At 38.0% G+C, this 72,089-nt stretch overlaps 2 long non-coding RNA genes across 2 annotated transcripts; one reads left to right on the forward strand and one right to left on the reverse strand.

The window, feature by feature from the left end:
- Positions 1-41,288: 41,288 nt before the first annotated feature.
- Positions 41,289-46,392, reverse strand: LOC122230459. The gene is made up of 3 exons (XR_006207417.1): positions 46,222-46,392; positions 42,077-42,332; positions 41,289-41,358 (listed from the first exon to the last, which is right to left on the reverse strand). It is a non-coding gene; the product is annotated as an uncharacterized LOC122230459 (long non-coding RNA).
- A 109-nt stretch (positions 46,393-46,501) lies between these two features.
- LOC122230460 lies at positions 46,502-57,803 on the forward strand. Its single transcript, XR_006207418.1, has 3 exons — positions 46,502-46,605; positions 55,516-55,657; positions 57,487-57,803. It is a non-coding gene; the product is annotated as an uncharacterized LOC122230460 (long non-coding RNA).
- Positions 57,804-72,089: the final 14,286 nt, after the last annotated feature.

The raw sequence follows: 72,089 nt of genomic DNA on the forward strand, positions 1-72,089 counted from the left end.
TAGAACTGATAAGTGAATTCAACAAAGTCGCAGGATGTAAAATCAATGTACAGAAATCAGTTGCATTTCTGTACACCAATAATGAAACAACAGAAAGAGAAATTAAGGAATCGAACCCATTTACCATTGCACCTAAAAACATAAAATACCTAGGAAGAAGCCTAACCAAAGAGGTAAAAAATCTTTATGCTGAAAACTACAGAAAGCTTATGAAAGAAATTGAAGAAGATGCAAAGAAATGAAAAAAACATTCCATGCTCATGGATTGGAAGAAAAAATATTGTTAAAATGCCTATGCTACCCAAATCAATCTACATATTTAATGCAATCCCTATCAAAATAACACCAACATTCTTCACAGAGCTAGAGCAAACAATTCTAAAATGTGTATGTAACCAGAAAAGACCCTGAATAGCCAAAGCAATCTTGAAAAAAGAAAACGAAAGCTAGAGGCATCACAATCCTGGACTTCAAGCTGTATTACAAAGCTGTAATTATCAAGACAGTATGATACTGGCACAAAAACAGACTCTCAGATCAATGGAACAGAATAGAGAACCCAGAAATGGACCCCCAAATGTATGCTCAACTCATCTTTGACAAAGTAGGAAGGAATATCCAATGGAAAAAAGGCAGCCTCTTCAGCAAATGGTGCTAGGAGAACTTGACAGCAGAAGAATGAACCTGGACCACTTTCTTATACCATACACAAAAATAAACTCAAAATGGATGAAAGACCTAAATATAAGACAGTAAACCATCAAAATCCTAGAGTAGAAAATGAGCAATAACCTTTTTGACAGCAACTTCTTACTACATATGTCTCTGGAGGCAAGGGAAACAAAAGCAAAAATGAACTATTGGGACCTCATCAAGATAAAAATCTTCTGCACAGTGAAGGAAACAATCAACAAAACTAAAAGGCAACCAACAGATTGGGAAAAGATATTTGCAAATGATATATCAGATAAAAAATTAGTATCAAAAATCTATAAAGAATTTATCAAACTCTAACCCAGAAAATAAATCATCCAGTGAAGAAATGGGCAAAAGACATGGACAGTTTTCCAAAGAACACATCCAAATGGCTAACAGACACATGAAAAGGTGCTCAACATCACTCATCACCAGGGAAATACAAATCAAAACCACAATAAGATGAGACACAACGTGTCAGAATGGCTAAAATTAACAACTCAGGAAACAAAAGATGTTGGTGAGGATGCAGAGAAGGGGGAACACATTTGCACTGCTGGTGGGAATGAATGTAAACAGTTGCTGCCACTCTGGAGAACAGTATTTTTTTGAGGTTCCTCAAAAAATTAAAAATAGAGCTACCCTACCACCCAGCAATTGCACTACTAAGTATTTATCCAAAGGATACCAGAATGCTGATTCGAAAGGGCACAAGAACCCCAATGTTTATAGCAGTGCTATCAACAATAGCCAAATTCATCTTTTGGGATGAGCACTGGGTGTTGTATGGAAACGAATTTGACAATAAATTTCATATATTAAAAAAAAAAAAAATAGCCAAATTATGAAAAGAACCCATATGTCCATCAACTGATGAATATATAAAGAAGATGTGGTGTATATACATAGACACAATGGAAATTACTCAGCTATCAAATAGAATGAAATCTTGCCATTTGCAACAACATGAAAGGAACTAGAATGCATTATTCTAAGCAAAATAAATGAGTCAGAGAAAGACATATGTAAGATTTCACTCACATGTGGAATATAAGAAACAAAACAGATGAACATAAGGGAAGGGAAGGAAAAATAAGATAAAAACAGAGAGGGAGGCAAACCATAAGAGACTCCTTTTTTTTTTAAGAAAATTTTTTTAATGTTTATTTATTATTTTGGAGAGACAGAGAGAGAGAGAGACAGAGAGTGAGTGGGGGAGGGGCAGAGACCCAGAGGGAGACACAGGATCCAAAGCAGGATCCAGGCTTTAAGCTGTCAGTCCAGAGCCCGACATGTGGCTTGAACTCACCAGCCAGAAGATCATGACCTGAACCGAAGTTGGATACTTAACCGACTAAGCCACCCAGGTGCCCCCATAAGAGATTCTTAAAAAGAGAACAAACCGAGGGTTGCTGGAAGGGTGTTGGGTGCAGGGGAAGGGCTAGATGGATGATGGGCATTAAGGAGGGCACTTGTTGGGATGAGCACTGGGTGTTGTATGTAAGTGATGAATCACCAAATTCTACTCCTGAAACCATTATTACACTATATGTTACCTAACTTGGATTTAAATCAAATTTTTAAAAAATAATATAAAACATTTAAATTAAAAAAAGAATCTATGACTGAAACATGAAATTCAGATATTTCTGCTAAAATCTGCAACATCAGAAATATCTGTCTTGATTTTAGAACAACAGCAAGATGTCTGAGTTGCTGCCTGATACTGAGTTACATACCTGGTAGCTCCTCTTCCTTTACTTCAGATGGAACAGAGGAACATGAAGAAATGGTTGGATCGGCCCTGAACTAACATAGAGACTTGTCACTCACCTTCGTCTCGCCAATTACTGGAGATGGGATTCTATCGTCACAGAAAAGTCAGTATGAGATGTCCTCTAGAAGGATGAGGGTAAAATAGAACGAGGACAAATGAGACACTGTGCTTTATGCAACCAGTTAATGAGAGGGAGACCCACATGTAAGTAGCTGAAGTCCCCAATATTGAGATAAGAATGTGATCAATCATTCATTCACTATTTATTTATTGTTTCCTTCAATTGATATTTGTTGAATAACATTGTTTTGCAAAATATCCCAATATTGAATCATTATGCTGTATACTGGATACTAATATATTGTCATATGTCAATTATACCTCAATAAATAAATATATATATACCAACTATTGCCAGACACTGTTCAAGGCAATAGAAACGGATGAGTAAATAAACTAAAATCACAGTCTCCCTGAAGACTACATTCTAATAAGGGGGATGGGTTATTTTACAAAGATGAGTAAGTAAAATATTTAAGACGCTAGTGATAAGTAAGTGCTAAGGAGAAAAAAATCAAACAAGGAAGAATAATATGAAAAATGGGAGTTGAAATTCTAGTTAGAGTTTCCAGAGAAAATGACTTTTGAATAAACAGCTGAAGGAAACACATAGCAATGTGAGTATCTCAGGAAAGAGAATTTCTGGAAGAGACCATAGAAAGAGCACAGTTCCTGGGGTAGAAGGTGCCTTGGGTGTTCAGGGAATTGCCAGGCCAGTGTGGCAAAGCAAGATAAGATCAGAAGGGTGGGGGCGATTTTCTAGGCTATCAGAAAGATGTTTGGTTTTTACACTGAACGCACAACAGGATTTTTAGTGGAGCAGCTTGAAGATTTTGAGTGGAGGAGGGATTTGACTTATACTGAATTACTCTCTGCTTTGAGAATAGACTTGATGGGTGTGGGATGGTGGGAGGAAAGGAGGTCAGGAGGTGAAGAGGGATGGCAGAAGCAGAGAAACCAGCTAGAAGGTTATTTGCAAGGCAACCAGATGAAAGGTGATGGAAATTTGCACAAGATGGTGGCAGTGGAGGTGGTGAGAAGTGCCTGAATGTTGGATCTGTTCTGAAAATGGGGCCAAGACAATTTGCTGACGGATCAGATATGGGGTGAGAGAAAGGGAGAGGAGTCAAGGACGACGCCGAGGTTTCTTTCTTGAATTGCTACGAATGGGATTGCCATCAGCTGAGATAAAGACCACAAGACGAGGCGATTTGGAAGTGACGAGCAGGAGCTGTGTTATGCACTAATTTGTTGTGAGATGCCTGCTGATCATCCAAGTGGAGACTCCAATCGGGCAGTTGAGCACACAGGTCTGGAATTCAGGGCAGCAGTCCAGACTGCAGGCGTGCGTTTGGGAACCATCAGCATATGGATAGTATGTAAAGCCATTAGACTTGATGAGACTATCACAAGAATGAGCTTAGATGGAAAAGATCACCAAGGAGGACACACCAATATTAGAGTGAAGTCAGAAGCTAAGTGGTAAAAAACAACAACAAAAGGTATTTTTCGTGTACGTATGGGTTTGTTGGCTGGCACATGTACCAAGTTTGAATGTTTCTCAGAAGAGTTAACCAGACTGTATGCTGTGCATAAGGCAGTCAATCTGCCTCAGGTGTGTCCTCCATGGGGTCCAGCATAGAGACGCGGTAAGCATTAAAGCGAGAATTGAATTGGCTGGAAGAAATGTCATATAGTTTTATGATCTAACTTTGCTTCTTTCTGCCTAAAATTCCTACATTTCAAGTCCTAGAATTCAAAGCCATTGTTGGTAAAATCACTCTAGTGCAATGACAATTACATACACCAAAACATTAAAGTGTCAAATAATTAGATATATTCATTAGGCTGTTACGCTTTAGATATTTTCCTTAGGGATTTAGCAGCCGCTACAATCTGACCACTGTCTATTTTTGTATCAGGGCTTTGCTTAGGTGGATCCTAAATGACTTACCATCAGATTTTTAGAAGCCCTATCAAATGAATTATTTTTCTAAAAAAGCACACATGACCTGATAGTATAGAAATAGTCATGCATTCGTATATATGTGAATATCAAGAAACTGTAGGTCTTAGTTGGCTCATGAAAAAAATTGCAAAAATATTATAAAAATAAGAGTCACTATAAACCTCATTTAGGGAGTACTTACTAGGGTCACAGAAAAGAAAATCTATTTGACTGGCTCAGGGCCAATAAGTGGAGCAGTTACATTGTCACGGACGAAGTGCAAAAGGGGATGTGTCTTCCTGTTTGATCTACAGCCTCAGCTGGTCCAGAAACACTAACTCTGACTCTGGGTTTGGCGTGTACATTGTACTCCTAGGAAGAAATAAGGAAAAAAAAAAAAAAAAACCAATGGTTAAAAAGAATAGAGAAAATGAAGAAAAAATAAATCCATGACGTTCGAATCCTTGTAGTCTGTCCCAGTATAAGTTGATGGATTGGTTCTTTATTCACCATTTCTCTACTTAAGATGTTATAAAACTAATACATTAGAGTTATAAAGAATTTATTGATCATGTCTGAAAACAACTTGTTTGTGGAATATGTTAAATACCGAGTTGGCCACTGACTTGTGTTTTAAGGAGTGAAGGTATACTTAGAAAACTAATAAATGGGATTAGACAAGATAAATGTAATAGTGAGCACTTCTCTCCATCTACACATCTCCCTTGGCCATTAGACTCCAGAGCACATATTTACATGGAGAGGATTACATGTGCATTTTTAGCACAAGTGTTCACTCATGATGTCAGAAGATTGGAGCAGAGATTCCAACTAAGCAATAAACGATTTTCTCCCTGGAGTCGTGCAGCAGGCTCCACAAGCCCCCAGGAGGAATCAGCACAAACACTGTGACCGTTATTTACTAACTGGGACTCCAGCAGCTGGGCTGTTTGCATGATATGCAAATGGGCACATCATTCAAGGAAGAAAGGATGAATGCTCTGGCACTTGCAGGGCAAACATTAACTGCTATGGGAAGAGGGCCAGCAGAAGAGAAACCAGACAGAAGTGAGTGGGTGGCGAGGGGCAGGACAAGAAACATCTTCCAAATAGGCAAAATGCAGGAGGCAGACACTGCTTGCTGGGAACCGTTCAGCACTCTCAGCCTCGGTAAACAACAGATGGGTGTGTGCTGTAGCCCATCTCCCGCGGAACAGTGAATTTCCTCTCTACCCAATTTCTTGCTCTGAATCACGTTCGTAAAACATTTTATATGTGGAAAGTTACTGAGAGGTACAGAGGGAGAATATTAACTGAAAGAGCAAAGGCTAAGGGCGCTAAGAGGACACAGTGATAGGGACAAAAGCATACCTGGAGTCAGACATACCTTGGCAGGAATTTCAGTTCTACAATTTAACAGCTATGGGTATTGGGCAAGAGTTTCAGTCCTTCTGTCTCAATTTCCTTGTCTGTTATGTGGGCATAATAGTACTATGTCATAGTAGGATCTCTAAGATTTAGTACATCTTCTCTATGTAAAGTGCCTCCTACCAACATAGCAGTAACTGTTTAGTATTAGAGCTGAAACTTGAATTATTCAGGTTTTGTGACGCCAAAGTGCATCAGTTCCTACGAAGTCCAGAGATTTAGAGATTTAGAGATTTAGAGATATAGTCCTATGGTCACTCTGTATCTTGAGGGCTTCCCAGTTCAGCATGGAACATTTGCTTTGGTTACAAAGCAACTCTACTTCCAGACAGGTTATAAGACCTGTGGGTGAAATCCAGGTTTTTTTTTTAAGCTCCAGTTTAACCGAGTCTGGAAGCTTATAGATGCCAAAACACTTTGTTGCCTTGATGACATATGTGTGTAGAGTGTAAGGTAAAAGAGCATCACTGGAATGAACATCTGTGTATCCACCAACACAAGTCTGGCACTTCTTCCTTTTAGTTAATATTTGCAGGGAGTTTCATTTTGAATCCTGTCACTTTCAACTTTTCTATATCCCTATAGCTTTGTAAGGGCCTTGTAAATACCATACAATTGTTTTTTTTTAATCCAGTCTAACAATCTTTAAATTAGCATTTTTGTTCATGCTGCTAATATATTTAGATTTATTTCTACCATATCATCTGTTCTTTTTATTTTCTTTCATGCTCCTTTCTCCTTTTTGTTTCTTCTTTCTTGACTTTTCTTAGGTTAAGTGTTTTTCCTTCCATTTTTCCCTCTTCTAACATATTTTATTTCTAGTCTATTATCGGTGATTACCCTAGTAAGTTAAACATGCATTTGTACTTTATCAAGCCGGTAGCTAATAACCTTATCCTTCTCTTAGACTATGTAACCAAATAATAACATACTTCTCCTAAACTGTAACTATGTAAATCATAGAACACTAAGTCTAATAACAGCTTTCCAGCTTCTATATTCTTACTGCCTCACATTTCATTTCTCATTTTTAACCTCACAAATTGATCGTTATTGTTTTATGCAGTCAATGTTTGCTTAAATTTGCTTATAATTTACTACTTAAAAAAAAAAATCCTGCCTGATGCATCTCAAACTTCCCATTTGGGATCACTTTCCTGCCTGAGGTATATTCTGTAGTTGACAAACTCACCCAATAAAAAATGACTTTTTCCATCCTTGCTTCCAGGAAATATTTTCAAGAGTATATAATTCTAGGTTTTCTCAACACCTTATCAGGATCATTCTAGTATTTTTTATGTTCCATTGTTGCTGCTGAGAAGTTGGCTGACAATATAATTGTCATGCCTTTATAGGTAGCCCTTCTTTTGTCTCTAGCTACCTTTAAGATCCTCTTTATGTCTTCATTGTTCTGCAGTTTCACTAAAACTGGGCTAGCTATTAATACTTTTTAATTATTGTTCTTCGGATTCTTTGGACTTCTATCTAAGAAGTGTATTTTTCATTTCAGTCACTGTTTCTTCATGTATTGCTTCTTCCACACATTCTCTCCATGCTTCTGAAATTCTATCTACATGTTCTTAACTACTCATTATTGTTATAACTCTCTGTGCTTCATTCCACATAATTTCATTGGAGCTTTCTACTAGTGCATTACTGAGTTTTCAGCTATTTCCAATCTGCACTTAATTTTATCCATTGAGTTTGTCATTTCAATTACTATATCTGGCTCTTTTTAATCTGTTTCAAAATGTTTTAGTTTTCTATATTCTCTCCCTTTATTCCTTTAAATATATAAACATATTCATTTTACATTTGTGTGAGACACTTTCAATTAAATCTGAAGGTTTTTCCAGTTCTGAGTCTGTTGGTTCTTGTTCATGGTATCTTGTTTGCATGGGTATTATTTGATTTTTGACTATGAACTCATGTTTATTAGAAGTTCAACCTGGAGGAATTTGGGGGAGCTGGGTGTTACATGGGTTTTTCTATACATTTGTGTTTCCCTGTCTTAGACACATGAGCATGGCTTACCTAATATTTCTTTACAACTAACTATTGGCTTTAGGATTTTTCAGCCCACCCAGATAGTATGTTTTTGGACTACAAACCTAGGCAAGGACTCACTAGTAGCTGAGAATACTCAGGAGATTTTTTTTTCTCATCTTCCTACCACCAAGACTGAAACCAGGCCATTTTTCTTACTTTCTCTGGGGAATTGAGGTTTTTATATTTTTATCTTTACTCTGAGGCTATAACCCTTTACACTTTTAACTCCATATCAAGGTCCCTTAATTAAATTCCTCTCCTTGAGTAGGTTCTATGTTTTACCTCCTGTCCACAGTGTGAAAATTGAAACTCAAAGTCACTGAAGTTCAACTAGCTTCCGTGTGTTCAGTTTGCCCCTCTGGGTTTCACTTTCACTTAGTATTTGACCTCTCAGGAATAGTTACCTTCTTGCCAGCTCACCAGCACCTTTAAAAATATCTTTTGTATATTTTATATAACATTTATCCAGTTCAATAGCAGAGTTAGCCAGGATCTCTAGCTGGCCATACTGCTGGATATGGAAATTACGATGAATTTCCACCAAGTAGGAGATTAAATCTGTCTTCCACTAATCTGTCCTGAAACTCTAAAACTAGTCATGAACTTCTCTTCCTTGATTCCTATTGTCTGAAAAAATATATATTATTTTTAATTTTTTTAAAGATTTTTTTTAAGTAATCTCTACCCAACATGGAGTTCAAACTTACAAACCCGTAGGGCACCTGGGTGGCTCAGTCGGTTGAGCGCCCAACTTCCGCTCAGGTCATGATCTTGCCATTTGTGAGCTGGAGCCCTGCATCAGGCTCTGTGCTGACAGCTCAGAGCCTGGAGCCTGCTTGTGATTCTGTGTCTCCCTCTCTTTCCGCCCACCCCTGTTTGTGCTCTGTCTCTCTCTGTCTTCCAAAAACAAACCTACAAACCTGAGATCAAGAGTCACATGCTCTACTGACTGCGCCAGCCAGGCACCCCTGAAAATTTTTTAAATCTAAATATATAAAAATACATTAAGGCAGATGTCATGTCTCTGTTTGTGTTATAGAAAATCTCACAGTATCTTTATTATTCATTATCCAAACACTTTGATGTTGAACAAATTCAAACAATCTTAGAACTTCTGGAATAAAGGTTTACCAAAGGTTTTATCACCATTTCAGCCTTTAATGTCTTACCTGAATTTATTCCTCCTCAGAATTAATAGCTAATAGATGTCTAAAATTGATGTTGCTGTTCTAGGTCAAAAATTTTTAAAATGTTATGTGCATACCTCTTGGCATGCAAAAAGGGCAGGAAGAAATTATTAGAACTTTTATTTAAAAATATTTTTATCTTAAAAATCAAAAGGAATTAATATTTACTAGAATTTAGTATAAAAATTGGCGCTTGCATCCAAACCTGGCCTGCATGTGCTGAGGGAAGACGGCCTATAGTTTGGAGAGATTAATAGCGGTACCCTCCCATTCTCTCCCTTTGGCACACTACAACTTTCTGCAATATGTATGCTCAGCTCCGTGCATTTTCAAATTATGTTTTCTGGGTTAAAGCAATCCTCTCTAAATGGACATGTGGCTTTTAAAGTTTTGTTGCAAAGACGCTATGGATCAGAAGGTATGTTAATTATGTAAGCACGTATGACCAACAAGAAAATGGCAGACATGACATTGACATTTGTCCTGCTCCTAGTATAAGCTCTTTATTGAGCACATTAAATAATGACGAAAAGAATAATGATGATCTTATTAGGTCTGTCAAGATATTGTCCTTCTCCAAAAAAATTCAAGATTATTTTGTAAACTGAATTTGCATCCGCAATTATGAATCATCTTGCCTTAAGCATATTTTTCCCTGAGATATTAACTAATGATAGTTGTACATGTATATTCTGTACAATAAACAAACACAAATGTATTGAAATACATAGCTAACATTGTATATAGTTTGAAATAGTTTGAAACCTACTGCTTAGGCACTTCAAGATTCTCCCCCCCCCCCCACGCACATAATTATTTTCTCTTATTGTAACTCAGATAGGTACCATATATTTTTTTAATTAATTTTTAATGTTTATTGATTTATTTCTGAGAGAGAGACAGAGCAGGAGCAGGGGAGGGGCAGAGAGAGAGGGAGACACAGATTTTGAAGCAGGCTCCAGGCTCTGAGCTGACAGCACAGAGCCTGACACGGGGCTCAAACCCAAGAGTGGTGAGATCATGACCTGAGCTGAAGTTGGACACTTAACCGACTGAGCCACCTAGGCGCCCCTGTATTGGTTCTACATTTTAAGTGATTTACCGTCTGTCCTTTCAGAATGATTCATTTGAACAAAGATTCATTCCATGTTCACATGCAACAATCACCACTTTCTCCCCACTTTCGATTGTTTAACTAGCTCTACTTTATTTTCAAAACTTTTCATATACCTCGTCCTATGAGTACTTTCCACAATCCCGTCGCTCTTAAACGTAGTTGAATGTGATGGGCTAAATAATTCTGGTAAAACATCTCAAAGCTATGCACAAACACTATGAATAATAGACTAAGATAAAGTGTCCTGCTTTGACAGGGCCATTAGGGCCATCAAAGTTGAAATCCTACATAGGAAGCATGGCTTGGCTCCTGTCTGTGAATGCTTTTAGATTGGAAATTCTTAGGTAAAGCACTTTCTACATATTCAAAGAGCTCCGAGGGTCTATGAAAAATTACATTTATAAATATAATGCGCCCAGCTTAGCCAAACCTAATTGCTAAAGATTGTTCTTCAGCCTGCAAAGAGGAAGTACTCCCTCACATTCCAATCTCTGTGAAGAAAGCAGAAAAAAAACAGGTACGAAACTAGCCAGAACCAGAGTGAGGAAGATTGCTCCTGTTAGCTGCCTTCTTTCCCTCTTTTGATGAGTATAAATACAATGCAAATCACCCCTGAGTTTTAAGAGAACAAGGATCGTCTATTGTGGACCCAACAAACCCATCCCATCATCTTCTGAGCCTCATTACCATTATTACCTATTCACTTCCCATCTCACTGTGTTGTTTTGCCCTTGAAGTCTCAAAACCTTTGGGTCTGTTGATTGATCGCTTGATGATAAATCAAATACATATACCCCATTATTAATATATTATATGCAACAGGAAAGGTACACAAAAGATAAAAATAAAAAATAAAGAGAGTTAACACAAACCAAGTGTACAAAGGTCACTACTTTACCATTTTACATATCCATGTAGTGCATAGCCTACATTAGCAGTCACTGGTGGGTAAAGCTCTATAGACTCAACGAGAATGTTCTGGCTTCTTTTGCCTTTTTCACTACCTGAGGGTAAATAACCATAATCAATAGGCACAAATAGAATGAATTAAGAGGAGCCTGCAAAGAGCATTGAGGAATGGTGAATGGTGGCAGAATACTTAGTATAAAAACCAAAGAATAATCCCAAATTCTCCTATAAAAAGTAAACTTTACTAATACTAATACTAATACTAATCACCCAACTGTCTCTTAACTCCTCTCACTTTCCTTTACAAAATGCTTTTTAAGTGTTTCCTACTACTATATGGGAATTCTCCTAAGTTTAGGATAATAAAACCAAAAGCAATTTTTTAAAGTGTCGCTGTCATTACTAATGTTATACCTTGTACAAGGTCTCTCTGACTCCTGATCAGGTTAATGAGTTGTGATCCAAGAAAAGCACAATGGTCCATAATACACAGTACATCACAATCATTAATTAATATTAATTGAATGCCAATTTAGTTCATAAAACTACTCCAAACATAATGATTACTAACATTCTGACCGTGAGAGAAAGCAATGGCAATAGGGTATGTGGAAAGAGGAAATACAAAAGAGGCACTCAAAGAATATAAAGAAGAAATTATTCCTTTTTTTTTGTTTTGTTTTGTTTTTTTTTTTGTTAAGTAAGCTCTATATCTAACGTGAGGCTTGAAGTCAATGACCCTGATATCAGGAGTCACATGCTCTACTGACTGAGCCAGCCAGGCGCCCCAGAAATCATTTCTTTTATAACTATTATATCTGCTACTCTCTGGTGCCCGCTCCCCATTGCCACCACACATGGGCAAATGACAGCATGTGATTTATAATCAACTGATGAATACAAGTAGATGTTTTCACATTGGTATTTTCTCCTCCACTTCTTCTGTCTCTTCTTTCACTTCTTTTCCTCTTATTCTTCTTTTACTAATTTATTTTTTTTTAAGGCTATTTCTCACATTCTGTCACACATACATTAAACCTCTTGGGCTTTCTTATCAAAGAGACACTTTCATAATCGATGTAAAGCTGAGTTTAGAAATACATGCATAGATACTTATTAAAATGAAATTAAAGATCACTCTAAAAATGTGCTCAACAATTCACTCTTCAAGTATTTTAAAGTATTTTAAGCTTCTTGTGTTGGGGTGATCTGTAATATCCTGGTATGTGATAATTGCCATAGCTGTCCTCCAAGCTACTTTCACCATCTTATGTGGACATTGTTGACCATAAGGCTTCTCTAGGTACAAATTGCTGAACAATTACTTATGAAAGAAAGGTCATAATAATGGGCTACAGAAGTCTGGGCTGGTTTTGGGGCAATTTAGATGGAACCATTTTGTCTTATTGTTATAAAGGTGAGAAGGAAGTAGTTTAAGACAGTGAGAGACAAGCAAACAAAAGACAGGCAAGCAAAGCTATATAACTTCTACTTTCCCTTCCTGCGTACTCCATTACTTCTAGCGTTATGGGAGAAATAACGTGATCAGAATGACCTGAAGGTTAGGGGGTAGGTGAGGTTTACCTGGTAGAAAGAAGATTGAATACTGTGGGCTAAACCTTTTTGTAAGTGAAAAGTAGTAACATTTAACAAAATACCAACTGACAGTAGGGGTGGAGAAGGACTCAAATTGCATTTGGCCATTGGCTTTTTTTCTTCTTACTGTGTATCTTTTATTAAAAGAAAAAGATAGAATTGAGAGGGGGATGGGTAGAGGTTGTTAGAGAGGGAAAGAGACGGATGGAATTGTTTGCTTGAAAACTGAATGTCTATTATGACACTTGTGCAGCTGTAGTGGCTTCAAATATTATACAAGAATCAGTAAGATTCTAAATTGTATTCAATCAACAAATATTTCTTGAGCATTTATTCTGTGTCAAAACGGACACTACAAAGCTCAAAAACCTTTCCTTTTAGCACATAAGTCTTCTTCATCTGAGGGCTGTGGATCTTGGAAAGGTTAATACAAGGTTAATAATTTATCTGGTCTCAGTAAATTTAAAGGGTCTGACACCAGTTACAGTTCTTAAAAATAAGCAAATTGGTGAGATTAAGGGAAAAAACTTGAAAAAAAATGTACAGACATACATACAAATACATATAGAAACACGAGAAAGATACATTGTAATTTGACAAACAGCAATGATGACCTGTTTACTATTTGATGAATGTTTATAATATTGACAAAACTATCTCTCCCATAAATTATACCTTTTACTTGGAAAGCAAATTCATGAAATAATAGGATAAAATATTTGACATTGAAGTTGACGCTTAGAGTAATCTACTCATACATTCCAAGTTCAAGGACATTACTTCTGGACCATAAGTATAAAGAATCAACATTCAGAAGAAGGAAGGGTCTCAAGTGACCAAATTGGTCAGTATCCTGTACAAGGCTTGCAAATAAGGGGATGTTAAAGAGATTGGAGCAAGAACAATGGCCCCTTCTCAAAAACAATAAGTTGTCTCTGGAGTATTGTTAGGAATTAGAAAGCCAATTCAAACAAACACGCCTCAGGTTTTTTGACAATAATAAATTTCATTTACATATTTCTGACAAAACCAAATTTTCTTAGAGATCTAAGTTGAAATATAAGTTATTTATTATATTTAAATTTTGCTGTCCAATATATCAATAATGACAAAACAGGTTAAATCAATTCCAAATTTCTCCTCTCTGTTCTCATGTGGTTTCTGGTCCTCTGCTGTAACCAAATAATTTTCATAGGTTTAAGATAAGTAATTGAATTTTGGGGTATTTTCTGAAGTCACAATTCTTTTCTTCATATCATCCAATACACTTCAAAATTGGGTGTGTTCTTCTAATAAAGAGGACTGGTAAGTGTCTTGGAGAATATAATTATATGACTAATGTTTTTTAAAAGGATGCTTAGAACAAAAGAAGCATGGAATACTTTGATCAGAACAAGTAAATGAAAAGGGCAGTGGTTTACTCACTTTAAAAAGCACTAGGAATAAAAGTATTGAGTAGAATCCTCCCTTTCCTAACCAAGTGAGAACAGATTTCTGTGTATGGGGGTATTTCAGCCAGTACTAAATGGAGAAGGAATAAGATAATTATAATATCCACTTTGCAATCCCTAATTAAATAACAAATCTAAGTGATGCACATTAATTCATGTTAAAATCAGAAAGAGATGGGACTGGGTATTACATGCCTCCTGATGGAAGCACATGCCATTCTCTGAAGTATCCTTGCTACAAAAATCTACACGACACCTTTTCAAACCTCTAGATACAACTACCATTTTGGAGCAAATACAGAGAATTCTGGAGATACAATCAGCAAAATCCTGAGTGTGGGAAACTGCAGAACAAACAACCCTTCTTCAACAAAGAAATGCAAAGAAGGTTAAAAAAAAAAAAAAGTAGCATAGAGAGGAAACCTATGGATTTAAAGGGACCTTAAATACATACAACACATCACAACATGTAGACATTATTTTTAATTCCTGATTAAATAAAAAATTGTTCATAAAAATTGACATTTATGCAACATTTGTGAATTTGATGAAGAGATATTCAATCATATTAAAAATTGTCATTTTTTTACGTTAATAATGGCATGTACTTAGGATTTTTAAAAAGTCTTTATCTGAGCAATATGGCTAAATAAGACGTCATTCATCATGCTCCCACCTCTATCTCAACAATGAAAATCTTATCATCCATCCCTGGACAGAAATGCATTTGTGTGAGCTGTGGGATCCAGAACCATACACCAAGGGACCCAAGAGGAATTTCACCCACCTACGTGTTGGGTAATAAACATACAGAACTCTCAGTCCAAACTATGGGCACTACTGTGCCCCATGAACTGACTCTCAGCCATGGTCCTAGAGCCCTTAGAAAATAGTATCTTAGACAATCACCAGGAATGAAAGACCCATTGTGAAGTTCAGGTATCCAACAAAGAAGTTTCAGCATATCAATAGGAAAAAAAAAAAAAAGTAGCCCACATGATTTTGGGAAGGGCAGTTAGTAGAAACAGAAGGAGGTGACTGTCACTTCAAATGCAAACAGAGCAATGCAAAACTTCAAGAAACATGAGAAAGCAAGGAAACATCACTAAAGGATCCTGAAAATCTTCCAATAACTGATTCTAAAGACATATAAATCTTTATCCAATAAAGAAATCAAAATGACTGTTTTAAAGAGGCTCAAAGAGTTACAAGAAAACACAGAAAGAAAATTCAGTGAAATCAGAAAAACAATACAAGAATAAAATAAGAAGTATAACAAAGAGATAGAAATCATAAAGGAAGAAACAAATAGAAATCCTAGAGCTGAAGAATACAGTGAATAAAATTAAGAATTCAATAGACAGCATCCACATTAGAATGAATCAAACAGAAGAATCTGTGAGTTAGAAGACAGAAAGTTTGAAATTATGCAATTAGAAGAGAACAAAGGAAAAAGAATAAATAAGTGTGAAGAAAGCTTATATGATCTATCGGACACCATGAAAGGAGCAATTTGTGATTTATTGGAGTTCCAGAAGAAGATGAGAGGAAGACAAGTGTAAACAGCTTATTTAAAGAAATAATGGCTGAGAACTTCTCAAATCTGGGGACAAATCTGGATACCCAAGTTCCCAAAGCTTGCAAATTCAACTTAGAGACCTTCTATAAGATAAATTATAATAAACCTGTCAAAAATCAAAGATAAAGAGAGAATATTAAAATCAGCAAGAGAAAACAAGCTTGTAAACTTACAAGGGAACCCCTATAGGGCTATCAATGAATTGTTCAACAGAAACTTTACAGGCTAGGAGAGAATAGGATGATATATTCAAAATGCTAAAAGAAAAAAACTACAACAGGAGCTCCTGGGTGGCTCAGTCAGTTGAGCATCTGATTTTGGCTCAGGTCATGATCTTAGGGTTCAGGAGTTCAAGCCCTGCATGAGGCTCTGTGCTGACAGCCCAGAGCCTGGAGCCTGCTTCAGATTCTGTGTATCCCCTTCTCTCTGCCCATCCCCTGATCGCACTCTGTGTCTCTCTCCGTCAAAAATAAGTAAACGCTAAAAAAAAAAAAAAGAAAAAAAAAGAAAAAAGGGAAAAACTATAACAACCAAGAATACTTCATTTAACAAAGTTGTCCTTCAGAAACAAGGGAAGGATAAAGACTTTCCCTGATAAGCAAAAGCTAAGGGAGTTCATCACATGTAGATCTGTTTTATAAGAAATGTTGAAATGAGTTCTTCAAGTTGAAATGAAAGGACACTATTAGTAACATGAAAACATATGAAAAAACATGCTGGTAAAGGTAAGTATGTAGACAAATTCAGAATTGTGTAAAATTGTAATATGGTGTCATATAAAATTATAGTACGGTTAACTACTTTACTATAAAGGTTAAAGGACAAAAGTATTAAAAAAACTATTGCTGCAATAATTTGTTAATGAATACACAATAAAAAACAAGATAAATTATGATATCAAAAACATATAAGGAGGGGAGTAATAAGATGAGTGTTTATATGCAAGGGAAGTTATTAGTGTAAAACAAATCATTGTAAGATGTTTTGTGGAAGGCTTATGGTAATCACAAAGCAAAAACCTACAGTAGACACACAAAAAAATACAAAGAGATTCGAAGCATACCACATTCACAAAGAAAGGCAACAAGAGGGACAAAGGAACAAGGGAAATATAAGACAGCCAGAATACAATTAATACGAAGTCATTAGTAAGTCCTTACCTATCAAAAATTACTCTGAATGTAAATAGATTAAATCTCCAATCAATAGGTATAGAGCAGCTGGATGGACAAAAAAACCAACCAAACAAACAAAACAAACAAAAAAACAAACAAACAAAAAACCCCACAAGCGCCAACTATATACTGCCTACATGAGACACTTCAGCTTCAAGGACACACATAGGTTAAAAGCACAGAGATGCAAAAAAAAATGTTCCGTGCATGGGAAACAAAAAGGAGGAAAGGGTAGCTATACTTATATCAGGCAAAATAGACTAAGCCAAAAGCAGTAATAAGAAACAAAGAAGGTCATTATATAATAAAACAAGATTAAGTGATCAAAAGGCTATAACAATCATGCATACATATCCACCCAATATCAGAGCACCAAAATATATTAAGCTAATACTAAGAAATCTGAAGGGAGGAGACAGACAAGAATAAAATAATAATAGGTGATGTTAATACACCACTTCCAACAATGGATAGATAATCCTACCAGAAAATCAATAAGGAAACATTTGACTTGAACTAAACTTTAGAACAAATGGACCTAACAGACATATACAAAACATTTCATTCAATAGCAGTGGAATACATATTCTCAAACACAAAAGAAGCATTCTCCAAGATAGATCATATGATAAGTCATAAGACAAGTCTAAGCAAATTTAAGAAGATTGAAATTATATGAAGTATCTTTTCCAGCAATAACGGTATGAAACTAGAAGTCAGTAAGAGGAGAAAAATTGTAAAGTTCACAAATATGTGAAAATTAGACAGCATACTTTCTGAACAACCATCAGTCAAAAAAGAAATGAAAAGGGAAATCAAAAAATATCTTAAAACAAACAAAGATGGAAACATATCATGTAAAAGTTATGAGGTACAGCAAAAGCAGTTGTAAGAGGGAAGTTTGCAGCAATAAACACCTACATTAAGAAAAAGAAGAAATATCATATATAATTTTAAACCTTAAAGAACTAGAAGAAGAACAAACTAAGCCCCAAATTAACAAAATGAAGAAAATGACAAACATCAGAGCAGAAATAGAAGAAACAGAGACCAGAAGAATAATAGAAAAGATCAACAAAACCATGAGCTAATTTAAAAAAAAAAAAAAAGGTAAACAAAACTGATAAATCTTTAGCTATGCTAAGAAAAAGAGAAAAAACATGCAAATAAATAAAGTCAGAAATGAAAGAGGAGACATAATAATTGATACCACAAAAATACAAAGGATCATAAAAGACTACTATGAACAGACACCAATAAATTGGATAATCTAGAAGAAATGGATAAATTCCTAGAAACAGACAACCTACCAATACTGAATGACAAAGAAATAGAAAATCTGAAAAGACCAGTAACGTATTAAGAGATTATATCAGGAATCAAAAATCTCCCAACAAAGAAAAGCCCAGGACTAGATAGTTTCCTTGGTGAATTCTATCAGCTAGTTAAAAAAGAACTCCAATCCTTCTCATGCTCTTTCAAACATTTGAAGAAGAAGGATTGCTCCCAAACTAATTTTATTAGGCCAATATTACCCTGATACCAAAGTTAGATAAGGATACTACAAGAAAAAACAAACAAACAAAACTACAAGTCAATATCCCAGAGGAGTATAGATGTAAAAATCCTTGACAAAATAATAGCAAACTGAATTCAATGGCACATTAAAAGGATCATATACCATGATCAAATGAGATTTATCCCTGGCATGCAAGGGTGGTTCAACACATGCAAATTAATAAAAGGGATATACCACATTAATAGTATGAAAGATAAAAATTATGATCATCTAAATAGATAGAAAAATCATTTGACAAATTACAATATTCCTTGATGATAACAACTTTCAACAAATTGGGTGCAGAAGGAACATATCTCAATATATTAAAGGCCATATATAAAATGCCCACAGCTAATATCCTACTCAATGGTAAAAGGTTGAAAGCTTTTCTTCTAAGATCATAAATAAGACAAGGGTGCCCACTCTCACCACTCATATTTAATATAGTACTAGAAATCCTAGGCAGAGCAATCAAGCAAGAAAAAGAAATAAAAGAAGTAAAATTGTGCTTGCAGATGATATGATCTTATATATAAAATATGTATGGATATACATATCCTAAAGATGCCATGAGGAAAAAAAACTATTAGAACTAGTTAATAAATTCAGTAAATTTGCAAGATACAAAATCAACATACAGAAATAAGTTGCACTTCTATACACTACCAATGAAATACCTGAAAGAAAAATAAAACAATTCTACTCCCAGTAGAATCAAAAACAATAACATATGTAGAAATAAATTAAACCAAGGAGGTAAAAAGATCTGTACATTAAAAGCTCTAAGGCTTTGATGAAAGAAACTGAAGAAGACATAAATAAATGTAAAGATATTCACATTCATGAATGGAAAGAACTAATATTGATAAAATGTCCATACTATCCAAAACCATCTACAGATTCAATGCAATTCCTACCAACATCCCAATGGCATTTTTCACAGATATAGAACAAACAATCCTCAAACTTGTGTGGAACCACAAACGACTCCAAAAAGCCAAAGCAATCTTGAGAAAGAATAAAGCTGGAGGCTTCACACTTCTGATTTCAAACTTACTACAAATCAGTAGTACCAAAACAGTATGGAGCTGGTATAAAAATAAACAAATAGACCAATGGGACATATTGAGAGCCCAGAAATAAAACCCTGGCATATATGGTCAACTAATACTTGACATGGGAGCCAAGAACACTCAATAGGTAAAGGATAGTATCTTCAATAACCGGTATTAGGAAAACAGGAAAAATACACGTACAAGAATGAAATTGAACCCCTGTCTTATATCAATCACCAAAATTAACTCAAATGGATTAAAACCTTGGGGCATCTGGGTGGCTCAGTTGGTTAAGTGTCTGACTTCAGCTCAGGCCATGATCTCATGGTTCATGAGTTTGAGCCCCACATCAGGCTTGGCTCTGTCAGTGACAGACTGCTTGGGATTCTCTCTCCCTCTCCCTCTCTCTTTCTACCCTTCCTCCACTCATACTCTCTTGTGATCTCTCTCAAAATAAATAAATAAACTTCAAAAAAAAATTCTCTCTCTCTCTCCCTTTCTTCCCCTCTCCCCCGCTCATACACTCTCTCTCTCTCAAAAGCAAAAAAACAAAACGAAACAAAACGACTAAAACCTTAAACATAAGATCTGACACCATAAAACACTTCTTGACATTAATCTTGACAATGATTTTTTTTAGATATGACACCAAAAGCACAAGCAACAAAAGCAAAAAAGAAATAATCAACAAAGTGAAAAGGTAACTATGGAATGGTAGAAAATATTCACAAATCATATATCAGATAAGGGCTTACAATCCAACAAAACAAAACAAAACAAAACAAAACAAAACAAAACCAAATACAATTAAGAAATGGGCAGAGGAACTGAACAGATTTTTTTTTTCAAAAGCATGCAAATGGTCAACAGGTACATGAAAAAGCACTGAACATTACTGGCCATCAGGGAAATGCAAATCAAAACCACAGTAAGATATGACCTCACACCTGCTACAATGACTTGATTATCAAAAAGACAAGAAATAACAAGTATCGGTGAAGATGTGGAGAATAAGAAACACTTGTGCACTGTTGGTGGGAGTGTAATTTGTTCAGTCACTATGGAAAACAATAAGGGGTTTTCTAAAAAATTAAAAATAGAACAACCATATAATCAAAAAATCCCACTTCTGGTTATATATCCAAATGATGTATATGATATCCATGCACACACACACACACACACACACACACACACACACACAATGGTATACTTTTCAACCATGAGAAAGAAGGAAATTCTGTCTTTTGCATAAATATAAATGAACATTAAGGGCATGCTAAGTGAAATGTCAGACTGAGAAAGACAAATACTGTATCTTATCCCTTACACGTGGAATGTAAAAAAGCCAAATTTATAGGAACAGAGTATAATGGTGGTTGCCAGAAGCTAGAAAGTGAGGGAAATTGGGAGATGGTAGTCAAGGTACAAACTTCCAGTTATATGATAAGTAAGTTCTGGAAATCTAAGGTACAGTGTGGTGATTATAGTTAGCATTACTGTATTATGCACTTGAAAATTTCTAAGAGAGTGGTTCTTACATGTTTTCACCACACACACACACACACACACACACACACACAAAGATAATTATGTGAGGTGATGGAGGTGCTAACTAACCCTACTGTGGTAATCATTTCACAATATATAAGTGTATCAAATCAACATATTATTCCCCTTATACTTACACAATATTGTAGGTCAATTTTATTTCAATAAACCTGTAAAAAAATTAAAATTTAAAATAAAATGTTTTTATCTTTTAGAGATATACACTGATATATTCACAGATGAAATGATACAATATTTAGGATTTATTTCAAAATAATTTGAGGGAGGGAGAAGTAGGGACTAAAATGAAATAAAATTGATTATGAATTAACAATGATTAAAATTTGGTTGATGGATACCTGGATTTTATTACACTTTTCTACTTATTTTTGCATATATATATTTGAAATTTTCCAAAATCAAAAAGCTTCCTTTTTTAATTTTTTTTAAAGCGAGGGAGAGCAAGTGGGGATGCGGTGAGGGGGAAGAGGGAGAGAGAAAGAGAGAGATCCCGTGTTTGACACAGGACTTGATTTCACAACCCTGGGATCATGACCTGATCCAAAATCAAGAGTGCAATGCTCAACCAACCGAGCCACGTAGGCACCCCCCCAAAATTTCTTTTAATAAAATCATTATGTGAGGTAAGATCAGAAAAAAAATACAAAGAAATCCTAATCAACAACGTACTAGTAAATTTTTAGCTGACTGATTTGCAGTGTTGGCTAATTTCTGTGATGGGCAAAATCATGATTGACAAAGTCAGCTCTCATAACCCTCAGTGAGTTGTCCCAAACTAATGTTTTCTTACTAGATTCCCTGTATCTTTGGAGCATTTGAAGTATAGGAAATCAATTTGTTAGAAAGTACCTTCTGTATGCAGAAGGTAGAATTAGCAGTTCTGGAAATTACTTCTTATCCTTCTCTTCCTCCTCCTGTCTACATGAATTTTCTTAGTAACTGGAGTTTACCTTTTTAGGTGATCAATCTCATTAATTTATTCTTTTGATAGCAACTTTCTAAGGGCATTTTAAACAGAGTATTAAACAGGAATTTCTTCAACATACTGTGCTATTTTAGGCTAAACAAACAAAAATTAACAGTGCTTTCATATAACAGAACCCTTCTTATAAATAGTGAATATTAGAGTTGCCCTCAGGGTTGGTTCAGATCTGTAGGAGAATTTGTCTAGACTGATAGGATTTTTGCTTTTTTGTGTTTGATTTTTGTAGCTTCTCTCTTTCATCCCCTGATATTTGGCTGTCTGTCAGCTTTCACTTTTGATTTTTAATCTACTGTGAACCTGAGTAGCAAATCTTGGTGGCCCTCCAGTTTTGTTATGCTTATTGTTTCTACAGTTACTATCTTCCATCAGTATACGCTGACCGTATGCTTAATCTGGACTTTTATACCTCAGGTAGCGAACTATTTCCGTGTGGTGGTATTACCTACTGAGAAAGAACGGAGTTTCTGCAGCATTGCCATCTTTGTATGGTAGGGGCTTATTCAATTATTTGAAAATTTTATTGTATTTGGCACTTATGATTTCATTTAGACGTCTGAAAATGGGAGAGTGAAAGTGCTGATGCTAGTGATAAGATGTGTAGATTTCATAAGTGCAATTCAGATGACAAAAAGATGGAAATCATTAGGCATGTCAAAGAGAGGGAAGCTTTGGCATCAATTGAATACTTAAAGGAGTTAAGGCACTCAACTGTGAAGGAAATGAACAAAATTAAAACTATATGTGAAATGCTAGAAATTACACCTACAATTTGTGTCCACATTTATTTTTGAGCTCTCAGAGAATGGAAACTCTCCTATAACATTTAAGCCCATTGTTTGGATTTTATATGTTTAATTTGCACACGTATTTTAGATAATGCATTAAATACGAAAGTTTTGCTTTTCCTATTGCCCAGGCTGCCTGAGGCATGTGTACAGGCTACTGATACGGCCACAGCTTTCTCTGGACTCCTGGAATTGCTCTCTCTGCTTACCTCTTCATGCTTAGGGTTGCTGGTAAGAGCTCCCCACTGTGGTTAGCCCCAGGATTCTTCACCATACTTTGTTGGCCTCCCTATTTAGACCTGTCCACGCCTTTGTGAATATTCTCTTTGTTACATTCTCCTTAATTACCCTTTATGGATGAGACCTATGTTTCCTTTTGGGACACTCACTGATAAACCAGGCCAGAGAACCCTGGAGAAGTGAAGTGCTCCTAGGTTGGACATAGTCACAAATCCTTGACTTACTTAACCTGCCATGATTTTGTCACAGAAGGTGAGAGAAAATATGACTAAAATAGAGATGAAGCGTACACATTTCTAATTTTTGTAATGCCATTAAGATTTTGTTTATACCTGGCGTAGTCATTTTCATTCACGTCAATAAGAATGGACAAACTGGGGCACATGGGTCGCTCAGTTGGTTAAGTATCCGACTCTTGATGTCAGTTTGGGTCATGATGTCACAGGTGATGAGTTCGAGCCCCAGGTAGGGCTCTGCACTGACAGTGCGGAACCTGCTTGGGATTCTCTCTTTCCCTCTCTCTCTCTGCCCCTTCTCAACTCACAAACTCATGCTCTGACTCTAAATAAATAAACAAACAAACTTTAAAAAAAAAAAAAAAGAATGGACAAACTGAGGATGGTGTATTCTGTATCCAGATATTCAGTTTCATTCCTAGGTTGTGAAATCTCCATTGAATGTATAAAGACCCACCCTTTAAGAAGAATGGCAGAACCTGGAACTAATTCCATGAAATTAATCTAATCTATGCTCTATGTGTGACATTCTAGATGATTTTACTACCTCTTATCTCTACAAATCTTTTAAATATGAATTGCTTTATCTGAGTCTGAACTAAATTAAGTAATAGTTTTAAAGTCTGCCTTTTTCCTCTTCTCCAAAGACACAATATATTTCTGATTGTGGGTTTACATAAGCTCTAATAATGAAAAAACAAAAACAAAAACAAAAAAAACCTCTGCACTTTAAATATGATCTCCTTAGTGCTTGACAGTGGACTTCTGTCATGGTGGGCTGAGCCTTGAGCCCTGAGAAAAGAAGAGTTCCATTTGAAAATAGAGTACTGAATTTAAAATATCCCTGAGGATATTCATTTCTACTTTATTGTTATTGTTAAGGCAAGAGGGGAATTTACTCTTACATGCATCTACTGTAAATCACTATTAAACAGTTGAATCAGCTTCTCCTTACTTCTGCCTTTCAGGCCAAAAAAAAAAAAATTTCATCTGATTAGTTTCATTTATTTTTCAGTGTGGTCACTGTGATGAAGCAAGGACCCCTCAGACAGTCACCCTCCAGCCATTCTCCAAATGCCACTCACTCTGGGTTATTTTCTGCTGCCAGCAAGTATCGAAAAAGAACATATGCATCGAAGCAGGGGTAGGGATAGATAGTAAAAGAGCTAGTTTTCTCCCAAAAGGCACACTCACTAGCCTCCTAGCATGCTCTCGTGATATGTCACACTACGGTCAACGATCCGTTCAAGAGAACCGCAGCTGAGCACAGAAGAACGAGGGCCTGGTGTGGCCTTGGAAGACCTAGTCTGCATGGAGGTCCATTGCACCATCACTGTTACGATCCTGGGCAAGTCATTTAACTCCTCTGAGTCTCAGTCTCTTCGCATGTAAATCAAACAGAATATTCTCTGCCCACCAGACCTCAAAAAATTTTGGCATGACTCAAATGAGCTAATGTGTATGCCGCATGCTCAAAATTGCTAAACCCAAAGTATTGTTATTGTGGTTTCTGCGGTTTTCTCTAGAAATTCCAAATTGAAGTGCTAATCAATCTCCCAGTCACCTGCTATCCAATATTCTGGACTCTATTATTTGAAGGATGACTCCAGACCTAACCAATCTCAATCTCTCTCCCTCTCTCTCTCTCTCTCTCTCTCTCTCCCCCCCCCCCCACTCTCTCTCACACATGCACCATTTCACTAAAAAGAAAAAAAAAAAGAGTAAAAAAGAGTACATTTTTCTGACCTTGTAAAGGACTTTAACTTCAGCTTCTGGCCACACTTACTTGTCCTCTCATCTCCTGAACCACCATCTCAGCCGCTCGACCCAGACTTCATCTGCAGAATTTTCCATCTTGGGAATCTCAGCTGTCTGAGCAGAACCTCTCTCTGGTCTTTGAGGTTCCTCATGCATCCTTCAAAAGCCTCTGTCTTTGAAATCTGACTCCTCTCCTAGAGGGAGAGGCTCTGTTCCTACGGGGAGGTCTCCTCTGTCCCTTTTTCTCACAGAGACCCATTTCTTTGCCTGGGTCTCTAACCCATTATTTTTTCTCAGAGAACCTTAACTAGAATATTAGCACATCTGCATCTAATTAAAATTCCACTTTTCTCTGCCTCGAGTTTCCTAAACACACCCAGATACCACAGTGATTTGGGGAGAGTTTGCTCCTCAGTAAAATTACCCCAGTTTGCTCCCATCTTCTGTCCATTGAGGCAGCCCTGCAGATTGCTCCATGTCAAGACTTCAAGACTGCCACGTCTTAAAGTCAGAAAGCGTTGTGGTCTCCTCAGAAATTGTTCTGTTTTTGTCTCATGGACATATGAATCGTGCAGTAGATGAGCTTTTCCTGTTCATTTTTGTAGGAGGAAAACTCAGACCAAATTTTCTCCCAGCCCCCATGTTATGAACTGAACTGTGTTTCCCCCAAATTCGTATGTTGAAGCCTAAACCCCAGTACTTCAGAATGTGACCGAGTTTGGAAAGAGTGCTTCTAAACAGATAATTAAAATAAGGCCATTAAGGTTGGCCTTAATCCGATCTGACCGGTGTCCTTATAAGAAGAGGTGATAAAGACCCATGTAGAGAGATACGGGCTCTTCGTGCCCAGAGAAAAGACCACGTGAAGAGATAGCAAGAGAGTGCCATCTGCAAACCACAGAGAGTGGTCTCAGAGGAAACCAACCTTGTTGGCATCTTGATCTTCTACTTCCAGCCTCTAGCACTGTTAAGAGAATAAATGTCTGTTGCTTAACCCACCCAGTGTGTGGCGTTTTGTGATAGCTGCTCTAGCAAATTAATACAAATTTTGGTTCTAAGAAGTGGGGCACTGCTGGTAACAAACGCCTAAAAATGTGGAAGTGGTTTTAGAAACGGATGATGTTCAGAAGTTGGAAGAGTTTTGAGCTGCATGCTAGAAAAGCCAAGACTGCCTTGAAGAGATTATTATTACTGGATATGTAGGCACTAAAGGTGACTGTGGTGAGGTCTCAGACAGAAGTGAGGACCATGTTACTGGGCACTGGAGGAAAAGTTATTCGTGTTACAACGTGGCAAAGAACTTAGCTGAATTGTTCTCCCATGTGTTGTGGAAGGTAGGATTTGTGAGTGACAAAGCTGATTATGTAGCTGAGGAGACCTATACAAGGTAATGAAGGTGTGGCCTGGGTCCTCCTTACTACCTATAGCAAAATGCAAACGGAGAGAGACAGATGGAAGGAACTGTGTTTCTTGGTGTTGTTTCAAAGTTTTTATTTATTTGAGACAGAGAGAGAGAGAGAGAGAGAGAGTACAAGCTGGGGAGGGGCAGAGAGAGAGGGAGAGAGAATCCCAAGCACTGCCAGTGCAGAGCCCAACTTGGCACTTGAACTCACCAACTGTGAGATCATGCCCTGAGCCAGACGCTCAACCAACTGAGCCACAGGCGCCCCCTGGAAGGAATTGTTAAGCAAAGAGGGACCAGAACTTGAAGACTTAAAAATTCATCTTTCTATATTGCAAGAAGGAAAGTGTGTTTTGGGGGGAACATCGGAGTGTTAGTAGACTCCATAGAGACTAAGGGTGTGATGCATGGATTCAATCGGCCACCTCTGGAGCTGTCAGGAACAGAGACGGGATACACCTGCGGAAACACTGTCAGCCTGTACTAAAGGGGGCAGAGATGGGACAGAGTGAAGGAAGGCTATTGGACTCCAGCTGCAGCATCAGATTTTCCTTAGGTGTCCAGCCTGATGGCTCACCCTGAAAACTTCGGACTCCATAGTCATGCTAGCCAATTCCTTCAAATAGATAACTGATAAGAGTAGAGCCTAATGGTTCTATTTCTTTGGAGAACCTTGACTAATACATACCCTTAGCAAGTACAGAGATCTATGTGGAGCATATTTTTTATGTGCTGTTACACAAATTCGGTCCCAAGGTATTTGCTGAGTAATATAAAAGTTCTCCTCCGAACAGCTATTGCTGTTTATTACTAACAACCCAGCCATTAGTATTCTGAAAAAAACTATAATCAAGGCATACAGTGTGAAAAAGATATTCTTGTTTAAAAATATATATGTATTGACTCACAGGAATGTTCTGATAATTTATTCTTGGTAAAAAGGGGCATGTTTGTTACTGCTATAAACTTCAAACTAATTTTGTCTTAAACCAGATGTGATTTTTAAATGGGGAAGTGGCACAGGGTAACCACACCCAAGTATGTTTCATGAAGGTGCTGTGCTTTCTTTTTCCAGTATTTCTCTAGAATTTTCAACTCCATTTTATGTGATAATTCCTACCTGACTGTATTCTATTAAACCATGTTCTTTTCTTGCTTCCAGCTGTGGTAATGGGAAATAAACAAGGCTGATATTTACAACTCCATTTTCTTACTTACTGAAATATTCTGTGATTTTGTTCCCTGATTGGATTCATGCAATTACTGGTTTGTTATTTTCCAAGCCATTGAGCTCAGGTTGCAACTAGATCAGAATTCAACAGCCAGGGTTGTTCACTGAAACCTTACCTTCCTGTGGTATAATTCCCACATTATCATAACTGATTTCCAATCGCAAAGGGCAACCCAATTTTTAGATTTCAGGGCTCACTTATATATGTCTAGTATACCTAATAGAGAAGACTTATATGAAAAATAACTACAAGAAAATAAGAGAATATCTGTTCATGCGTGTGCCATCCAAATTGCCCTTTAGGATGTTTTTGCTTTCCAAAAATGGAAAACTATATGAATCTCCACATATTTAATTCTGAGGCTTTGGTATGATAATTTAGGCCAAAGAATGATTTGGTATTAATATGGAGTTTTAATATACACCATTACATCATCCTCTTTTATGCAGAAAACTTTATTAAGTGCCAGAGACGAGAGCATGCATGATATTTTCAAAGATGGTTTTTGTCACATTTGTAGTAAGAAGGTACAATTCTTTAAACTTGCCATTTACTTTAGTGTTGAGACATTTTGGGAGACTTCCAGGTGGCAGGAATTGTAGGATCATTTGTGTGTGTGTGTGTGTGTGTGTGTGTGTGTGTGTGTGTTCATTCACAAAAGTTTTGAGATCACTAAAAGAGTTAATATTGCTGAAATATATATGCACCCTTTCTCTGCCAACAGAGAAATCTGTTATAGTCTGGAAAAAGTAAACTCAAAATTAAAGGCTAAGTTACAAATAGAAATGAAGCTGAGTTGTGATCTCCACTACTCACACAGAATTGTCAAATCCTGTTGTTTGGTCTACTAGATACTGAAGAACATGGTGCACTTTTGTTGGTGTTACTGGGCTGGCTTTGTTCGAGAATTCTGAGAAACTGTCCAATATTCTTTGAAGTACTGAGTGGCATCAGTTCATCTCAAAGATCACTTGTGTCTAGTGGCAAAAGGTCCAAAAGTCAACGTCTGATATATGTAACTTTAAACTTGCAAAAGAAGTGAATTGTATTCATTCTGGGGCTCACCTTGGGGTATATAAATGCTCTCGTACGCTCTTGAAACGGTATGATCTTTATAATGTCTTCAGTGACTAGACTGAGAAAAACAGCAAAAATGCTACAGAAAACATTTAAGACCCACCTTTTGCCTTTATTTCATGTGATCTCCAAAGTGCATTCAATATATCAAAAGTTATCTGACATTACATTTAGAAGCTTCAGCCTCTTTTTAGAGCTTCCATGAAATGGGTTCTTCCTATGAGATTCTTCTGAGCCCCATCCCTTATTCCCACACATCCCACACTTACAATTTAAATTTTAAGTCATTACTTTCCACAAAATTCAAGATTTAAAATATCTATTTTGTGTTCTTTAGTAAAAACATCACCATCAACAATGGTTTTGTCATTTGAACACATTAAAATCTCCTAAAAATTAGAATTTCCCCAAATGCAAGAAATTGAAAACCATAATTTCTGAGTTGGTGGCGTTCCCTTCAACTCTCATAGTTTTAAATTTGTTGCTCACTCTGCATTTTCAAAGCTTTTGGTTTAGTTGCCCAAAAAATGCATTGAAAAAATAAGTCCTTTTTATAAATCCCCTTAGGCTCCGTCATGAGTCACTTGAAACAGAATCAATTTCCCTGAGAGTGTATTTTCTCCATTGTTCTTGGGAGAAATGGGTAAAATAAGACATTGCAGGGGGCAATCAGAATAACTGAAATTAGTTTTATGAAACCATAAATTTTTTAGAATGCATTTCCAAAACTTTTGCAGGAAGCATAAGTTCTTTACTTTCCATTACATGAGAAATAATACATCTAGTATATCTTTCATATGACTTCATAATTTGAAGGTGTTATTAACAATATTGTTTTTTATGTTAGACTTCCTTTTCTTCCACTCAAATTCTTTGTGTGTGTGTGTGTGTGTGTGTGCTCATTGTGGGATGATGATGTATCATGAATAAAACAGATTCTGTAATTACCATGTGTACTGAAAAATGAGGTTTACGCCAGTGGCGTCCGACAAACAACTATATGAATAAACATTTCCTTGGGGCAGGAACTCTGTTTTATTCATAACTGTAATCCTATCCCTAACTTTTAGCCTGGTATCAGACATGCAGTAAGCCCGCAAGAGATACTTGTTGAATGAGTCAGTCCCATTTTTATTTATAAGAGTGTATTAGACATCTTAACCTAATTATTAGAGCTAACCTCTTATTTGAGCTACATATATTTATGTTTTTCTTCCAAGATTTTATACAGATCTCACATTTTCTTGATTTGGAATTAAATTCAAAACTCTCAAAATCCTTGGAAAACATTATGGTTTTAAAGGAAGACTTCTCCTCAGGCAATTTTCCCAAGTCTTTATAGTAAAAGTCCTCATCCACATCACCAGACCTTTCATAAACCTTGACATGGCACTCTTCTGTGTCAATTTTCATGCTTCATCATGAGAACAAGATGGGTGATGTTATATTAAAAGACTTTCTGTTAATTCATAACCTCTGAAATCCACTGGGTCCCAAATAGAATGATATTTATCATTAAAACGTTGCTTTTTGGTCTACAGTATATTTTATAATTAATCTGCACAGAATGAAAGGTAAGCATTAAGATCAAGTCATTTCACATTAAAAAAAAAAAAACTAAGTAAAAAGTTAAAATGAGATAATCTAAACATGTTCCCCCAGATCAACTATAGCCAAATGCAAAGTATGGCAGTCACAAGGATCAAATTGTCAAAGAACAAAATATATTAATGCTAAGAATAGTGAGATAGAATTATGGAAAGCTCAAATAATTGTTTCAAAAAGGAAAGGCATTTTGATATTAGCAAACAAATAAAAATCCCATTGGGTAACAAAGGCTTTAAGGTGATTTTTATTTTTTCACTTTCATGTATTAGATTCCCTGAATAACAAAACTAATATCTTATTAATATGAAACCACTAATGCCATAATGAGTGTTATGAAGTATTAAAATCATTATCCACTGAGATAATGCTAGATAATCACTAAGCTGAGTGAATGCTTCAGCCTGAATCCACAGTATGTTCAGTATATCCATTTGGGAAGATTGGTCCCAAGTGGTTAGGGCCTATTTTTATAGCATGTTTCCATGACAAAGCTCCAAATAAGCAGAAATAGCTATCTTTATTTTATCTTTTAGGGAAATTGTATGCAAAAAGCATGATCCATTCACCAGTGTTTCTTAGTACTAGAAGAAAACTAGAATTCAGTTAGAATGGCTGTTTGGTTCAAGACAATTGACGGCTTATTTTTTTTTTCTTTTTGTTTTAGTCTCACAGCTAGGTAGACAGTTCAAGGCACACTACCCACCACTTGAATTCAGAAATTAGGTAACACAAATGCAAGCCCACAGAAATTCTGGGTACTCCATCCATGTAAAGCATGGTCAATGCCTTTTATTGTAACTAATACCATTGCTACTTTTCTCCAAAGACCCTGAGGTTCCCTTCCAAATCAGTATAGAAGAGTCATGTTAAGAGCCAGGTCAGCCCTGTCTTACTGGTGCTTCCATTTCTCCAGGCTCCACTTAGCCCTTAAATCCCAGACCCAGGAATCAGCAAGGGACAACTATGACTTTTGAAGTCAATGAGTTTTGCCTATATAGAAATTTCAAAGGATATCAACTGCTCCCTGATACTGCCTTAAAAATAATATATATAAGGGGCACCTGGGTGGCTCAGTCAGTTGAGCGTCTGAGTTCGGCTCAGGTAATGACCTTGCAATTCATAAGTTTGAGCCCCATGTCAGGCTCTGTGCTGACAGCTCAAAGCCTGGAGCCCGCTTCGGATTCTGTCTCCCTCTCGCTCTGCCCCTCCCCTACTCATGCCCTGTCTCTCTCTCTCTCTCAAAAATAAACACTAAAAAAATTTTTTTAATGAAAAAACTAATATATATGTATATATGTATACATGTGTGTGTACATATATAGTGCGAAAAGTGGCTTCATAAAGAGTGACTCAATATTCCTGCTCTCCTTATACAGCAGAAGTAATTGATATCTTTTTTATATTTAAAAATTTTTTTTACATTTATTTACTTATTTTTGAGAGACAGAGAGAGACAGCGTGAACAGGGGAGGGGCAGAGAGAGAGAGAGACAGAATCCGTGGCAGGCTCCAGACTCTGAGCTGTCAGTACAGAGCCCCATGACACGGGGCTCAAACCCACTGTCAAACCCGCTAACCGTGAGATCATGACCTGAGCCCAAGTCGGACACTTAACCGACTGAGCTACCCAGGCGCCCCTATATTTAAATAGTTTTAAATGCTAATACGTTTAAACTTTTTAAAGAGTACCATTAAAAAATTAAAGATCAATTTCTATTTTGAGATCTTTCATGATCTCAATGACAATGTGCATGTTTCTCCCCATCTTTCATTCAAAAGTCCAAAAAGCTGTGTGAGATCACAGAAAAGAAATGCAGACTTGACTCAGTTATCTGGAAAATTTCAGAACAGAGTTGCTTCTCTCTTATTTCTCACACCCGTCCCCATGATTGATTTCATCTAGAAAAATCTGTTTTCATTACTACCCTATATCACAGAGCCTCTCAACAGATGCATATAGATAAATGAATAAATTCATTGGCTATTTCCTGAATTCCCTTCAGAGAAACCTGAAGTCAGGTTTATTAATTGGATATTAATATTATATTATATATAATATTAATTGGATATTAATTGGAAATTGGTGCTCTGTTCTCACAGTGGATGAGTCACGTAACACACTGTTGGTCATAAAAACGATTTCCGGGATTGTGAACTTTTGAGATTTTTTTTACAGGCGAATGTGTTCTCTGCAATTGCTCAGAAATCAGAACTGAGGAGAAGGCTAAGCTGCTTGTTGAATACTTCCAAGTATTGGATTAACAGGTAAAATGAGAATCACACTTTCAATAACTGTTGAGCATGTGGGAACACGTGGATACATCCTCAAGGCTTTGAGTGATATAGGTTTTACCACTTCCTTTTATGGTGTGACTTCATATTTTTGACATGAGAAAAATAACCCCTAACAAAAACCATTTGCTTTTAAGCAAATCCAGTCTATTTTCAGAGATTTGTGCTGGTCTCTAACATCAGACTTACTATAAATGACAATAACAACTTTGGTTAATTTCCTTCTCCCTCCAAGATTCTGCCACGAAGCTCACAAAGTTTGAAGGCATTTGAGTGTATGGTGATTTTACACTTTTAGGTGCCAACCTAGATTTAATCCAATGCATGTTTTGTACTAACTTGCTACAAGTACATGGTTCGTGGCACCTACTGTATTGACATGTTTTCTTGTTCCTTTTCCTTCCTCCCTTCCTCCCTCCCTCCCTTCCTTACTCTCCTTTCTCTCCTTCCTTCTCCTCTCTTTTTTCTTTATTTTTTAACACTTAGTAAAAAGTTATTATCACCATCTAGGTCTAGGCTTTTTCCCTACTGCACTTCTCCAAACAAATTGTCCTAATAAGATACTGAGCCCGATAGTATTCATTTTGGCTTCTGCTTTCTATTCCTTCTGCCACTCAGCCCTTATGTGAAAGATTTTAAATAAACATATGTTTTTTTATACTTTTTTTTTCTTCTTTGCAAGGAGAATTTGGGTTCATTGGAACCGGTTGGATTTAAAATATTCTTGGTAGGAATAGATGAATTCATTTTTCAGATGGAGTCTAGCTAACTAGATTGTAGACATTTCATTCAGGGATGAGAAATGAGGAAAACTTGGCCCCAGAGGGGAGGCCCTCAGGTACTGATGTGGAGGGAGGGGCTAAACACAGGAGGCTTCGGGCTGGCACTTCTCAGTTGCCTGGGTCACTCTGCCGATCTGGCAGTTTCTCTGATGGGCTCACAGTATTTATTTTGTCAATCGGCATTTTCACATTGTCTGGTTTCAGTCACGCACTGCCATTAAAGCCAAGAAGCCAGGGACGATGCTGTCTAAAGGTCTTTGAGGGTGGACAGGCCTTATTAAGGCTCGGAGTCCCTTGTTCCAGACTCAAATCTTAAGTGGTGCTGACCATATACAAGAAAAGAGATTCATCTAATACTCAATATGTCCTCAACCACCTATCCCACTTTGGCTGCTGTGGTCCCAGGAACTGCAGTACCATTCACTGAGCATTGTGTTACATGTCTCGAAATTAGAGTGACCAGGCATTCAGTATTGTCTGCTAGTTCCAATTCAAAATAGTTTATTCTGTGTCTCCATAAGCACTTTTATGATTAACATTTCAAAACATACAAAAATGACACACACTTTAGCTCCTTAAATTGAGTAGTGCCATAACATGAAGGAAGTCCTCTCCCTTGAGAAACAATTACGGGGATCCTGAGTTCACCATGGAACACAGAGGACCAGAAGGAATTGAAATAATTACATCATGGTGAGGAGCATCACAAAAGCATCTTAGAATTGGAGGACCTGGGTTCAAATCTCTATGGCCTTGTTACTTACTGTGGCTTTGTTTGTTGATCTGTTGTTTGGGAAAACCTACTTCTGCCTTAGGGGGTATTATGGGCATTGTCTAAAAATGTGGATAAAAGAACAGAGCCTCAGGACACCTAGGTGACTCAGTTGGTTAAACATTAAGCTCCAGACTTTTCTGATTTCCCCTCAGATCAGGATCCCAGGGTGTGAGATCCAGCCTGGGGATGGCTCCACACTGAGCTTGGAACCTGCTTAAGACTCTCTCTCTCTCTCTCTCTCTCTCTCTCTCTTTCTCTTTCTGTGCCTCTCCCACGTTTGTATGCACACTCTCTCTCCCTAAAATAAAATTTTTAAAAATTTTTAAAAAAAGAAGAAGAGTGCCCCTCACACAGTCAATGCAAACCTATAGCTATAATTTATTTGCTGGAATGAAATAATTTCAAATTTATAAAGAACTTAAGAGGCTCATTCACCAAAGAATATGATACAATTTTTCAGAAAGCTTTCTGCAATCCCATTACAAAAATAGAGTCCCTTCCCAACTCCGTCCCCACCCACTATCACCTGACACAGGTGAAATACTACCTGATTCAGAAGAAATTAAATGTTTTAACCCCATTTAGTACCGCGTTCTTTCTATGTTAATGCTAACAAACATGCCCACTTTTTAAAAACATTTTTTAAGTGTTCAGGAGCGGTTGGCAGGCTCCGATAGAAGTGATAGTCTGCTTCTCTACGGGGTTAAATCCTCAGTATCCTAATAACCCCTCTCCTCACCACATAAAATCTTGCAGCTAACCCCAACCCCTGGCAGTTACAGACGCATTCTATCTAAGACTCTTTTATGAATTCAGACCTAGGCAGCTAGAAGCACCCACATTGAAATCGGGTCTGCGGATACCTTCCGTGCTGAAGCAAAGCCTTTACAGAGTGTTTCAATAGCCGAAGGGCTACTGTCATGCTTGTTAGCGTCTTGCTCCAGTACACAGAAAAATTGATTCTTTTAGCAGGTCAAATTATTTTTGTATTTTTCTTTTTTCATGCACAGTAACTCCATTCTTTTACCTGGTCAGTTCCTTTAAGAAAGATTCAGTTAGGGGAGCTGCATCTTATTATCTTCTGCCACCAATGCATAGTGCAAAGACAGTTTAATTCTTAAGGAGAGAATCATTTAAGTGTGACCTATTGTATTAGTCTGGATGCTTTTCCTATTAAGCACAGGGAAGTTAAAGAGGTCTTTAATTTGTCTAAACCACATTGCCAATTTACATTGAACTTGAAGAGCCCATTGCCTTTCCAGTCAGCTCAACCATTCCTAGATAGTCTAAGGTGAATTTTAAATAATACAAAATCTTTTGGTAATGTCTCTAAAAATGATGGCTACACTAATAAAATAGCTCATAGGAAGAGTGTCACACAGCTGAAATGACTGCAAAATTGTACACTATTTGCCTGAAGAACATCCCACCTGAATGGAATTCTTAGCACTGGACTTCAGCACTGGTCTATGTTCATTCATTAACAGTTTTATTGAGGTTGTCCAAATACATAATAGCAGTATAACTCCAGCACTACGGCCTATAGAATAGAGGTCTGAGGCAAAACTATAGTCTTCTGCTGGATAGATTTGTTATTATCAACTCTAAAAAGAAAACAATGAAACTCACTTGGAAAAGGAGTGTTAGAGATGCAAATGATAGCAGATGTAGAATTTATCTGCCAGAGGCCACAACTGGCCCCTCGAAATGTAGGACGGTGAACAGAAAGACGGTGAATAATAAATATGTGGTATTAACAATTCTACATAATAAATAATGCACAAAAAATAATAAAAATAATAGTAATCCAACGCTTACTATGAAAGATGTTTTATCAACATTATCTTACTGAATCTTCAACATGCCCGGGCAGTATATATTATATCTTTTCCCATTGGAAAGTGAGTCTCAGAGACATTTCAGTTGCCCAAAGTTCCAAAGATAGGAAGCAGCAAAGCTGAGATTCCAGCCCCTTTGACATCAATGTCCATGCCCATGACACGATGCCAGACTGCCAGGCTTCTGATGAGTGTGAGCTCTGGGATCTGGGTGGCAGTAACCGGGACTTCTGTTTGCAAACAGTGACAGTGGTAGGCTAGATCAAAAGTGGTACATGGCCCTAAATCGTATGTCTAATAACCACCATGAGGCTTCATCCAGCATGATCCTGAAACAATTTGTCAGGTATGTTTCTTGGCCAAGCAGCACCTTGTTGCATTGGGCTTTACAGCAATTTTCCATAGTGCATTCTTTTGATTTGGATCTTTTGTGACTGAGATTAACATGAAAAACATATTTAAAACAAAATTGTTTTGTAAGGTTTTGCGTTTCTTTTTTAAAGCCTCTGTGGGCCCAAAGCCCGCCTTTTACCAGCTGCTCAGGTGTTGTTTTATATTATCATTCAGCTTGTTCTGATACAGGTGGGGTGAATTGTTGGACAAACATTCACGAGGAACCCCAAAATGGTTTCTGCTTTGAGTGATCCATTTGTGAAATCTTCCTATGCAAAAGACAATTCTGTGAGACTTCAGTCAGAACAATTCCAAGCCAAGGAGGGCCTTGGCCAAATGGGTGGCTGCCATTTGAACATCCGACTCTTGATTTCAGCTCAGGTCCTGATCTCATGGTTGGTGAGACTGAGTCCTGTATAGGTCTCTGCACTGACAGCACAGAGTCTGCTTGGGATTCCTTCTCTCTCTTTCCCTCTCTCTCTCTCTTAAAATAAATAAACAAACCTTTAAAAAAAAAAACAAACAATTCTGAGCCAAGACTTGATAGAAATACTTCATTTTATCTTTTATTCTCCCCCAAAACTACAGGTAGCCTTCTCTCCACTCAGGTCTGTGTTTACTTAGTGAGGCTGAGAATTTGAAGAATTACTTCTATTGCTCTGATCAAAAAATAACAAAACAATTAAAGCAAGAGCATGGTTTTTAAAAATTAACTAGGAAAGAACCCAGAAACCAGCACTGTTGTGCTTATTATATTGTAATCTATTTTTCTGCAAGCTCTAAAGCTGGCAACATTGCAGTGGGGCAGGGGTGAGGTGGGGGGGGGGTCCCGATACTCAGATGTTTCTTAAGCCACGTAAATACCATCTTTGGGGTTGTTTCTTTTAGGTGCCACCCCTCTAGTTGACAGGGCAGGCGACAGTTCTCCCTAAATGGGAAACACAATGAGTATACTTTATAATTTTAGCGTTTGAGACGATGACTAATACTCTGCATTATGGGCAACTCATGCTCATTTGGTGTTTTATGGGATGCACCCTAGGAGCTCTACAAATCTGTTCAGCTGGTGAGCCCTATTCCAGGGATATCTGAGCCCTCACTGTATGACTGTGTCCATCTTATCCTTCCAATCTCACCTAAAAGGTCAAATCCTGAGGGAGCATTCCATAGTGCCCCATTAGCTTTGGTGCCCAACTTCTCTCCATCAGAGAATGCTGTTTCTTCTTCCATAGAAACAACACGATAGCATAAGTATTGTTTGTTCTTTTATTTCTTACACTCTTTTCTTCCTCCTAGAAGGTAAGCTCTAAAGCCAGGGCCATGTCCATCTTATTCACTACCATTTACCAAGGGCCTGGAATATGGCAGGTGCTCAGTAAATCTTTTCTCCATCATTTAAAATAACATTTATAATGACACATGATACTTTTATGCTCTTTTGTGTCTAGGTGTTATATCGACTATGTCATGTGATTCTCACAACCACACTATGAGGCAGGCTGGGCAAATATTATCTTTGAGCACAGAAACTAAGTGGGGTAACTGAGGTCCTGGTAGTCCCACTGGGTGTAGTCTCCTCCCACATCAAATAGTACTGACATATACAACTAATAAGATAAGGCCAAAATGATGAAATGTGTCTTCCAAGGTGAGATCATTAAAGACATTGAGGCTTCTGTCTCACCTTAGATCACTCACACTGGGGATAACAAACTGCCATGCCATGAGGACACTCAATCAGCCCTGGGAAGCCTGTGGGAAAAACTGAGGCTGCCTGTCAGCAGCCTCATACCAACCATGTAAGTAGAATCTTGGAAATAGATCCTTCAGCCCCAATCCAGCCTTCAGATGACTCCAGTCCTGGATAACACCTTGGTTACTACCTTGTAAGAAAGCCTGAGCCACAACTACCCTGATAAGCTCCTGAATTCTTGATTTACCAACACTGAGATAATACATGTTTATTGTTTTAGGCTGCTAAGTTTGGGGACAAATCATTCTGTAATAATAGATAACTAAAACTCCAAGACTCAGAAATGTCAATCCTTAATCTTCTTTCTCATTTTTCCCCTTCTTTATCATCTACCCTAACCCCCCTATTTCTACCAAAGAAACTTGTGGTATGTGTGTAGTAAATATAGATGGGAATACATTGTGCCATGTGTATTCAATATTAACCCAGTTTCTCTCACTATAGCCTCTTCTGGCTGGCAAATCATTCCATTCACATCATCTTGAAGAGAACAAAATTATAGGAAGCTACTTAAGAAAATAGGCAGCTTAGTTCTGTCAAAATCAGTGGTCTAAACTTTGTCAAGACCACAGCAACTTCTGGGCCAAGCTAAAATGTCCCTGAAAATCCTCCAAAACGTTTCCAAGTACAATAGTTATAAACTTATTTAAAGGCATTCGTGGTAGGAGGGTGGCAGGTGTTGTGGAAGTTGGGGAGATACAATTTTAATTTGCACTCTGGGCTTTTAACGACAACTCATAATCTCATTGGAACTGATTCAAGAATCATTTGAATATTTACATAATGGAAGTCTGAACAAAGTTATATTTATTAATTAATGTGTTTTATAAAGTTGAATCTAAATTTTCCTTATAACAGGCAAGATTATCTATCATTATGCATATTTGAATACACACTGCCAGTCAGATTACCCTACCACTTACTCCCTAACCCTGCTCTCCAACACCCACAGAACAGTTCACCTAATAGTCCTTAAAAGTAAAGCCCCCTTAACATCACTTGATCTTCCCCCTTTGCTTCTCTCCATACCCTCCCCTTGCATGAATTTGCTCATGAGGGGCCCTCCAGTGGTATCTGGACCCCACTTATACTCTCTCATCTGCCTAAAAGAGAAGAAGGCCAAACCGTGTGGGCTTATGGACAATTGCTCTAGAGTGATTTCCCAGTGGTGATGGCTAACAGGCATGGAATTTTTTCTTGTTTCTGTCCTTATCACAGCCATACTTGTCACTGATGTGGGGTGAATTATATCAAAGACATGAATTTATTCTTTACAAAGTCATACTCATTCTGTCCAGTAGCAGGGATTCTCCCAGGGGTGTGTGTGTGTGTGTGTGTGTGTGTGTGTTGAGGTGCAGGGTGCCTCAGGGCCCTGGTTGCCATGTCTAACTTCACTGGAGTAATTGCCATCTCACCCCCGCTTCCATGAACTCCAGATGCCTTTTGTCCACGCTCCAGGGAGATACAGTGTCTAAGAGAAGAATCCCAACTTCCACCACTTAAACCATGTGATCTGAGATACATTATTTAATTTCTCTGAACCTCAATTCCTCATCCAGGGGCATTTTATCCTGCCTATGTGACAGGGTCTTGGAGGATTAAATAAGATTATGTACGTGAAGAATTTTTTAAATCAGAAGCAGATATAAGAAATATTTTGCAGCATTTGCATGTCTCAACGAAATTCTTATCAAGAAGGATTAGTGAATAAATGGCAGACTCTTTTGCAATAATCATTGTTGTCCTAACATACATCAAGTATGACTCTTTAGAACTACCCATCTTTAGAGACTTCAAGATAAATAACAGATAGATGATAGATTGATAGATAGAGAGATAGATGATAGATACCCAGTATCTTCAAGAGATATCTAACTCACATTCTAGTGGAGATATAGACAATAAATGAAACACATAACTGTATAATATGTTAGATGGTGAGAAGTGCTATGAACTTGACACCAATAAAATAGTCATAAAAATGTTTCCCCGCAAACTGTGGCAAGTGCCATGGAGGAAAAGTAAAGCGGTCCTGAGACAACAAAATGGTGGCTGGGAGACTGACACCATCTGTTAGGAAGGGATAGCAATCTTAAAAAAGACCATTCTCTCCAAAGGGGTGTTGAAGTTTGAAGAAGGGGGTGGAGAGCAGGAGAGAAAAGTACTCCACACAAAGGAAGCAGCATGTGCAGTTTTCTTACCCTGAGCTATACTTAATGTCTCTGGCTGCCCTCGATTTCCTCCCTCTATTCTACGGCTGAAAATCAAGGGACTTTAATGTCTGACAGGCCTGAGTTCAAGTCTCAGTACCAATAGTGTATGGACTTGGGAGCAAGTTACTTAAACTGTTTGCTCTGGCTTTCTAATATGCAAAATGGGAATAATAACTCCTATTTCACAATGCTGTTTTAAGAACTGAATGAATAATGAACATAACAAACCCAGCACAGTATCTGGCTTTATATTTTTATAGGAAGTACTGAAAGAATGATAGCTATTCATTATTATAATACTATTATTATCATAAAAATAGTGAGAGGCTGGATAAGATTATGCCTAATTTTTCTTCCAACTATAGGATTTGATGGACCACTAGCCGTAGGTATTTGCATAGTTTCTGTTGGGAATGGGTTATTTACTGTGCGAAGGCAAAATGAAATACAGATTCTATAAGGAATATAGCTATAGGTATAGGCATCTTCTCTCTTAAATTCTAAATGTGATGCAAAGATAAAACCATCTGAAAAAAAGCATGAAAATATATTCAAGGGACATAGAGTGCTAATGTTATGTGAAAATCCAAAATACATAGTAAAACACAATATAACCAGATCATTTTCAAGGGAAGTTAAGTAGGTAGAAGAGCTTTAGCTTGTACACAATTCAAACTAAACCAGGCACTTTAAAATTTTTCTCATTACTTAACAAAAATAAAGCAATTTCAATACATAATGGCTTTTCTAAATTCAGATGCTATAATTAATCAATAATTTAGATGTGTCTTGTGGATTGATTGGAGAACTGCTTCTTGATGCCACACTTTCTACAAAATAGAAAAATGAAGGGTCAGAGCTAAAAAGGGCCTTCAGAGACCATGTGATGTCATGCCTTGTATAGGATGAGGAAACTGAGATCCTAGTTGTAAAGGGACTTGCCTTTACCAGAATGCAATTTTTAACGTTCTTTGTTCTTCTTTTTTTTTTTTTTTAATTTTTTTTTAACGTTTATTTATTTTTGAGACAGAGAGAGACAGAGCATGAACGGGGGAGGGTCACAGACAGAGGGAGACACAGAATCTGAAACAGGCTCCAGGCTCTGAGCTGTCAGCACAGAGCCCGACGCGGGGCTCGAACTCATGGACTGTGAGATCATGACCTGAGCCGAAGTCGGACACTTAACCGACCAAGCCACCCAGGCGCCCCTCTTTGTGCTTCTTTAACCACATCATCCTTAAACCACAAAGCCCCCAGTGGTGTAAGATCTTCAACTATGCTGCATCAAAAAATGAAGTCCTATACATTTGTAAAGCTAAATGTAGAAAGAACAAATGAAAGGCCACAGTTAAGAAATATCTTTGGATATAGGAATGATTAAAAACAATTTCAATCACAATAAAAACGATTCTTCTAGTTTACTACAAGCTGGCTATCGAGTGAATTCCTCTAAAAGCTTGTCTGGGGAGAAATGAAAGGGTTAAGTTTGTGAAGCACTTCATTTTTCAGCCACTAGCTGTGGTATCCTGGGTAATTACTGCAGCTTACCTGAGACCACACCTTAGATAAACCTGTAATGCTGGAGTTTTCTGCAAACATCTTCTCTCCTGCAAGCTGTGGCTTGTCTCTTTCATATATTTGTCCTATGTTTTCAACTCGATTTTCCAGTGGCTAGTTTATACTTGGTTGAGCCAACAAATCAGGGTCTGTTGATTTAGCTTCATATGGTCTTGGTGCTGGCATGAGATAACCGTGCCGGCTATGTGGTAACAAACACAGTCAGGCCAGATGAATTATTTTCCTACTAGAGAAATAAAGTTAAAAAAAAAAAAAAAAGAGGATGAACTGGTTCAGGTAAAGGTTATGATTTCATTTCCCTCATTTAATTCATTGTTTTTAAAAATACTATAGGCTTTGCTTGCGACTGAAATTTCATTCTCATTTCACTTCTTAAATGAGCATTTAACTGAGCATTTCTCATGTTAAGAAATTCTGTTTTGTCCACAGAGCCCAGTATAAGAACAATCTAAGCACAAGGTAGGTACTCAGTGTGGCAAAGGAAAGCATGTCCTTGAGGAAGCCAGTTCTTCCTCATGGTGTTCTATGGAAAGTGCAATGACAGTACAGAACCATTTTTAGGTCATATCCGTCTATAAAGAGTACAAAGCAAAGTAGTTTGTGTTTTAAGTTTTCGTGGTTCCCAACTACAAGGTGCTTCTGGAACCTGCATTTCTCTTTGAGAAAAAAAAGACTCATGACATCTAGGTCAATGGGGGCATATCTTTTCTCCTTTGTAAAGAGAAATGGTATTTTCTTCTCTCCATCTCCCTGCACCTCATCACCACCACCACCATTGCCACCGGACCTAGGAGACAATGCAGTGAAAACTCACAGACTAAGCCCAAAATGTCTCTTCAAAATTTTCAGAGTACAAGAATGGTAGTATTACTTTCTTAGTTCTGCATGTAAGATTAAAAAAAAAAAAAATAGGCCGAAGATATGGGCATTTGAAATGATATGCTCAAAGTCTTAGACAAAGCTCGCGGTGATGGGATTATCACCCAGGTCGACCACTCTTCTGATACCCTCACCCACTTATTGCCTGATCGTCAATGTCAATAGCTCCCAACAGCACTTCTTGAACACACATTAGTGGAATTACTTTAACCAAATAGTTTGATCACTGCCTAGCTACCTAACATTGGGGAAATAGAAATTTTGATTGAGGGGAGGGGCCCTGGGTGGCTCAGTCAGTTGAGCACCCAACTTAGGCTCAGGTCATGATCTCACAGTTTGTGAGTTTCAGCCTGTCTCTCTCTCTCCAAAAATAAAAACAAAATAAAATAAAATAAAAAGAAATTTTGATTGGGCTGGAATGGAAGGAAGACTCACTTTTGAATTAGAAGATTTGGGGAAGGGGAGCAGTAGAGGAAGGAAAATGTGTTTATCAACGTTTTTATTTTTTAATTTTAAAAATATTAAATGTGTAAAGCAACAAGTACTATAATCCAAAAATATATAGTTTTTAAAGTGAATATCAAAAAAAAGAATAAAAAAAAATAAAGTGAGTATCATCCCTCTTGCCTCCAACATTAGTTAGTATTAACGGGCTGGTGCATATCTTTTTAGGTTTTTAAAAGACCACAAAAATATGTATATATAGAGAATAGTGGAAGTGAAGGAAGTCAGGCGGGAAGAAAAGGATTTAGGTTTAGGGAAAAGGATGGGAGAGTCACCCCCCCCTCCCCAACAACTTGCCCTCAAACTGGCCTCAGGCATGACTAAGATGATAATTCTATGTTGGGAAGGCAGCAATTTCAGTTTTCTAGGTTAGCCTCATTTCCCCACTTACCCTGGTATAGGCTCATGAAATCTGTACTCTCCATTTAAGCCCATTTTCTCCCTATCTAATCTCTGTTTTCCCCTACTCCCTATTCCCACCCCATTCCACACATTCACCTACTACTGCCCTACACTACCCATGAAGACATAAAACCAGAAGGTACAAGTGATAAAAGATGGCTCTCATGCTGTTATTCTCTGAGGAAAAGAAAGAAAAAGAAAAAAAAAAAAAAAAAAGACTGTTGGAGCCATCTGCCTCCCTCAGACCTTGGCATACTGGTCTCCTGAAATCAAAATGGCTCCAAAGTGGAATGGATGGGTACTTTGCAGGCCAAATGCCTCTGGCGGTGATTCAGGTTCTGGTGGGAACTAGAGCTTTGATATTGTTGTCATGTCTTAAAGGTCAGCTTGAGGTTGTTGGTCACTGAATTGGAGTCCACTTTTGGAAAAGTTAATGGAAGTCTGGGATATGGGCTAGTTTCAGGCTGGGCAGCCATAGTCCTGCCTCCACTCCTCTATACACACACATATACATGTTCAAATAATTTGCCTCCCCAGTGAAGCTTCTTCATACAGATCCAGCCAGAGCAAGGGCTGCCCTCATGTAAAACACCATTTAAAAGTTCAGTCCATCTGCCAAGTGTTGAGCAACCACTGGAAGCCATAGTTCTAACATAGCAGGTTGGTCAAAGATAGGGTCAGGGAAACGAAGTAAGCTGTGAACTCATGACAATATCCTGGAAAACCCAGACTGTATACTTAAGCTTGGAGGGAAGCTGTCAGCTGAGACTGATGTTGACTTTTTAAGGACATGAATGATAACATGCCCCCTGAACTTTACCCTTCTGTCAAACTTCCACTATTCTTACTGGCATATAGTTGGTGCCAGAACAAGGCAAGCCAATGCCCTTTGAGAAGTGCTGTGCTGGAATCATATAAAGAAGGGAAATCTTTCCATAGTGACCCAAGAAGTTCCAGACTACATTGTGTATTACACACTGGAGCACAGCAGAGAGCTACATGAGCAATGGTTGACATGGTCTTCTACTTCTGTCTCGCGCTGATTTGAATGATACCTGGAGGCTTTTCTTAACAGTATTATAACTGCTTTTATTTATTTACCGCTTCATGTGTGCCTGACCCTGTGCTCCGCACTTTATGGACATTATCTGATTCTTTCTATCAGCCTTTGGAAACTATTTCAGAATTTGTCCATGAAGTCAAGAAAAGGTTCTTTAGAGCTTAGCTTTGCAAATCTGGGTGAATACTTTGTAAAAATTAAACCACTCTTTTTTTTTTTTTTAATTTTTATTTTTGTTGAAGTGTAATTAACACACAGTGTTGTCTTGGTTTCAGGTGTACAACATACTGATACAACAATTCCATATATTACACAGTGCTCACCCAATAAGTGTAGCCACCATCTGTCACCAATGTCATTACAATATTATTGACCGTATTCTCTGCGCTGTACGTTTCATCCTGTGACGTATTTATTTTATAACTGAAAGTTTGTAACTCTTAATCCCCTTTATCTATTTCATCCATCTCCTCACCAATCTCCCCTCTGGCAACCATCAGTTTGTTTTCTGTATTTAAGAGTCTTTTTTTTTTTTTTTAAACCACTCTTCTTATTTTAAAATCAGTTATGTATTCCAGCCTCTACTCTAAGTAATAAACTAGGTACTGGTACATCATATTCACTTTTTGACAATCATTTGACTTTGAAGACCCAGGCCTTGCCAACTCTCCCAAGGCCAACCTGAAAGAACAAAGTATACTGTGAATAAAGACATTCCATTAAGGAAGGCAAGGAGATCAAAGTACTAATGATACACAATGATTCGTTATGTTATTTAAAAATAATAATCATAAAAATTAGAAATATTAAGCTCTAATAGTGAATGGATGTTGAGCTAAGAACATGTGACATAACCATTTTCATCATGGAATGACTTTCAAAAAGCAAACAAAACTATTTTCCGAAAACACAGCAAATACCTAAAAATACTTATAAACAACTGATGGTTTTCATTTGGACGGTACTTTATTTCTGGCATTTTTATTTCCTAGCAGAGTATAATAAAATTTTCCAACTAACTTTTGGGCATTTGTCACATCAGGTCATGGGGTTGGGACCACTCCTGGTGGGCATCTCAATACTGTCCGTCAAGCAGAGTTTCTACCCTCAGAAATAATCTCTTGAACCCACCTTCTTCTTAAATGCCAACCAATAAAAAGAACAACCTGGGCAGTCTCCACACTTTATATTAAGTTCCCTCCAAAACGGCATTTGAACCTGCCCCCTGCATTACATAAAGAAACCGAACTTGTTAAAGATCCTTACTTACCAGGCTGCTAGGGTCTATGCTTCCTTTTAGTATAGTCTGCCATCCAAACTCTCAAAAATTTTAACTGCTTCTTGCCTTCCCTCTCAATCCAAATGTGTGGAGTTTTATCATAAAAGTGAAATGAGAGAAGCAGAACTCATCCCGGGATAGAAAGGTTGTCACTTCTACCTATTATACCAGAGTTCTGAATTCCAGGGATACGAAGTAGACGCAACTAAAATGGCATTCGATGGCGTTGGTGGTGTCCAAGGCGGGATAAAGAACTTCGCCCTGGCACTGGAGGGCTGGGCCCCGGGGATGTTCCTGGGAGCGGCTCACAGGCCCCAGCCTGCAACCTCAGGCCCCTGGGCAGGGGTGTGCGCATGCTCGTGATGACGCCTGCGGGTAGGTGTCTGAAACCCCAGAGATCCCGAGGTGATAAAGTCAACATGCCAGCCTGCCAAACTGTACAGCCTGAAAAGGACTATTTTTCACCACACGCATGAAGATACCATTCCTGTTCAAATATTTATTTGGGCTTGTATTCCGAAAAGACTTCTTCCTCTGTTAGGTTTAAGCACTTCCCCGTTCCCTTCTACTTCTGTTTAAGGTTATATGAGGATTTCCTTGTCATTTGTTCTAAGGGACTGATGTTTTATTTATTGAAATAGTAGCTGGAGCCTGAAAATGGTGAATTTGGGGACACATAAAGTTGTAACAATTTAAATTGTTAAATCCAAATTGCGTAGTCAAATCTTTAACAGACCATTCTGAAAACGTATCTGTTTTCTTTTAATAATAACAAAATACCCTGTGAGATTTCACATCCTTGATTTCTCACTTGAAGAATCATTTGGGATACATCTGGGTTTTTTTTTTTTCTTAAGATTAAATTCTTTAAAAGCAAATTAGCTTTTAATATGAATCTTATGACTCAGCATAAGAAAGCTCTAGCCACATTATAGTTGTGGAAATTTTTCAAGAATAAACTATTCTCAGAAATAGAAATGATGCAAACGTGAGCTTTTAGATAAAAGTCTATAATGGCTCTTTGGCAAGACTCTCTACTGGATTCTAACGGGCCAAAGAGGATAAGTAAAATGTTACCTAGTCCCTACCAGATACCAGGTACTCTCTCATAAACATGGGTCATTCCGACCATAGAGTAAATCTATGACAAAGACATTATTATTTCCAGTTCATAGATAGAAATACTGAAGGTAAATGATTTGTCAAAATTGCACTGCTGAGAAAGTGTTGGGATGAGGATGTAAAATTTGGTTTTCTGACTCAAAATTTGGTATTCTTTCCACTACACTGTGACACCCCTTGGACATGAATATTAAGTATTCTAGTGGTTGTTTTTAAAATGAGAATTACTTGAGTTTGCACTTTCCCATATCCTACTCCAGATACAAGCTTTAAAGATTAAACTATAATACACAAAAGGTGTTTCCCCTAATAAAGGGGACTTCTTTTAAATCCCCCTTTAAAATAATGTGGCATATCCATAAATAAGCAAGGAAATAATTTTTTTTTAATTAATGAAAGTTTATAAGTTGTCTTAAAACAAAATGGGATTACATATTATCTGCGAATCATAAGAATGCTAGAGGAGGTTCCCAAAATGCTATCCCAAATGAAATATCATTTTAGAGTATTACCAAGAATCCTAATGCCAAGAACTTTGGAGAGACCCTGTCCCTTTAGTTTTTTGTTGTTGTTGTTGGTTTGTTTGTTTGTTTGTTTTTAGCATACACCTTTGAGATAAATATACCAATGCAATAAATGTTGACCAAAGTATCTTGGCTTTGCACTTATGGTTTGCCATAAAATCAAAGATAAATTCTAATGAACTTGCAGAGGTATGACCTCATAACTAGGTAGGTAATGATACGGTCAATGGCAAAACACACAGTCCTCAGCCAGAGCTCAAGCTTAAAGTGACATCTTATTCCTTTGTTCCATATGTTTATTTTTAAAATTTCTTAAAGACTATTAAAGGAAGTAAATTAATATCCTTAAATATTCATTGGCTCAAAGGAATGGCAGTTTATGATCCACTAACATGTTTGCGTTGGTTTGAACAATACAAATAAAAGGCAGAATGTTCTACCTTGTCACCCATAGAATTTGCATGTTGTCTGGGGTTGTATCTAAGTGCAAAAGTAAAGGGTATTTGAAAATAATCGATACTCTTTAGAATATGAGTGAGGGTAGATTTAGTTGGGTTTGTGGAGAAAATGTATCCAGGAAAGAAATATCAGTAACAGGCACTCAGAAAGCAAACTGTGGTGCCTCTGTTATGACATTTTAAACATATATTTCAGAAGCGGGTTTAAACCGTTTAAACCAAGGCTCAAGTGTAACTAATATATTCCCTGATGAGGTTGGTTCATCAGCTGTCTCGTTGCCCTGGGTCTTAACTCCTCCCACAGATTTCACAGTTTGTGTGTATCAGGTTTAGTCATTTATCTAGTGAAGCAGTTATCATATTCCACCCTTCCATGGCTAATCATGGCATAAGCAGTTAGCACTTTTCATCTTCAAAGCTCTTAACAGCACTTAATTAATATAAACAACCCCCTTAGGAGATAAATTAATCACACTATAACAGTTCCCATTTTACCAATTGAGAAGCTGAGGTAAAGAGGCTAAGTAATTGGCCCAAAGCCATCAAGAAAACAATATCTGAAGACGGTGGTGGCCTGAGGAGCCCTGAGATCTCAAACTTTAATAAAATGTTTGCTTCTCTCATTAGTCTTCTGTATATCGGGTAAAATGCAATGTAGCCAATAGCTCTCTCCAGATGTCCCAATGAAAATGGGGTGTTTTGCTACCTACAATAAGAGCATCAGCTTGATTCTGCACAGTATCAACTAAATGGTCTTAAAGAAGCTAAGAATATCATCATCACCAAATCCCAGTCTTCAGGTAGAATTTTACCTTCTGCTTCTGTGATCCTATCAAATCCGATCAAAGATCTGATCCCCAGATCCCCATGGCCAATATGTATCGTGACAAACATCTGGTCTCAGAAATCAAATGAAAAGGAAACTGAAAGCAGTGGGTCATTTGCCCACACCTTCAAATGGCTTACATTGAATGAAATTTGTACTGACTTAGCTAACCTCCCTAGATGTACTAACATTGTTTAGAGTTTAGATCAGATCACACTGGATAATTCCCAATAAACAGTATATACTTAATTCACTCTGTTCAATGTACAGTTCAATGTATAATTTAATTGACTAGCATCGGCCCGGTGAATGGGACACTTAAGATGTTCTTTTTTCTCACTGTTCACTGACTCACAAAATGAACTTTTATTTTTCATTTCCTCTTCTAATAAAAAGAAATCTTGAAATATCTGAAGCTGTTCTTGGATATATATGAAACAAAATATTCATGGAAATTTATTATTAAGGTAAAAAAATAAATTTGGGGTATACCCTATTAAAATTACTATAAATCTTACTCATAATTGACAATCATGACTCTTCCCAATTATTACTCTAAGTGGAACTGTGTGGATCCATGCTTGTATTAATCAATTCGTTTGTTAGCCAGAATCATGGTCTTCTCCCTCCTTCTTTGGAAACGTAGGATATGGATAATGAGGATCTCATTTGAAACAAACAAAAAGTACCACATAGGCTTTTGTAAACAGATTTTGTTCTAAAAACAAACACTGTACCCAGTCTTATTAGCACCTAATGCAAAAACAAATTTTTAAGAAAGAAAACATTTTAAAAACCATCCTAGAGAAGCTGGGGTAAAGATGTATGGGAACACTGTACCATCATTGCAATGTTTCTCTAAACTTAAAATTAGTCTAAAATTAAAAAAAAAAAAAATTTTTTTTAAAAGACAATGTAAAACTGTGTGGTAGTCTGGAAACTAGCCACCCAAAGATATCCACAACTGAGTGTTACTTTATTTGGTGGGGAGGGGTGACGTGCTCTCACAGAGTATGATTAAGGATCTTGAAATAGGAAGATTATCATAGATATCTGGGTAGACCCTAAATTTGATCAGATATATTCTTGTAAGAAAGAGGCAGAAGAATTTTATAGACAGGAGAATATGGTGTGAAGACAGAGCAGAGAGAGATTTGGAGATGTCGACCTTGAAGACTGAAGTGATAACAGCCACAAGCCAAGGAGTACTGCAGCCATTGGAAGCTGGAAGAGATAAGGAGGAACACATTCGCCCTGAAAGTCTCCGAAAGGAGTGAACCATGCTGACACCTTGACTTCTGTCCAGTGATACTGATTTTAACTTCTGGCCTATAGAACTGTGAGAAAATACCTTTCTGAGTTGTTTTAAGCCACCAGGTTGTGGTGATTTGGTAGAGCAGCCACAGGAAACTAGTATGATTGGCAAAAAATAGAAAAGAGCCAACTGCAGAAGAAATACAGATAGCCAATAAGCATATGAAAGATATTCAATGTTACTAATAATTAAACAATTAAAGCAATTAATTGGGGTGCCTGGGTGGCTCAGTCAGTTGAGCGTCTGACTTTGGCTCAGGTCATGATCTCATGGTTCGTGGGTTCAAGTCCTGCGTCAAACTCTGTGCTGACAGCTCAGAGCCTGGAGGCTGCTTTGGATTGTCTGTCTGTCTGTCTCTCTCTCTCTTTCTCTCTCTCTCTCTCTCTCTTTCTCTCTCACTTTGCTGCTCCCTTGCTCAGGCCCTGTCTCTCTCTGTTAAAATGAATAATGTTAAAATGAATGAATGTTAAAAAAAATTAAAAAAAAAAAAACAGTTAACTTACCTGTTTTCTATCAGATCATGAAATTAAAGGGATTGAGAATGTTTTAAGTCCCCTGGTGCAGTTTTTACCAAAGATATCAAAACACCCAATGAACTATCATTATAGACTAGCCAAGGTCTTACAAGCGAATACACTTTACTTTCTTCAGGAAAATATGGTATCTTCAAAATAAATCTCAAGGAGTGAGTGAATAATGGACATTTGACTTTTGCTTTATAAAAAATGTTTCATTACATAAAATTTAAAATATATACAATAGTGGAGGGTTCTTATGATCAATCTTGTTTCATCTATGCCCCTTCTGGTCTCTCCCAACCTAGATCATTTTAAACAAAATACAGGCATAATATAATATTTCAGTATATATCTCTGCCTAGAGATACTCATATTAATAGATATATATTTTATAAATTTCTATGTAATTCATATGTATAATTTATATATATATTACGTATTCATATATAATTAATATATATGTGCATCTACCTTTATTTCTTCTGTTTGGTACTTTGGTGGAATTCTCTTTCCCTTTTCCTTCATTTTTCCAGAATTAGGAATTTTACACCAGGATGTCTTAAGAAATAAAAGCAAGAGTAAAGACTTTCCTATGAGAGTCAAAAGATTCCAAAGTCTAATTCTCTTACACCATACGGGAAAGAGACGCATATGTTTGTTAAGGTGTGTGGAAGAGAGTGTGTGAGCATATCCTACATTGCTCCTCTTGGGTCTTGATCTATCAACATTTTCTCCTTATCTTCAGCCTCTCCTCTACTTCTTTGCTACTCTCAGAAACATGTGTAAGATGCTTTCAGCCCCCCCACCCCACACACACACCAAAAACAAATACCTCATCTGATTCCACAGCTTCTCTAGCCATCATTTCATTCCTACTCAAACAAATATCATTAAAGAACAGATCACGATTGTCCTCATTTTCATCTCCCATTGACTTTGCAACACAAAGCACTGAAACCCCTCTCACTGGTAAATGTTCATCAAGTGAAAGGATGTGACAGAAAACAAAGCACACTTGGCCCCTGTCCTCATTTTTCTGTGGCCTACTTGCCCTTAAGTCTTGATCCCCTGGGCAAATTTTGGGGAATGAATCTCTAAGCACTCTCTTCCCACTGTTCTTCACTGTCTCCTTTTGTTCCCTAAACTCTACTCTCAAAAGATTTCAGATGAGCCCTGGATTGACTGAGATTGAAAAACAATGGCTCATGTTCATTCTTCCTCCAGAAATCAAATCTCAGTGTGGCAGGTCAGTGAGATAAGAACGGAAGATGGCTATTTCTTTCTCGATATCTTTAAGATTGATATGGAAGGATCCTTTAGGTCTCTAGTGGTTCCTAAAATTATCAGGACTGTTCAAGCTATATTCATTTATCTGCCAGGCACAGACAGAGCCAGGTTCCCTAACAAGCCATTCAAACCTTCAGGAAGGGCTAATTTCTCAGCATATCTGAATCTTCAAGCTCTAAGTAGAGTGAGCAAAAACATAAATGAAACAATAACAAAATGTTGAGTCACTCCAAAGATACTATTTGTATTTTGGACTTAAACTAAAATAAACTGGAAGTGTTTATCTGTTGCCAATGATAAAGTTTAAAGTAACAAAAATGATTGCTGAAGAATTAGATGATAATGCAATGTATTAAAATCTAGGTTTTTCCCAGTCAGCAAGAGATTACCTATTGCAAGTAGGAGAAAGTGAATGAAAAGGTAAAACCTGAATATTGATATTTAAAAAGACACCCTTGAGTGTTTGAAAGTAGTCAGTAATGACAAAGAAAATGTCTTCATATATAAATAGCAACTAGAGAAGTTATCACATGAAATAGTACATGTAAACTCTGACCATGCACATGTGTGCACATATACACATACATGTTCACCAATCTTGGAGGTCAAAAATTTTGCTAGAGAATATGACTTAAGTTTTGATACCTAACTAGGCTATTATTTTAGCTGATATATTTCAGAAGTTGATATAAGAGAATATAATTATTGACCTATATGGTCTTTATAGTAAAATGAAGTTTTCTTTTTGAGTGAGAGGATTATATACACAACTTGAGGCAGAAAGACAGAAAATCAAAGAAAATGAGAAGGAAGCTTAGTCATTCATCTCAGGACAGACCCAAGATAATTGTAAGCTCAGTGAGGACAGGATCTGTGTTTCTCTTGCTAACTTTAATGACCTCAGCAGTTGATAAATGGGTGAATGAATAAACTCCCATTTCCCATCTTACCCAATTCCCGCTTGATCAGAAGAGAGATGATAAGAACCAGAAATGGAGCAATTAAGGTACAAGTAGGGAAGAAAGATTGGAATTGAGAAATGTTGTCACCTGCTAGTCTCAATTGAGACTAGTAATTGTAGTAACAGCAAATATGCTGTCCAGTGATTGCGAGAACATGGAGTCAACAAGAGTAGTTGATCCTTTTTAAAAGTATAGATGTGGGGCGCCTGGGTGGCTCAGTCGGTTGGGCGACTGACTTCGGCTCATGTCATGATCTCACAGTCCGTGAGTTCGAGCCCCGCATTGGGCTCTGTGCTGACAGCTCAGAGCCTGGAGCCTGTTTCAGATTCTGTGTCTCCCTCTCTGACCCTCCCCCGTTCATGCTCTGTCTCAAAAATAAATAAACGTAAAAAATAAAAATAAAAATAAATTTTAAAAAAAAGTACAGATGTGAAGGAAAAGAAAGGAAAGCAAAGGGAAGGGAAGAGCTGAGGTGGTGGCTGGAGGAGGTGCTGGATCAAGGAAGAGTTTCACTGGCTTGTTTAGAAGGAGTAGACACAAGGGCAAAGGTAAAGGGGAATGATTTCTGAGGAACCAGACCAGTGGTGGGTCCTACCCACACACATTTATATAGCTTAGAAAAGACACAATTTGATTGAAAGACCAGTGGAAGAAGAATCTAAAGGACCCTGTGCTAGCCCTGCCTTTAGTATTCATTTCCAAGTGGGCGAGCTTGGACAGGCCACTTGAGCTCTCTGAACCTCAGATTTATATGTATGCAGTATGAAGATGAGAAAATATGTAATTGGTTCATCAGAAGTTGACCAAGAGGAAAAGGGTTTAAGGAAACCCAGCACAGGAAGACTCACAAGGCACTGTTACAATGCATTTGAGGGGAACTGCTTGTGAGCTATCACCAATGACTATGTTTCTTGGGTAGGCCAGCGATTTCTGAGGTGGACAGAACCGCAGACCCAACCTGTCTTAGTAGGCCCATTATTCACTGCATCATTGGCACTGACTTGGCTGAGCAGGCCTCTATGGGAACTCCATTGTCTAAGCCAGAAAGAACAAACTGGGTCCTGTGCTTGGTCCTTTTGTATCAACATTTAACAATCAGCCAGTTAATAAAGTCTCAAAGATTAGTATCAGTTTGAAAGGGAAAATGCACACAAAACAATTAATTAAGAGCATTAAAACAAATGCATTGCTGAGGATGGCACTGGATCCAGGAGACAAAATGGGTTAAAAAAAATTTTTTTAAAGGAATGCTCTAATTGAAAACTGGCAGCAGCAGAAGACACAGTATAGTTAAAACAGTATCTTATCAGAAAATTAGCAAAATGTAATTTTTATTGGGTTTTACAGATGTTATTTTTAACCACATCAAAAATCCCACCTCATGGCTATTGGCACAAATTGTCATAATTACTATAATTTGAAGTCTGAGCGATGGAATGGCTGCTGAGATAGTTATCTCATCCCCAGACTAAGTCTGCATTAGTTGAGCAGCCAGAAGAAGGAGCTCATGTTTTTGTACTTGGTCTGGACTTCATTTGTGTCCTTTATCCAATCTCATTCTTAGGAATATTGAAGAATAATTTTTTTTTCTACCTGAAACACTGGAGAAAATCAGGAGGTTAATATTAAGAGTGCTGAGGTCACCTTTAATTAACATACCAATCACCTCACCTCCAATCTGCAAGTAAAGTGTTGTATTTTATTCTATTTTTACATTTCCTGGTGAACTCTATCATAGTTAATGCATATACTAAATTCTGGGCATAATTATTCAACTACCTACATAAGCATGGCTAATAATGCCAAACTAAGAAAAAAGAGCTTTTAATATCCCTAATACCAATTTAACATATGTCTTTGCTACTTCGGGAGTAAAAATATGACTATACATGTCCAAAATACATGTAACTTATAAAATTAGGAAACAAGATCAAGAAATTTGTTAGAGGAAATGCTGTGGATAACTTATATCCACAGATTCACATGCCAGATCAAAGAATAAAAACAGTTATGACTGTGCTATAATTTCGATTTGGGTTAGATTGGCAGAGGGCCTAAGAGACTCAGCTGATATAAAGAGAGGAATCTCAATAAGAGAACAAAGCTGATCAGACTTAAGGAAATACTTTGAAACAAGAAAGGAAAGGAAAGGTTAACATGCTATTTTAACGATCGGCCAATGCTGAGTCATCTCATTGTTATTTTAGATCATAGAACATTTTCAAAATGGTTTCTTTCAAACTCTCAGCCATAGTTTATCTGACTTATTATAGGAAGAAGGGACCTGGATTACATTCATACATTCGACAGATATTATGTGCTGGTCCTGCTGTAGGCCCTGAACAGTTGTGAGCAAAGAGTACATACAGTAGAGTCACACAGACAGAAATAAAACAGACAACAGACACGTAAAAAGTAAGTATGTAATATAATGACACGTAGTATACATGTCTTGCAGGAAAGTCAAGCAGGGTAAGGCAATGAAGAGTGATAGAAGGGTGGCAGTTTAGACAGAAAAGCCCCCATCCCCACCCTGAATAGGGTGATAGATGGGCAGAGACTTGAAAAGTGATGGAGGAATTTGGGTGGATCTGTGGAGCAAGGGCATTCCAGACAGAAGAAATAGCGAGTGCAAAGACCCTGACATAGGAACATGTTAGGATAGAGTAGCAGGAGATGAGATGGGAGAGAGGCCTTGCGGGCCATGGCAGGGACTTTAGGTTTCATTTTAAGTACAGTGGGAAGCCCAAGGAGAGTTTTGAGCAGTGGAGTAATGCAATCTGACTAAAGCTAAAAAGTGATTCTGCCACTGGGTAGAGAGTAAGAGTGAAAGTCACAAGAACAGTGGTGAGGCTGTTGTACAGCTAGCCAAAGGATAATAGTGGCTTTAGACCATCATGGTACTCATGAAGGGGGCAAGAAGTGTCAGATTCAGAATGTATGTTGGATATTGTACGAACAGGGTTTGCTAAAGACTGGATGCAAGGGACGAGAGAAAGAGAATAATCTGAAATGACTCCTAGGTTTTTGGCTGAGAAAATGAATGAATGTAATGCCATTCATTGGAATGGGGAAGACTTGAAAAATATGGGCTCCGGATATTGAGATGGGAATCGAAAATTAAACTTTAGTCATGTTAAATGTGAGATGCCCATTAGATGACAAGTAGATAATTAAATATATGGTCCTGAGTCCAGGAGGAAGTTTGGGCCAGAGTTATAAATTTGGAAGCCATTAGCTTATAGATGTTATTGAAAGCCATGAGACTGGGTGCAGCTAACCAGAGAGAGTATGGATAGAAAGGAGAATCAAAACTGAGATTAGAAAAGGGGGAGAATTCCTCAAAAGGAACTGACAAAGATTACTTGACCTCTATGGGGTCTTTTCAACACAAATTAAAATGAAACAAGCTGGCTTTGAATAGATAAAGGAGGTGGTGGTTAGGGGCTCACAGTAGACTACAATCTGGATTTAGTTATCAGTAGAATACTCGCCTTGTTGTTGTTACTTCTACTTTTATACAAAGTGAGATACTGTATAAATGAGTATGTGGAGTGCAATTTTGAGGTACTTTTCCTTTACAGTAAATACTATTGAGTAAGTCTGATTCTGATGCAAGTGATCTAAGGATCTTATTTTAAGAAAGGTGGGACAATTAAGGGGAAAAATTAGCAGATTTGTATGTAAGTCCTAAAAGTAAATGCTAAAAACTAATGAGTTTTTTGGCTCTAACAATTATAGGCTAGAGGAGTCATTAAGTTTTTAAAGGGCTGCACTAGATTGGTACTAAATGAAGAATCTGTGTTTTCACTGAGAATCATGCAGCAAAGAAAAGGCAAAATCACTCTAAGAAATATTTGGGTTAACTATCTAAAACATGTTCTGATGTAAGAGTTATGAGTTACAAAAATAAAGACCATTGAGAGTCTTGAAAGAATTTAAAGGAAATGGACAAAGAACTCATCCAAGCAAAAAGTTTATAGAATTACTTGAAATGAATTTGATACCTTTAGAATATTCTACTTGCATTTGCCAAGCAGAATTACATTTATTTTTCTGCTAGATACAAATTAAATTGTAAGGAATCATTTGAGATGGGAATCAGTTGTAGTCACACCTCTATCTTCTAGAAAACAGATTTCTATAAACATTAAACATTCAGCTTAAACATTCAGAATGAAAATGAGTCTGGAGTTTTGATTGTTTCTTTGGTTTTCTTGTCTGTTTGTTTGTTTTTTAATTAGGCTTTCTCTATCAGGAGAGAAGAAAAGGTAAACGAGTAATTTAAAATTTGAAAAACAAACATTAATGAAACTAACCAGAAAGATGCCATAAGATGGAATGGGAGTTGTTGGCTTCCACATTGTGAGGAAAGGATGGTGATTGCTCTGAAAACCAGGACATTTGGCTCAAGAGCCAACAATTACTTAAACTAAAAAGAAGAGAAAAGAGAAACAAAGGGACCATCGGAAGTAGCAGAGTGTAGTATAAGTACCTGGCATTAAACTTTTAATTGCATCCAACTCAAATGACATCCATCTTGAATAAACATATAGCTAGCTGTATGATAAAGCTACTAGCAAAACAACCATCTAAGGAATGGGCCTGCCCCCACCCATGAAGTTCCCTCCTTCAGAAAGCCCTGGGTGACCTACAGAACTGACCACCCAAGTGACCCCACTTCCCCCTTCCTGTGCCCTAAGTCCCACTCTTATGCTTTAAACTAGCCAATAGAGAACCCCTGGGTGGCTCAGTCAGTTGAGCATCAGACTCTTGATTTTGGCTCAAGTCATGATCCCAGGATGGTGAGACTGAGCACGGCTCAGTGCAGGGCTGGAGCCTGCTTAAGATTCTCTCTCTCTCTTTCTCTCTCTCTCTCTCCCCCTATGTCCCTCCCTTGCTCGTGCGTGTGCATGTGCTCTCTCTCAAATAAAAAATTGATGATAGATAGATAGATAGATAGATGGATAGACGGATAGACGGATGGATAGATAGATAGATAAACAAACTAGCCAATAGAGTGTACCTGTGAAACCTGAGACTGCTACCTTGGGGCCCTGCTAAAGGCAGAGCCCTGGGTCCAAGCTTTCTCTCTTTCTCTACCCCAGACTTCACTGTGCAATCCTTGGGTGTGTCTTATACCTTCCAGGACTTGTGAATAATAAATCTCATTCCTCAAAGTTCCTTCATGGTTTTTACTGAAATGCATCCTGCAACCACAAGGGCCTGTGAGGAACATGTCTGTGGGGGCTGGCTACCAGAAATACAGGTCTGGCAAGTGCCTCGGACATTTCTAGCCATAGCATCACTATCAAAAGGCTGAGACCGACATAACACAGAGATGAAGGTCAATTAAAGCATTGAGGAGCAGACACCCTGCTGTTAGAAGTTACCTCAGCAGACCCCACAGGATTCTTCGATAACTCTAGAGATCTGGCACCAAGAGCCCATCTCATCCCAGGAGCTTGTAGAGGGCACACAGACCCGAGGCAGCTCGGCCGTGTACTGTGAGTCTGACAGACACATATTTGCAGGGTTTACAAACATTTTTGGCCTGTGGTGACAAGTCTAAGTAATTAAAAATGTTATGATTATTATTCACTATAAACTCTGTTTACGAAGGTAAGGAAATGTATGGTCTATTCACAAATGGCTTCCATCTCATGGTAAGAATCTACCGGCTATACATGAGACATGGTGTAAGGCATTGGAAATACAAAGATGAGCAGGACAGTCTCAACCCACACAGAGTTTACAGTTAATGGAGGGGGAGGAGAAAGGAGGCTGATAAGGACAGATGAGTAAAACAGATGCTTACAATACAAAATGGTGTGCGGTCACAAAAAAGGGAGCATAAACTCTGACTGTGGCTGGCAGAGAGATTAGGGAAAGCTTTCCAGAAAAGGCAATGTTGAGTTGAGCCTTGAATGATAAATAGGAGTGCTCAGGGTGAAAAACAATTTAAAGATTTGAACTTCAGCTATTTGGAAACAATCCATTTTTTGAAAACACCTCGTTCCCCCAATTGCACTAAATAACAGATTTTATTTTATGTAAGTCAATTCAAGTGAACATCCTGCAACTTTTATTATCATAGCAAAGTTCAGAATATTGAATCAACTTTGAAATTTAATCAACCATCTATAGCAGGCGGGTAATTACATACTAGAAATTATAAGTTTTTGTTCAATATAGGTAGAGTGAAATGCTTTGGCTTAGGGGAAAGGTACTATCAAAACAAGTTATCCTCAGGTTTACTATGAGTCAGGATTCTAATTGGGTAATATTTAGGGAACAAAAGTTATGCTTCATGTTTCATATTTTAATTTCTAATGAAACTAAGAACAAAATGCAGAGAAATGTAAACTTTTTCAAATCTCAGAGGTATGCTGTTTTTTGTTCTGTATTCTAATCTCTTTACCAGTTATCAGTTAAAGAAGATTGACTGACTGCCCCATTTTTCTTTTTTAATCTGGTTTACATGAGCTCAGAAATAAATAAAATAACACAAAGGAATTGTCCAATAAATTATGACTAATGAATTAGAAAGTGCTATTTGGTGCTTTGTGAACATTTCAAAATATTGTAAGCCTTTTTCCTCATTAAGATATCCCCCCCCCCAAAACAAAAACAAAGAAAGAAAGAAAGAGAGAGAGAAAAAGAAGAACTTCACTGTAGAAGCATGAAATATGATAACTAATAAGAACAATTATAATCATTTTCTTTAGAATACAGCAACTATGAATGACACATGTAAATAGCTCCAATATATTCATTTAATATTACTGATAATTAACGTGAGCACTAAATTAGAATTGCCTTTATCAGCCCAAGTTGTAAAGCATTGCAACAGCTTAGAGATTACTAGGGGAGCTTGATACGTGGGTGAGGAATATACCAGACTGCTGATAATGAAGAAGTGTAGAGACTTTTAATTCTGTAAGTAAATAGAATGTTTTTAAGCATCGGACATCATCAAAATTTAGCTGAATTAATTGGTAAACACATCCTGCATGTTTGCCTAAATCCTTTTATTCCCTGAAGGAGCTAAATACCTTTCCTCATTTGCATCTGTTGGAATACAGAATTGTCCTAATTTTGAAATTCGAGCAAGCCCCACAAAATGCATTGGGAGTGATTTCTGTAGTGATTTTGCACAGTTTTACAAAGTGATAAAGTGATCTTCTGGATACACTTCTGGATACACTTCTTTATCTTTCTTTCCCAGATACTATCAGAAAAATGAACAAGATTTTTTTAGCTTAGGAAAAGTTGCTAAAAAACAAGTTATCCCGCAGCTCCCTTTGAAAACCTTTTCTCTTGCACTCAAAATAATATGAATTCAGAACAATCTGAAATGAAGTAAAACAGGACAGAAACTGACTTTGTGATATATCTAAAAGCTGCAAATGTACGTATTTTAAACAACTTAAGCTGACAAAAATGCTCACATCTGAACAGTGGTAGAATATTTGCTATAATCTGCTTACACCAGGTGCTCAATTAATGCTGAATGAAGGAGGTCCCATGGGATTTGTTTTAAGAGAAACTTGAATGAGGAGAGAAAAGTTCTGAATCTGACCACTTATTATTTCTTGAGGTAAAATAATGTTTTGTGCGTTTGCCATTTTAATATCACACAAATCAAAATACTTATTTTCCTTCCTCTAATACCAGCTTACGTCAGACCATCATCACCTCACTCCTCAGTGACTAAAACAGGCATGGTGGTCTTCCTGTCCCATTTCTTTCCCCCCACCCTCCTGCTCCCATCCATTTTCCATTCTATATGCTGACTGACCTTTCTAAAAGCTTTCCATGTCCCTGCATTCCCTTGGGTAAATCTCAAAGCATTCAAGACACTCCACACTGTGTCCATAACCAACCTCTCCAGCCTCCTTCATCTCCGCAACTGAAGCACCCACTTCTTGGTGTTCCAGCCATATTCTACCGCATGCAGTTTTTCTACACACCATGCTCTCACCCCAGGAACTTTGCACATGTTGTTCCCTCTTTTGGGAGGTTTTACTCTCTCTCCACTCTTGGCCTTCCATCCTTCCATCTGGCTTACTCCTACTTGTCTTGGAGATTTTCGTTGAGATATCATCTACTCTGAGCATCTTCCTTGACAGCTCCTCTCTTTCTAGACTAGATTAGTGATTTGCCACCCTGTGCTTTCATGTAACTAATGACTCAACATGGTGGCTTGTTTGTTATTACCTCTTAATAAATTCAAAGAATTTGTTACATCTAATGTGATGCCTGGCACATAGCAGGCACTCAAGAAATATTCTGTGAGCGAATTAGGGACCTTCGAAATGAGTAGTCTTCTTTGATGAAGGTGATGTAGCAATAACTTCTATTGTAAATGATAATACAGTAAAAAGAAAGTATATCAAAAATTGAGACCTGAATCAGGTAAGTGAAAGCACTTTAGAAAATACAAAGCACTAGTTATATATTATCATTATCATCATAATTCTCAAATGCCTAGATTGCCGTTTTGACTCTGCCACATTCCTGCTCAAGAGCCCCCAGCACCTTCACTCTCTTACCACCTCTCCACATACACCCACCCCCCTTCACCTTCCACAGTGTTTCTCAAAGTGTGGCTGTGTAAAGTGGTAATCAATCTCATGGTCATTTGCTCCAGGGGAACTTCTTTCCCCAGTCTTAGACCATGTGCTCTGGATGCTGCTAACTCTGCCTTGGGACCACAGACATAGAGCCTGTGACTCTAACAAGGCCAACGAGCACCTTGCATTCTCATAACCAGTGGACATGGTGCGTGAGGCTCCCTAAACTGTGATTAAGCCAGTCTAGTAAGGGTGACCTCAGAATCTCTGCAGGGAATACTGAAGCAACCATGGCCATGCTCATCTGCTGTGTCAACCAGGCAGCAAACAACAATAGGAGTTACCAGCAGCCATCTTGCAATTGTTAGCGAAGCATCCTAGGATGAAGCCAATACGTCTATCAGCAAACAGAGACATGAAAGTGTCTGGTCCTTGGGGTATTCTCAAGCTGCTGATGCATGTAGTTGACACTACAACTATCCATCATAACCAAAAATCAGAAAGATGTAGTTCTGCATCTTGACACGGAATGTGACACTTCTGGGTTTCTCCTCCTCGAAAATGGATTTTATTTTAATATTTATGTATTTTGAGAGTGAGAGAACAGGGGAGGGAGAGAGATTCAGAATCCCAAGCAGGCTCCGTGCTGTCAGTACAGAGCTTGACACAGGGCTCTATCTCATGGTTTGTGAGATCACGACCTGAGCCGAAATCAGCAATCTGATGCTCAACTGACTGAACCACCCAGGAGGCCCTGGAAAGTGGATTTTAAAACGTTTTTTTTTTCTTCCTTATAATAATGCTTTGAAAAATAATTAAAAGTTAGGTCCATATTCAATTAGTGCTAACAAAACAATGAATCAAATTTATAAAAACAGTATTGAGATCTTTATAAGTGAAGGGTTTTATTAGCTCAAAATACTATTGAAGTAGAAGTACCATCATTGATTTACTAGTCACCTGACTTCTAGTTCAGCTGCAGGTCTCCAATGTTATTAAAATATTAAGTTAATGCACAGGAAATACATTTTCTACAAAATCAGTATCTAAGGAGAGAAAATAAAGTCCATGTGATCAAGGAAGAGCAACATTAAGAAGGATGTTACTGTTAAAATTCCAGGCCAACTCTTCTACTAAATCTTTCAAAAATGTTGTTGGATCTACAGTTTTGGTCAGATCCAGGTTAACACAAACTTGTCAGAATTGCTTTCTTCAGAAGTAAGCAGTTAGATCAGGAAATAAACCACAAAAATTCCTTAATTGCTAGTCATCTAAGTAAGGTCTTATACTTTGGCTGAAACAGTAAACCGAAGGAAAGAAATACCTAGCAATCTTTTGGGGGTATTTCTTTTTCTGCTCAAGCTAAGAAAAACACCCTAACTAGCAAAGGGGTCAAAAAGAATAGAGAGGCGATAGCTCTTCAAACCTTCCTTTCTAGGTAGAATTAGCCATTTAAGCTTTGTCCACATTAGCATTAAGCTAGCAAGTCTAGAAAGTGACTTAACTCCTATCACTTTGCCAGTGTGTTTATTTAATATTAATCCCATGTGTTTTAGGAATTGGTCTGAACCGAGTTATATTGGAATTGCCTCCAAAAAGGCTTAATCATGCCTCAGGAGCATCTTAAGCTATTTATTATAATAATTTATTATTTGTTTAAAATTTATAATGAATTCATTTATAATGGGTTCTCATTTACAGAAAGTCAATGTATCATTAGCTGGTTGACTGTGGGCCACTTCTTGTGTGTGCTCTTGGTATGGACAACTAATACCCAGTCCTAGACAAGATAACTCTTCTAGAGAATTTCAGATAAGTAATTTGTATTTAATGAGTTCATGGTTCAGACACAATCATCAACGGGATCAATCAGTTAACAAATAGAGACTAAAAATGACAATAATAAAGATACCGTTTATTACTTCCTACAGGAAGACTGGAGAGGGACTTTCCATAGTGTTAAGGTTCGAATTAAAATATCCTTACACAGTAGGAATAATACAGCTATACAGCTATCCCTTGTGGGAGAGCCAACACACAGACTTCAGCTCGCTATTATTGGCTTTTCTGTTTGGTAGGACTTGTTTCTTTGCTTTCCTTTTATAATGTGTATAATAATGTGCATTTAGATGCATGAAAAAATTAGCATAGTAATTCAATATTAGTATAGAATTTGAAATTAGCATAGAATTTCAAGCATAACTCTCGAGGAATTATTGATAAACCTGGAACTTTCTAAAGATAAAATCTTCTAGGAGGAAACCTACTCGTTGAATACATGATGGAAATGAGGCAGGGAGGCACAGAGGAGAACGTGACACCCCTTTGCTAGCCACAGAGGCTTCCCAGCTGCAAAGGTGTTTGAGTGGCTCAGGAAGGTCATAGGAATCCTCTGATCTATACAGCTGCTCCTCTGAGATAGAGCATGCCAACTGACCACGGGTATTCTATGACAGCAGTTGGTGACTGAGTATCGGATATGATTTCTCTCTATGATGCATTAATCCTCAGGTGTGTACATAATCATCCTGCTTATCGTACAGTCCAAGTTTTCGTCGCATTAGAGACACTATAGGTACACTATCTGATTTCTCCATGGATGCTTTGCTGCCGGGGGATAACAGTGCCAGGAGCTACATAATGTCCAAGCTTTAAGGCATCATTTTCTCCAGCCGAGTGTTGACTGTTCCAACAGAGGCAGGAGTGGACTAGGAAACTTTTGAATGCTTAAGATGACCGTGTCTTTCAGCCACTCTCCTTTGTGCCCAGACTTCTCCAGGATAAGAGCATTTACCCTTCTGTGCCACCATGCTACTCTTGCTTGGCAAATAATCAATAGACAAGCATCAACCAACTCCAGGGGAAGCCTCTTCTGCTGCAAAGAAAAAATCTCTTCCTTTAAGTTTCCTCACCTCTATTTCAATGCCAGGCAAGAGTTTCACTGCATACACTTGGGTATCATTCCTAACAAAGACTACTTCCCATATGAATAAGCATATCTCTAAGTTGCAATAAGATGCAGTTTTTCAAAGCCCTTCTTATCAGGGTACTTGGTGTTGGAACTCTGGCATCATTAATAAAACAAAATATGTCTTGTGAATGAAAACCATTGCATACATAAATATGCAATCTGCTACAAGAGAAGATTTTTATGAGTTTATTTTCTACAAAACTTTTCAGTTAAAACCCCCAACCCCCCCCCCCCCCCACTGCCACATAAATTTAAGCTATGGGAGGTTTGTAGCACGCTGGAAGTATGAGGAATCTCAGTGATCCTACAGTCCATCGGCACAGAAACCCAGGTGTCCTTTGCTGCCCCCAGTCTGCAAGAGAGAATCCTGAGGCCTTGGCAGGGCCCTGAACCCACCAGCCGGAGCTGCTCTGCATTTATATCACATATGCCTTGCTCTTCTGCAGGGGATTTATCGGTTTTAAAAGGGCTTTTGCTGCTGCCTAAGAAAGACTTAAAGTCAAAAATTTATTTCCGCTAATGATCAGGATGACACTCTAATTTTCTGTAGGCAACTGAGGCCCTGGAAGGTGAGGTGACTTGCCCCAGAGTCTCCCCATTAATAAATGACAGAAACTTCCTGACTTCACCTGTTACTCTCCCCCTGATACTGTGACCCATCATTCTGTTCACAACTCACCTTTCTACATATCTCAAGTTTTTATTTAAAAACATTTCTTTCTGGTTCTGTTGAGCTGTAACTAGCATACAGCACTCTGTGCAGCACAATGACTTGACTTATGTGTACTATGAAATGATTACCAAAATAAGTTTGGTTAACATCCATCATCTCATAACGTGTATCTCAGTCTTAAGCTGTCTTTGGCTTCCTGGACCTCATGGGTTTATGACCCTATATTTTTATATGAAGCTTAAAGGCACTAAAGGATCCCAAGGGCAACCTCCCCCTCATGTTTGCAGTCTTAAAATTATCAAAGGCAAATGCTTCCAGATGGAGCAGTTACTTCTAACATCCCTTGGCTGAGGAATGCGCACGTAGTCAGTCAAAGTCACTGGCAAGAAGGAAAGTGTGCCTCCGATGTGCCCTGGCTTTTTGACAACAGGTGTATCATAGCAATAGCATTTACAACCAAACCTTTTGACAAATGACTGCTGGAGGTCTCATATCTCAGAACTGGTTTTGAAAGGACAAACCCCTTATGAGCCAGTCCTTGACAAACTGGACCCTTTGGACAGTTGTCTCTATCACACCAATCCAAATGAACTTGTTGCTGGTCCCAGAGCCCACACACCAGGCATTGTTAAGGCCATTCCTTGTGATCCTGTCTAGATCTTCAAGGCTCGGGTTCCTGGCATCCCAACCCTCCTGTAAGTTTCCTTGTGCTCCCGGACTGGGAGTGGTATCTTCCTGTTCTCACTCCATATGTACCACTCAGGTTTTCGACCACATTCTAATGATACTAGTAAAAAATAGCAATAACAACAATTAACGTGCATTTAGCACTTACTATGTGCCAGAGACAATAACTCTTCCAAGTAGGTATTATCCCTATTTTGTACATGACGAAATGAAGCCCAGCGAGAACAAGAAATTTGCACAAGGGCAAGCAGACAATAAATGACAGAATGGGTGTTTGAACTCGGAATTCTGTAGCCTGAGCTTGTACCATTAGGCTGTGCATCACTGTCTCTCCCTTGGGTTACAAACTACCCAAAGATGTAATCATTTTCTTATTTATCTCCGGTCACCATGATTTCTCATGCAGCCATGAACAGAATGGGGCCCCACTAAGGATATGTCGTCGTAAGAGTCAGGGAGACCATGCTCTAAAAACACAAAATCCCTCAACACTGGAAACCATTGGCTACACACACAGACACCTCCAGTCACACTCAGCATTTGGCTCTTTCTGCAGTGTCTGCAACAGCTTGGCAGTTCTAATATCTGAAGGATTAGTGCTGATCTACACTGATTGCTCACACCTGCAATTCAAACTAACCCCTGTTCCGCTTTGTGCAATCAGCCATGCCCAGGTAAGACCATCAGCTTCCCAAATGACAGGCAAACAGAGACCCACCTGACAGGTCTGACCAGACACCTGTGAGATCTGCAAAGTAGGAAGGAAGGGGGAAGGGAAGGTGGAATTACAAAATTAAAGCACCGAATGTAAACGGTAAAAGAATGAGTGCTCCGTTTACTTCGCAGAAAGATTAGAAACTCTGTAGACTGAAAACATCAAAGGTCCCCAGCTCATGAATGCAGGGCAGTAACTGGCAATGGAATTTTTACAGGCACTAAGATCCGATATTTATGGTTTTATGTATAGGAAGCCTTAGAGAAGTCAGATAGACCTTAGATTATCAAAAGTGCCAAACATAATGGTGCTTTGATTTTCAATGCTGCCTCCTAACCAGGGAACTCTGCGTGCATTTGCTAACATTGTCCTGATAATCCTCATAAGGTCCCCTTCTGGAGGTCAGGGGTGTCGATGGGAAAATGCAGTCCATGCAGGACTAGGACAACTCGCTCAGAGCATCGTAACAGAGCCAGAAAGATGCATTGTTCTTCTTGATGAAAAGGGTCCAATTTTGTCAACTACATTTTCCATTCTGAATTTCTCCTCTTTGTTTTCAAGATGTAATAACCAAAAGAAAAATGTGTGCTGTAGATATACATAAACATATGTATGTATGAATGTATGTACACGTATGTTTGTTTTAATAGTCGCAGTCACAGAAATAAAAGCCACATCCCCATTCATCACGTTCTTATCTTTGGTAATCCATATTGCCTTCTCAAGGGAATGGTAGTTCAATCCTGAGTGACTGGACTAGTTCCAATTACAACCACAAATAATTGGATTTTGGTTTATTTCCTTCTTTTTATACGTGTCAGATTTTTGCAATATAAGTTTCACTAAATTTGTTTGCACTGTATGACTAACCTTTTTTAAGATGTAAATGAAGAAATATCAGAAAAGCAAAGCAGCAGGCCTGGTTTGATTTTAAAGGCATTCTATTCCAGGGGCACCTGGGTGGCTCAGTAGGTTGAGCATTCGACTTCAGCTCAGGTCACGATCTCATGGCTCATGGGTTTGAGCCCCGCACCAGGTCTCAGCTGTTGGTGTGGCACCTGCCTCAGGTCCTCTGTCCCCCGTCTCTCTACCCCTCACCTGCTCTCTCACTCTCTCTCTCTCTCAGAAATAAACATTTTTAAAAACCCAGTTTTTTAAAAAGGCTTTTTTTCCCAAATAGAGCCAAATATAGAAAATATACATCACAATATCCCCCATGATAAGTCACCATTTCTCCTGCTGCTGCTGATAATTAACAAAGCATTGAACCAGGGAAATTTTTCTTAATTCAAAGTTTAGTTTGGTGTTTGTTGAGGTCTATAAGCTTAGAAACATCAAGGTTATGATTTCTTCTTAGGAAAAGTTAGTGACAACTTGGGGCACCAGTCCTGGAAGTGACTTCCACTCCCCCAAAAATCATTCCACTGACTTTCATGAAAGGCAAAATGATGCAGGGACATCTGGGGTGGCTCAGTCAGTTGAGCGTCCAACTGTAGCTCAGGTCATGATCTCATGGTTTGAGGCGTGGAGCCCCACATCAGGCTCATTGCAGAGCCCTCTTCCAATCCTCGGTCCCCCTCTCTCTGCCCCTCCCCTACTCACATTCTCTCAAAAATAAACATTCAAAAAAAAAAAAAGATAAAATGATGCAACAAATAAGCAGGATCTTCTCATGCTCTTCATCAGTTTTTATCTTCAGAGCAGTTACATGCCCTATCTGGTGATATTTGTTAAATGTTATCATTACTTTAGCCAGATAGTCAAAGTTGGCTCATGGGGATATATTTGAACTTGAGTGGTTTCAGGTTCCAGTAAGAATGCCAAAGCTTGGCTCTAGTAACACACTCCCTTCTGGCCAAGCCCTGAGCCAATCCGGATGATGGTAGAAACTGCTTTGGGGTTGTGGGTTTGTCTCAACCCAAGAGAGTAAAATCTAGGGCTTTTTAACTGTGGCACATCACACCAGACAAAACGGTAGGGTGGAGCGTCTGAAAGCTGAGTCTCCCATGTCTCTCTCTGACATACCTATTTCTATTAAGCAAAGGAAGAAAAGAGGCTCAGGGAGCCAAGCCACCAGCCTGGCACCTTATGATAGAAGAAGCCACTGAGAACACAGGCACTTCATCTTCTTGTACTCTGTTGATTATTATTATTATTATTATTACCACCCCTGGGTTAGTTCAAGAAAGAACAATTCGAAATTACCACCAGTCGCTACGTGTATGAAGCGAGCCAAACACCATAATAGATACCTTACATATGATCTCATTTCATTTCAAAAGTTGGCATAGAGGTGTGGTTAAGAGCATAGGCTCTGGTCCCAAGACTTCCTGGGTTTAAATTCTGCCTCAACTGCTTCTTAGGTGTTTAACCTTAAACAAACTCTCCATGTCTCAGTTACCACTTCTGTGAGAGAAAACCAACTCTTGTGAGGTTTCTTTGAGAACTAAATGATATAAACTTGTGACATAGTTAGCATAGTGTTTGGCTGGCATATGGTAAGCACTCAATACAAGTTAGATATTATTTTAAGCCTTAGCACCATTTCACAAATGAAAAGATTGAGACTAAGCTTGGGTTACTCGGATGGTTTTCAAAGTCGGGCCTCTGGGAACTTGCTACAAGTGGAAATTCCTGACCCCACCCAACACTAAATCAGAAACTTTGGGACAAGTCCCTGTAATCTGTATGCATATAGCCCTCTCTAGGGGATTCTAATGCATGCTAAAATTTGAGAACAAATGGATAAATCAACTTGCCCAAAGCTATACAGCTTTTATCTAAGCAATAAAACCAAGGTTTAGTCTGATCTAAAGGCCTATATGCTTTCCACTAGGCGTGCTATAAATTCAGTCCCAGACAAGAATCGTGTGCTGTGCCCCCATGTCTTGACCACATATTAGTGTCCTCCTTTCTCCATACTCACAAAAGTGGTTTCTACTTTGTCAATGCAGCAGCCCCGGTCTTAGCTCTGCTACAAGAGCCTTCTGTTTCCTTTCCCCAAATTCAGAGCTTTCATAGAGTAATAAAATCCTGGGGGTGGTGAGAGCCAGGATAAAACATTGTACTGTGGTCAGAAAAATTCAAATTCTTGATTGGTGACATTTTTACCCAGAAATTTTAAATCTGATTTACACAAAAAATGAGGTAATTTATATATAATTTTTCCTCCCCCCTCTCCCAAATTGAAAAGGGCACAGGATTGTAAATTTACAAATTAGTCTAGTTCTCTCTCTCTCTCTCTCTCTCAACTTTGCTATGGCAAAGGTCCCACTGAAGTCAAGAATACCACCAGGCACTGTGGGCAGGTAGACTCAATCCACATCTGCCATCTCAATCCTGAAGGAATCAGATCAGACAGTATGATTTTAAGAAGGAAGAGAAGTATTAGTAAATAAAAACAGCATTGGATGCAACTTTGTGCTATTCTTTCTGAGATAACAATAACCTGGACAAAAATTCTCTTCCTTGAATCATCATTCTGTCTCTTCGCTTTCGTTGGAAATGATGAAACATTGCCACACTAACACACACTTCATCTTCTGGACACGATTGCTCTTTGTTGGTTTGACCTACAGTGGGAGCTGGATGCTCTCTTTTCGTGCATAACAGTTGCAATTGTCTTCCCTTACTAGATCCTGATCCCAATGTTCAGAGGACTTTGGAGAATAGCTTAGCAATGAAGCTTACGAAAGAATAAGATCCCTTGAACAGGAACAACTAGAGTGTTGTGCAAAGTTTCATCGTGAAAATAAAGAGCACAACAAGCCCACTTTACCTTTTGGTTCGAAATTTCCATCACCACCTCCATTTCCTCATGAGTCATTGTCTTTCCAGTTTACCATTTTACCTTTGCCTAAACTCATAGATCCGATCTGCCTTGAAACCACCAAATGATGTCCCAAGTCTTTGAAAGATAACAACCCATGGTCCAGTGTGTGGTTCAGATACCAAGCCCCACGGCCAAGTCCCCTTCACACAGAGAAAGGCTAATTTCTTCACATTTTTTTTCTGGCTGACTTCCTTCTGCTGCCTCAGTAGAAAAACACACCCATTCAGAAAAAGCAAATTCTGTTGGATCAGGTCACGTTCTGGGGCCCAAGTTTAATCCTCTGACAGGAATATTTTAACTGATAAAAAGAACCATCCATTAGGTGAAAGACCCTTACAAAGAAACCGCCCCAATACACAGCGTGTCCTAGACCAGCTACCATCAGGTTAGGCATTCCTTCTGGACTTGGGATCAACAGGAATGGACCTGACGTCAAGATCAAATCCCACGGCAGGGCACAGTGAGTACCACCAGCCTACTCTCTGGATATAGCTGATAGGGAGTGCTAGCATCATTTCTGATTCAACCATTAGTGATTCTGAAACTGCTGCAAACGCACGTTGGTTTGGGATATGGTACTAAATGTTCTTAGTTTTATACGGTGGGCAGAAGCCGGGTGAGATGAACAGGAATGTATACACGCTATGGAATGAAAGCCAGAAGAGCAAAGTACTTGCCTTCAATGGAGGAGACACACTTATCATCCTGAAGCTTGATGTTGAGCCCCAAACTGAAAAGATGGCATGCTCTGCTAGAAACCCAGCACGCCACAGGCCCCCGAGACCTGCTCGGTTCCATATCCACATATCAAATCCGAGAGGAAAATCTAGGTGATTCTTTCCTCTGGGGTGAGGGGGAGGAGGTGGGGGGCCCTAAGGTGTATGGCCAGATACCAGAAGTTACTGAAAATATCTCCCCTGCTAACCCAGGTGAGAGCTGAAGCCAGAGGGTTTTTGTTTTATGGTGCGTGTGTTATCGGACAATATCTAAAAAGTGAAATACCTATAGTTGCTTAACTAAGGTCCCTGTTGTAACATTCCAAGTGACAACGAAAGTTACTTTGCGTTTTAAAATAACTAAGTACAAATAAAATTCAAGCTTAAAAACAACTATTGCCACGTAAGAAATGTCATAATTAACTGCCACTTGGTCACCAAAACTTCCTACTGATTTCTTCCCAAAGTCATAACTTTAGAGAGGTAACTAATGCCCTCAAAAAACTACTGTAGACATGTCTTACTCCCAGAGTCCACATATCTTCCCAATAAATTTAGGCGAAGGGTCTTATCCACTTTATCCTCCTCCTCCACTTGCTGCACACAGACTTCTTTTGTTACTAAAGGATTCCTGAATAGAATCGTCTATTCTGTGACCTTACAAAATTCAGATGTGC

The sequence above is a fragment of the Panthera tigris genome, chromosome C2 (assembly GCF_018350195.1).
Source record: "Panthera tigris isolate Pti1 chromosome C2, P.tigris_Pti1_mat1.1, whole genome shotgun sequence".
Classification (NCBI taxonomy): domain Eukaryota; kingdom Metazoa; phylum Chordata; class Mammalia; order Carnivora; family Felidae; genus Panthera; species Panthera tigris.